This window comes from Typha angustifolia, chromosome 15 (assembly GCF_048772165.1).
Source record: "Typha angustifolia cultivar Huaian chromosome 15, ASM4877216v1, whole genome shotgun sequence".
NCBI lineage: Eukaryota > Viridiplantae > Streptophyta > Magnoliopsida > Poales > Typhaceae > Typha > Typha angustifolia.
In genome coordinates, this window is record NC_133253.1 from 9,054,810 (window position 1) to 9,126,454 (window position 71,645).

Consider the following 71,645-nt stretch of genomic DNA (forward strand, 5'->3'; position numbering starts at 1 on the left):
AGGCAACGGAGCTCAGTCTAGAGAAAGTGGAGGGTCAGGCACGAGGGACAAATAGTCACAGAAGTGTTGGTGAGCTAGTCCGGTCAGACATAGGAACAAGCCACATGGGAACCTGAGGTAACATTGATGGACCATTATCGTGGATTTGTACTTTGAGGACAAAGTGAGCGGAAGTATGGTGAAGTGATGTGATTTGGACCATATTGAGTCATCTCGTGCATGGATACGATTTATGGACTCTTTTCATAATTTGGTTTCTTAGTTTTTTAAAAAAAATAAGAATTATGGCTGCCACGTTCAAATGCACAGAGGTCACGTTTAAACATCTGCATACGCTTGCACATACAAAGAACTTAAATTGTTCGTTCAAACGTGCGAAAGCCGCATTCGAACACCTGCATATGTCCGCACATACAGAAAACACGAATTGTGTGTTTGATCGCGCATGACGAGAATGCACTATTTCTAGGTTTATCATTTATTAGTTTTGCTTATTAAGTTAGCCTCTTAATATATGGAAAGCAACCTATTGGGAATAATAAATGAATATTGTGTTTTCCTTCATTCTTCCTCTATTCTAAATCTTCTCTTTCCTCGCTCAAACCCTAGCCACGTGCCATCTCAACATCGGTTACACCTAAAAATTTACGAAGGGCATAAATATAAAAAATGTAGGTCAGGAAGATACAAAACAATTCCATCTAGTTTCATAATTTTCTGACTACGAGAGAATATTTTTTCCGACTGTGAGGACTGCTTCCCTACATCTGATCTTGATCGGGTAGCTGAGGCCCGATCCATAGTAGAGTTCCGATCCATTAGAATTTAGAAGTTGAAGAAACAAGGCAATCTTTTTATGCTCTCATCAATTCTTCTTCCATATTCATGTTTCAAGACTTTCTTAGCTTAGCTAGGTAGCAAAATGATAATAAATGAATGACCATATTCAAGTATCCAATGTAATGCAGTAGTAGAGTATATAGCAAGCATGAGAAATCAACTTTTTACAGCACTCTCTATTTGACTATTTGTCAATAGTAAATGCTACCAAACATGTAACTGAAGCATCCAGTAACATAATGCCTGCAAATATTAGTACATTTGTTGCATTTCTTTCAATTATTGGATGAGATATATCATACCAAATTATCCCCTCTCATAGCCTATTGTACCAAAAAGGGGGTCTGAGTGCAACTAGATAGGACATACCCATGGAATTTTTGGTGACATGGGAAAACCCAGCTTCAAAAATTATTTTCTTGTATTGTCTTTAATCTCTCTTGGCATAGACAAATCCTTCATGAATTGTGAAAACAATTGACTCTTCTTAGAAGCGTCAACAAAGAGAAGTATATTTACTAGCATAATCAATGAATGCATCATTAATTGTCTCTCTGGATTGATGTCCATGTGATAACATATTTTAATTTGGTATTTTTATGTAAGAATATTGAGTTTTTTTTTAAAATATAGATATAAAATTTTTTCTATCACTTTTGATAATGCTCTGACCATTTTTTGATGTTGTGTGTTAGGTAGATCCCAAATTAAGACTTCTCTACTTCTACTAACTTCTGCAATCAATCTAAGGGTGATAAGATGAATAAGAGTTAGATCAATGAATCAAGGTTCTTTTTTTATTAATTATTTATCCTAATATCTTAGATATTTACACATTGTATTCTATTGACAATTTTGTTTACTTTCACTTAAAATTGTAGAGTAAATAGTGTTGATAAATTGCATTTAAGAAAGCAGCTCAGAGTGGACTAATTTTATATCCATGTGTTATATGCATCAATTGTTTTTGGAGGAGTGGAGATGAAGTTAAAGATCATTTAATATCTTATGGATTTTTAAATGGTTACACAAGTTGAATATTTTATGAAGAAATAAATATGACATCAATATACAATGAAGTAGATGCACATTATAAATACAATGGTGTATGAAGCATTGACAAGTATTTTCTTTTCCTTTATTTTGGCTCATAGGATGAAAAGTTGTAATCTCATTACAAATCTAAAGAGGCCCAACATAGAAAAATCTATTTCCTGGATATGTCCTCTTTCATAGTTAATTCCTGTGATTATCTTTCTTAGAATTAATATTCTTCTACTTATTACATCCTTGATGTATTTTGAAGTTATTTTTGAATTTGGTGTCATCATAAGTTCATTTGTTTGATAGAGAAGATCTTTAGAATTAAATTGTAACTATATCTTTTTTTTCTCTGACATAGATTTAAAGACTAAAAGTTGGCAAGATTGGATGACTACCTAGGCTTATAATATTAATAATTATAATTACAAAGGATAGACCAAGCATGAGAGAAAATATCAAAAGCTTTTTTTTTGTCATGATTTTGTCTATCCGCAAATTATAATTATTTTTATGGAACTAACTTGGATACATGCTATATTCTCCTCCATATATGGATGATTTATGGATAACTATAACTTACATGTTACAAACTTTTATTATTAATCATGCAATTAAATTTCTATTTGTATAATTGTAGAGGTATTATTATTTGTTTGATATATGTATTGAGCTTTCTGGGTATATTTAACTATGAACAGATACATTATAAAGTTCATTACTATTTGCAAATTATTAGATTATGAAAACCATGAAATATTATAAATGAAAATGCTCATTCCTTGGCATTTATAGGTGCTAGGAAAGATTTCATAGTTGCAATATTAATATATGCCGCTAATATAATAGTTTTCAATATTTATTAATGCTATGAAAAGTATAGAAATATCATTTAGCGGTATTTATAAGTGTTAGGAAAAATTTTATAATCCCTAGCATTAATAATTGCCGTAATACCACTATTTTCAATGGTATTTCTTAATGCCACTAAAAGTTAATAACTACCAATATCATTACTAAATGTCGCTGATCTTTTTGCAACAAACACATAAGCAGCTATTCTAGCAAAATGCCAGGCAAAGTTTGGTAGCAATTAACGACCTATTTAGCGGCATTTATTAATGTCATGAATGATTTGTTTTGTTGTAGTGACTATTAGGTACGCACTTGACTTATTAGGTGTGCACCTAACTCTAAATTATATACAGACTTACATGTAAAATTTGTATCGAAATACATACCTAGCTTGTCGAAGCTGAATTTTTTATTTTGACTTGATTTTAATTCCATTCTTCAATCTTCTTTGCACAAGTATTATTTCACAAGTCATTGTACATTATATTCTAAAGTGTTTTGTATCTACAAATTGCTATTGTATAAATTTGCACTTACAATCTCATTCAAAAATTTTCAAAGACAGCCCTTCAAAGCTTTCCAAAGACTATCCTTCAATTTGCTATCCAAAGACATCATTTAGCTTTTAAAAGATGGATTCAAATCTTTACATAAACACATTAGAGTGAACAAGATGAATTTTTTAGTAATGTCCCATTTCTACAAAAGAAAAAAGATCGCCAACAATCGAAATCAACATAGAAATCAATATTACCCTACTACCTTAATTTATCATAGCACACTTCCAACTAGCAAGCATAGAGGTTATTCTGTGACACAAAGCACACTAACTAAGATTTCAAAGGTGATACAATATATTTTAAATTTTAAAACAAGAGACATCAATAAAAATTTCCAACCACCCTTCAAAGCAACACTAGAAGAGGACCAATTAGGGATAGAAAAGCTCAACTTGCCCATATTCACTCTTTGATATGTTATAAGTATGAAACACAATTCATGCCTTATAGTAGGATTTAATTCCCTTTGTTAAATCCAAAGTGTCATCACCAAATAACTTATGAGATGATAGGAAATATATTTTTTTATCGGTCATGATCTCATTCATCAATCAAGATAAAAATTTGGGAGTTAGAATAAAAAGATAGGTGATAATGGCCACCCTACTTAATCCCAGATTACTTTTAATTAATCTAGAAGTAGAACCATTAATAATAAAAGAAAAGGAAGGATTTGAAATTCTTTTTTTCTCAAAACCTCATATACAAATATTGCCATAAGAACAATTTTATTCTATTTTTTTTTTACTATTTCATAATATTATGAATCGTATGTTTATTTTAATCATTGGACAATACTTTTTTTTTTCATAAAAGTAAAAAATATATTGCACTTTGTATGATGTTGTACTACTCAATTTCACAAAACCTTATAATATTTTCAAGTTATAATTATTATTTTTTATCATGTCTAATCAAACTGGAGGTTTTAGAGGTCGAATTTAAATATTCTCATTAGAAACAAAGTTGTAGAGAGTCGAATAAGTTTTTTAACACATCTAAAATAATACTGGTCGAATTTAAATGACAGAGATAGAATAAATATATCAAATATATATAATTATATTATATTTTTACTATTTAAAATTCTATTAGTTATATTTTAGATGTGTTTAAAAACCTATTTAATTCTCTACAACTTTTTTTATAAGAATCTTTAAATTTTGACATCTAGTATTATTAAATATAATAAAAAAATAACGATTGTATGTTAGTCAATGCCACATGAATGTTATGTGCTTAAGTTAAAATATAGATAGGTTTTATGAAATTGAGGCATTGGGGGTAAAATGGGGCTAGCCCTAGCTCTCTGCTAGGATTCGGTCGTTGCCTTCTTCCTCTCGAGAGAGGGGTTTTTCAGTCGGCCTTCACTCCCCTCCCCTCCTCTAGCCGGGTGCTAGGGGAGGGGAGGGGCTTTTCTTCTTCTTTTTCTTCTTCTTCCCATAGGGTTTTCCCCTTCTCTTCTCCCCTTCCTCACTAGTCTTGAGGTTTGTCAGTCCTTGTGCAGTCGAGTGCGTGGGTTGTGGAGACAAGCCGCCTATAGGCTAAGCATCGTCACTGGTTTCTCTTTTGACTCTAACCCTCTTTCGTCTCCAGCTCTATTGGAACGTTATTTCGTCATTTCTTTGCCTCTGTCTTTATTGGCACTTTCCTCTACCTTTTCTCCACCTCCTTCGTCAAAATCCTTCTTCTTTCTCTTAGTGGCAAAGCCTCCAACTCGGCTGCCCCTCTCTAGTCATCATCTTTTGCAACAGTTGGGGCCCATGTTCACTCATTCTAGCTCTACTTCCTTCTACCTTGCTTTTTACCACTGCCTCTGACCCTAGTGCCATGGTGATCATTGGCCTCTCTGATATGTCGAAAATCTTGGCAACATCCTCCTTCCATCATTGCTATCCTCCTTAGCTGCTCGCCCACCCCTTGTTAGGTCCATAGTGTTGCAACTGTTACCTAGTAGAGAAGCAACCGTGGCTGCCTGTTGGTTGCCCCTTCGCCTAGTAGTGGTCCACCTACTGCTATAGCTAGCTGTTGTGGAGATGCTGACTTGGGGTTCTCAGTTCAATGCCCCAACATGAATTAGTGGCTTGTTTCACCGATGTCATCAAGTTGGTCGATCTCTATACGCGTTGGGTCTATTTTGGACTGGATGAGCTATAGGACGTCGACCTTTTATTGAGAAGCGCTCTAAGTCCAAACCTCTTGCAACTGTTCTTATATGTAATGCGGCATTTGATAGCCAAGAGGGAGGCTTGTTCTAGGGTCGATATCCCATTCCCTCCAAAAATTTTATTTGCATGAGTACTTGTATTGTTACAAGCTGATACTATGAGTTTTATATTGGACAGCCTATCTTTCAGCTAAGAGTGGGCTTATTTTAAGATTTTATCCTACCTTCCTTTTACATTTGTGTATCAAGCTATAACTATTACTTTGAGCTTAATGAAATATCCGTCTACATGGACTTAAAAACGTTGGGGGTAAAATGCATGCGGATCCGGGTATCGAAATCAATTGATCCGTCTTGAATCCCTAAATCCAAACGAGAGCGGCAAAACCCTGTCCTCCCTCTTTTTCCTCTCTTCTTCGATCAAGAACTAGGGAGCCATGAGCAACTCCCGCGAAGAATCTCCTGATTGGCTGCGAGCATTCGAGGTTTATTCTGGGATCTTGTTCATACTTCTAATCGTTCACATTGATTCCTTCTTCTTCGTGCTTCTGGATTTCTTTTCCCCTTTTCAAGAGTTCTGTGTTTTTGATATTTAACTAATTAGATTTACCTTTTCATTTAGAATCATGGATTTTTGTACTGGGTTTGTCACTTTACCCTGGGGTGCTCCATGTTTTGGGTCTCTGGTACTAAAAGATTTCTCTATTTGCTAACTTCGATTACTGTCATCTAAGTTTTACTGGTTATATTGTCTGTACATATTTAAAACTCTTAGAATTTCTCTGTTTCTATAGCTTCCTTCAGCTTTTGTGAGGACTGCTGAAATCCTTTCTGAACTCCTAGAAAGCATTTTGGTTGGGCCCTTCTTCTGTTTCTCTCCAATTTGGATATATTCATATGATAGTTTGGACACCACACCACGCGTTTATGGGAATCTTCTATTATTGACATTCAATTTTTTTTTTTCATATTAAGAGTTCATATCTTTCAAGGATTAAATCAACCTTTCATTTCCAGGAAGTTAATCTAATGATCTTTTGCAAAGTCTGGAATCTGACTTGGAAACCATTTAAATTTTGTGTACATGTGATTGATTTTCGTTGATCACTTGTTCCTTCTCATGCTATCGAGAAATATATTTGCTCATTCTCTGAGAGTTTCTTGGCTTATTCTCCAATTGTGAACAAAATAAGCATGCTACTGATCCATTATTCTTCTCTTTATGCTTCACAAGGTGTTGTAGTTTGCAACCAATAGCTAGAGTCCCAACGAAGTTTTATGATGGCATAATATTTAACTCTAGGAATATCGTTGAGGAACTCTAACCTCGTTCTGCTTACATCGGTCTATTCTCTTCTACAGGCTCCAAGTAGGGATGTTGTTACATTATCTTCCGGTTCTGATTCTTCCCCTGAAAATAGTCCTTCAAGGTCTGCTCTTACCCCTCAGGAAGGACTTGATAAATATCAGAAGAACAACTCCGTTCTTACAGATAGCGGAGAAGATAGTCCAACAATTAAATCTAAGAAGCCAAAGACTGCCAAAACTGAAACTTGCCAAATTGCAGAAGGTAAAGTTCATTGAATCAAAGCACCTTTCTTTATTGGAAATACAGGATTCTTTAGTTATCACAAATTTCTGTAGTTACGTCATCTCAACAATGTCCTTGAGCTGAATGCAGTATAGTTGACTGCAGCTCCTGTCTTCATCTTTGTTGTTACATGACTGTATGTCTGCTAACATTTTTTTTTTTTACATGGTCTAATGAAGATACCTTGGAAGCACAAGAGGAAGCACCTGATGAGCAAGATAGAGAAGATAAACCTGCTGGACCTTCTGTATGCTGGATATGCTATTCATTTTAAGCAAATTTCTTTATAAATTCAGAGCCTATTGACATCTGATGTTCTTTATATTTAATTATTTCGGTGTGTAGTGTGTCTCATCAGCCTGGTGGAAGATCCCACCCTTTTATCCCAAAAGGGCAAATTACTAATTTGACCCTCTCTAAAAGCCAAATTACCGATTTGTAATGTACATTTGTAATGACCGTAATATATCAGAATAAATTACTGAATTATAATGTGATTATAATATAATATATTAGAATATGTTTGTAGTGAACATGCTATGATATGGGATGTGAATTTGTGATAACTATATTATATTATTACATAAGTTATGATTAATAAAATTAAATTATTTTTTAGCTATATATTCTAAAAATAATACCCTTATCTCAAAAATCACAATCAAATACCATTTTATCTCATATTTTTATTCTACACTTATCCTATTTTTTCTAACCAAATGCCAAAAAATAAATTGGGATAAAAACTCTTTTATCAGTGGATATCTCAGAATAAGTCCTCATTTTATCTCAATCCCAAAATGTCCTTATACTGTTATCAAGTGAGCCATAACACATTGGATGATCAACAATCTGGAACAATCTCTTACTTTCTCCATCCTTTATTACAAGTTCTCATTGTTTTAGTATTTGTTTTATGTGCTACTTTTTAAAGAATTGAATCTTCTTGTATATTTCAGGTTTCTCAACGGTTGCCCTTGGTCTTTCCTGACAAAGTTCATCGTTCAAAGGTATTAGCCTCTCCTATTTATTGTTATCAGTAGTGGTGGTATCTTGTTTGGCCTACTTAGGAAGTAAAATGATAATTATCTACACTGGAGTTTTTCCTTTTAATTAGAGTATCTACAAATGAAAATGACTAACTATGTTTGCTGATTGCTAAGACTGACTTTTGATCAAAATTGAGTATGCATATTTTTGTGATATGATACTTTTCAAATTCAACTACCACTACAAGAGCTCTTTTCTTTTCTCTTTTGCATAAAGAAGTGGGATTGGGCCAATCATGTAATCTATGTCTACACTAATCCATATTAAGATTTAGTTAAATTTGTACCATATAGAATATTCTAAATTTTCTCGCTTTTTAGCTTCCGGATTGAATGTGGAAATGGGATACTCTATATCTTTTCTTGGTTGGGACTTTAGGGTTATACTAGATCTTTTCCCTTAAAAGCCTTAATGGAAGGAAAGGTGGGGGAAAGGAATTTTGGATTAAGAAGTCGATGTGCTAGTGCTTAATAACTAATCCAAATTGACACTTAGTGTTCGTGATCAAGTCCCAACACCAACACCAGCGATAGGGGTAGGCAACAATACCACCATAGCGGTTCTGGTTGCAGCACAAAATAGTGGCATAACAAACATTAGTACAAGAACATAAGTCACAAAAGTTTATTTGGCACAATAACTAGTGGCAAACATAGCATAAGCATAGGTTTTGTGGGTACTAGGCAAGAGGCAAGAGGCAAGATCTCGTAGAGCCTCATCATGCCCAGTTGGGGGAATGGAAAATAGAGACTTTGAAAGTAGCTTCTTTAGCTTCATGCACACAAACTTCATTTAGACATCACTACCAGGGCTATCAAAACAAGCGAGCAGCTCAAGCTCGGCTTGGTCTTAGGTCAGCTATGGATCAACTCGTGTATAAATGAGCTGAGCCTAAACAAAATTGTTGGATAGAAATAAATTTGAGCTGAGCCTGAGCACAAGACGGCTCGCTCAGGCTCAGCTCCAAAAGCTCAAAATTGTATATATATTATATAAATTTATATTATATAAAAATTATAGTAGTTGGATTTTAATTTAATAGCTATCATTTCAGTCAGCTTTATTTTAATACTTTGCCCTTATTTATTTCTTTTTATCCCATCTTCTTCCCTCTCATCTATCATTTTGCCAACCACTCAAATTTTGTTATGTATTGTATGTTATACTTTCTTCTTTTCCCTATGACCTATCACATCTCTCATTCCATTCATTTAATCAATTATTCTAACTCACATTTTTTTTCTTAGTTTATTTGTCCTTTTCTTTCTCCTTATGACAAACCTGTCCTATTCTCCTTCCCTATCTCATTTCTACTCTTCTTCAACCTAAATCCCAAAATACAACCCCACCATTGTAGCATCGACGCTGATCTTCTTCTCGATGTCGACGGCCATCGCAACCTTCCTCTTATCCATGTCACTATTCCCCCAACAACTCCTCTTTCTTCTCTCTCTCAGTTTCTTACCCTCTCATCTCTCCTCATTCTCCCACCTCTCTTCTCCCTCGCTCTGGAATAGGACGACACCGATGAGAGCGAATAAGCTGGCGCTAACCTCTCTCCTCTCCTTCCTCTTTCCTCTCTTCCTCCTCTTTTTTTGGTTCATTTCTAGCTCGAGCTCGGCTTGGGCTCGAGTTTATTCGGCTTGAGCTATCAAGTGAGCCAAGCCTAAACAGATGGTTTTGGCTCAAAATTAATTTCAAGCCCAGCTTGAGCAACTCCTAGCTCGCCCAAGCTCGACTAGGTTACACCCCCTAATCACTACCAAATCTATTACACACTTACATGGAAGGAATTCAATTAGGATGAATATAGTGGAGAGGGATTTCTCTATTTTTTCAGCAATGTTTTCTTTTTAACTCTGAAATCTTCCAAAAAGTAAGCATATGAACAGTGTTCCATGGCTTAAAATGTTACTCGAAAATGGAGTTCCTTGGGAACAAATTCTTGGGTTACCAACACGATTATGTATTAGAAATGAGAATGTTGAGATAAATATAATACATTTAAGAAGACCATAGGCTAGTTAAGTCTTGTTTGTAATATCACTTGAGGACAAATTCTTGGATAATAACATTGAGATAGTTTATGCATGTAAATTTCTCCCCGAAGGAGCGACTAATATATTATTTTTGTGGAAAAATTTCAAATAACACCTTGCATTTTCATCATCTTCTGATTAATATCCCATCTTTGAGGATTTTCTAACCAGATCCGTTCTTTTTTGTAATTTTCATATAACACTCTACTATTACTTTGACTAACTATCATTAATCCTAATTTATGGTTTATCTAACTCTACTGCCTAAATTATTAAAACAACCTTGAAAAATTTCTAACCTGGCCCACTTTCTTTAACCACATTTCCCTAGCCCACCTTGCCCCACTAAAATAAAAATTTCTTCCTAGATCTAATCACTCTATCATATCCCACTAAAAGGTAATTTAGGTGTTTTAGAAATTTTCTAGTATTCTAAAAAATAATCTTTGGTTGAAACCCTTCTATATGATATTTTTTAGTTCTAATTTACTTAGGGTATCATATGAAAATTATAGAAAAGAAAGGAGTCAGGTTACAAAACCTTCAAAGACGAGATGTTAAATGAAAAATGATAAAATGTATGGTGTTCTTTGAAAATATCCCTATTTACTACAAGATAATTTCAGGGCCTATTTATTTGTAAGGTTCTAATTGTAAGTTTGTTCCTTTACATTGATGTGTTAATGGAGCATGCATAAAGGTTTTAGCTTCAGATATATAGGTAGAATTCAACTTGTGCAAGAATTTTTTTTTATTATAATCCTACTTATTGAAGAAGATAATTTAATTATCAGAAGAATAATATGCAAGTGTGTTGCTTGTGTCTCCTAGAAAGCATGCACCTTTTATAAACAAGATTATGTTATAAAAGAGTGGATGTATTTTTGGTGAAATATTGAAAGTAGTTGTACAACTATTGTCCAATTGTCAATTATGCTACATGGATATATTATATTGTTAATTGTAAGTATACAACACATTAACTGGAAAGAGATTGATTTCCACAATCATTTGATGTTATTGTTGTTGTGAACAGTATATTTTTCTGTTACGATGAGATAAATCTATTGCACAAATTAGGGGTAAAATTGTGTGGTAATTTCTTTATATTTGGTTTATATCAGATTTTCTTCTTTAATATTCTATATATACTATTGGTCATGCTGTGTAAGTAATCATGAAATTTCACTCTTCCAAGAATTGCTTTACATTTAGGCACTTGTTGAATGTGATGGGGACTCTATAGACTTGAGTGGAGACATGGGTGCTGTTGGGAGAATCATTATTTCAAATGGTCATGCAGGGAATAATGAATTGCTATTAGACTTAAAAGGTACTTGTTATTTTGTTATATCTACAGTACTTAATTTTTCCAAATTTATTGAAATATATGATGCAGCCGTAAATTTTAGCATGTGGAGTTGTGTTACACTTGTCAACTTATTTGTTAATCTCCTCTCTTAAGTTGGCGTTTAAATGATTACTGTTTTTCTCTGTGTGGACTTTGGGGAGATTCTGACTACTATCTTTCAGACTAGCATGAAGACAAGATCTTTTCATTTAAGACCGACAATCAAATCTTTAGTGGTGTCATAGTTATGGAAATTCAAACTATTTGGGGTTTCTTACATGAAGTTGTTTCTTCTATTTAGCTCATTTGGCCCATGTATTTGATTAGGCTGACAGACTTTGTCCAGCTTCTGTCAAAGTCCTTGTTTTCTTTTACTGTTAGCTTGAATTGATTTACTCCTCATGCACTATGCCAAAGTTGAGGATTTTCTTTTCAGTCCTGGGGGAATGAATAATTTTGGAGGGAATATTGTTATGTATTTTGATGTATATTGTTAACAATGGATGTGTTTATATTTCAAAGGCCATGTTGGAGGTTTGGTATAATGTTTACTGCAATTTCCTCACAGTACTCGATGAGTGGCAGAGAAGTGGGCTAGTTTCCTGATTTAACTAGATCAAATCAGATGTCCTATTGTTTGACCTATTTGACCGCATAAGGTAAGTGCTTCATTTGGTTCATATGATTATTCTGATTGGCAATGAGAATCTGGTAGATCCCATGGTTCCTTATTTTGGAAACAAAAGCTCATACATGATTTTTCTGCCAGTTCAACAGAAGTTTACTGGCAATGTATGGAATTATCTACTTCTCACAATCATGTTAACTATGCAAATTGCTACATATTAAGCTAATTTTAAGTTGGCCTTTGGACCATACTTTATATCTATAATTATTACGAGCAAGGTTCCCAGTTTTGGCCAATCTCGATCCTACCTTATTGACTGGTTTCCATAGCATATTGGCAGGATTGGGGGATACTTGATCTGGACCAGGCTATTTCAGCTAAAATGAACCAAAACCGGGAGAGAGAAAATGAGAAAGAGAGAGAGAATGATAGTGGGAAAGAAAGGAATTTTTTATGTGTGAGAGGGGGGAGAGAGTGATTGGGAGATTGAGAAAAAGAGATAAGAGATTGAGAAAATAGCTAGTTTTAATCTTTATATGTAAGTAATTCATATTTTATATCTTTTTTAATTTTTTTTAAGATTTTTATGTATTTTAAATTAGTTTTTGAAATATAGGCCAATCTGGTCAATAATGTATCATTTTTTCATGCAGCTGATTCTGATCCTAATTTTGATACTGAGAGAACCTTTATTAAGGCGCTATTTGGTTACACTGTTACTAAAACAGCCAAACAAGTTTTCTCAGAAGCTGCAGCGAAATGATGTACACATATTTTCTAGATTGGGTAACAATAACAAATCATGTGTCAGCAATCTATTCCTATCATAAAATCAAAATGAGTGTTTTTGGATTAAAAAAACAATACATACGATTTAGGAAGGCATGACTAAATTAATCAGAATCAGAAAATTGATTATACTAATTGTGTTTTACAACTCTCCCTTAAAAGTTAAAAGTACTTTATGAACAAAGTGCTAAAACTTTGTTCAAACATGCCCCAACTACTCAACCTGACATCAATTCTGCTAACCCACCAGCCCTAGCAAGTTCCTTTATTGTCTTTTTGTTTGCTCAGAACTTGACACCATTGTCTAGAGGGCTCAATGCCAGGTTGAAACTGGTCATGGAAAATTGTCAATTCTTTTGGATCTTTCTCATATTAAGGTCTTGTTTTATCCAAGGATTTGAGTTTCGGCCGATCCCGATCCAGGCCGAAACCACTCGGTTTCGGCTTGGCCTGCTGCAGGTAGCTGTCTGCTGAGTGCTGACAGCTGCTGCTGACAACTGCTGCTGTCAGCAGCAGTAGAGAGAGAGGGAGAGAGAGAGTGAGGGAGAGAGAGGAAGGGAGAGAAAAGGAGAGAGAGAGGGAAAGAGTAAGAGAGAGAGTGAGAGAGAGTGAGAGAGAGAGAGGAAAGATTAAAAAAAATGGGGAATGAGAGAGAGAAAATGGAAGAGAGAGTGTGAGAGAGGGAAAGATTAAAAAAAAAAGGTGAGAAAGAAAGAGAGAAAAAGATAAAAAAAAGAATGTGGGAGAGAATGAATAGAAAAGAAGAGAAGGAGAAAAAGATATTTTTACTTTTTAGGCTTTATATGTGAATAATTATTATTTCTTATTTTCTTATAATTTTTTCTAAATTTTTAGAAATTTCTCTAACATTTTTAATAATATTTAGAATTTTATTTAATTAAAATAATCCGATCCGATACAGGCAGCCGATACGGCCGATACAGCCGATACGTATCGTTTTTTCGGACGGCCGATCCCGATCCCGATACCGATTTTTGGAACCTTGGTTTTATCTGATCCTATTTTGTTGGAAGTAGGCTTGGATGACGATTACACACTATTGATTCTAATACCCATAGTTTTTTTTTTCTTCTTTTCGTACTCTTCTTAGTAGTTCATAAATATACTGTCGGATTATCCAAAATCACCACAAAGTTGTTCTTTATGTGTGCCTTTCATTTCCTTTCATCTTAGCAATTACCAAATATTTTTTATTTTTTTAGATTTTCTCATTTCTTTTGCTGGTCTCATTGATGCTTTTGTTAATATTTCATGTTCTTTTGTGCTTGTTGTTACAGGAACTGTATATAAAACAACAATAGTTCCTTCAAGGACATTTTGCATTGTATGATACACATCCAATCTCAAGATTACATGCGTGTTGTCGCTTATTTCTTTACTTGATTCGTTGATCTTAAGCTGTCTGATCATTGCCCTTCTATTGTTCAGGTTAATGTTGGACAATCAGAAGCAAAGGTATGTCAGTTCTGCCTTACACTAAAGCATTTTAGTTTTCTGTATGTGTTTAGAATAAGAAGTAAAAGATGCTCTCTTAACAATTAGTCTAAATACAAATTAACGAGATACAATGTATTGTTATATATCAACATCTTTTCTTCTGTTTAATCTTAAATTCTTAATATGATCATTTAGCTATATCTTCACTGTTCCCATGTTTTTGCATCTTCTTTTGCCTGCTGATTTTTTAATCTGGTTGTTTCTCTCGACAATGTCATCAAAGTGAGTTATCTCATATCTATACCTTTTTTAAAGATGTTGGGAGAAGCTGACACAATATGCATGGGTCATCACTTGGTGCTCATGGTTGTGATTTTCTTCACAATAGGAGTTTACATTCCGCTATTGGTGCATAGAGTTTTAAGCAGCAAATTATGTCTTAAGACTAGGTCCAGTTATTTAATGTTGTTCCTACTTCATTGGATCTTTTACAGCTGAAAACTACAAAGGTGATTCTTTTAGAGCTAAAGACAGCGCAATTTAAAATTTTTGTTTTTCATGTAAGGAAGCATATCTTTAATTAAAACATGATGAATTAAAGAAACTCTGAACTTTTCTTTTAACTTCTAATAAATTAGGTCTTCATTTTTAATAATGCAGGGTGCTCTATACTGCATTCCAGTTAGTATCATTAGGCAACAAAAAAAGGGAAAAGTTGTATAAGAACTATTACTCTGTTGTGAGATTGTTAAATGACATGTACTTCTAGTTGGAACTTTCTATAGTTGAAAACTTATTCCTTTAAGTTGAAGAGAATTTTATTGGCAACATGGTTACATTTTGAATGTCATGCAGCTAGGTAACAGTGTCTAGAAAATGATTACAGCTGAGATGAAGAGTGCAAGAGATTGAGAATGGCAAAATGGACAGTGCATGGAGAGGTGAAGTTTCAACAAGATTTTATACAGAAGTAATTATCAAAGAGATGCAGATTGAACAAAGACGTGATCTTATAGAGAGCTTTTAGTGCAGTGGATTATGAATTGGACTTGATCTTAGATAAAGATAAAATCGTTGGCAGGGAAGATATGTTGAATCCAGTTTGAAACATTTGAAGTCTTTATGTTCATGAATTCTCCTGTTGTTTTGAAGATATAGCCCAGTATCCTCTAGTTAGCAGTTTACTAGTTTACCAGTTTACCATAAGATATGAATCTTATTTGGGTCTTAGTTACTTATTCCATTTTTGTTCAACAATTTGCAGTTATATATGCTCTATCTACATATATTCATATGGTTTTACACGATCCATTGTAGATATTAATTTGGAATTGTAACTACACAGATCGAGGCTATTATGAATGACTTTGTACAATTGGAGCCTCAGTCTAATGTATTTGAAGCTGAGACAATGATTGAAGGTGTGCTTTTTACTCCTTTACTTTCTTCTATCATGAACAATTTGGCGGCTGAATATTCTATGATGGAATAAATTTTCTTCCTTTTAAGAATTTATTGGTCTATGAATAGGTTTAGGAGAGAATTATATTGTTAGGTACTTACATTTTTACCGTTTACTAATTCCAAAGTCCTGTATGCATCTTTGTTTGCATAGATTATGAGTTTTGCCATTGTTCAAATAATTTTAAAGATGAGTTTTGCCATTGTTCAAATCAATTACTAAGAAGGAAGGCACTTAACCCCCACTTTGTTTCTCCTTCTCTCTCCGTGTGTGTGTGTATAGTTAGACTAGAAAATCAATGCTAGAGATTTATAGTTCTAATAATGTTTTAACACCTTTTTGGCAAGTGAATGCACCTCAAGATTCACATGATTTTATCCCAAGGTGAAATAAAGTGAGAATTCTTTTCTTTCTCTCCACCTTGGGATTAACTTTCACAATCCCAAGGTGCAATCAGTAGCTAATGCAATTTAACATAAAATTTTATGTCTGACTCATATTTGTTTTTAAACATTTTTGTTTATCCATGAATTCTGGAAATATTATGAGACGTGTCGAACTCGAAAGGTTTTACGTAATTGAAAAAGGAAGATCACTGGAAGTTAGTATTGAGTCCTGTTTTCTTTAATATTATGATATATTATCTTTTATTGATACTTGAATTTTGGAATAACTTATAAGGTGGGTTCACTTAAAACTGGTTCTATATTTTCCTTTCCATTCTCATAACAGGCAACTACTTTGATAAAAATAACCAACCTCATGAGAAATGTAGATAAGGAACCAAATATTTCGGCTGAAGAATCAGGGGCAGTAGCATGCAAGAGCTGCCAAAATATAAGTATATGAAAGTATTTTCGAGACTGGAAATTTTTCGTACTTTATATCATATCATTCTTTAATTAATGCAACTGCAGGAAGCTTGGAATGATTATTGATATCTTAATTATGTTAGCTACAGCTCATCTCTTACTCTTCATTTCTATCATAACAAGATGGACTTCTCCTAGGATTAGAATGGACCAATCAGTAAATCTTCATCCATTGAACGCAACCCCAATTTTCAAGTTTTTTTTTTTGTACTTTTAGGGGTGAAATTATTGAAGGGGTTAAAGAAGGGAGAAATAGGGGGAACTGTTGAAAGAAATGGAAAGTACAACATTTGCCACTTGAAAGTACACAAGACATGATTGAAGCTCCTAAAGGTTGAAATGAGTAGCTTTGGAATTTGAATGTTTTTAGACCCAAAAGCGGACAGATTCTATATTCAGATTAAGGAAATGCCCCTTATCTGCTTCATTATCGTCCTACTGTGTGCACATCATTATAGTTTCACTTTTAAAACTAATTTTATTTTCCATGAAATTATCTGCTAACTAACTTTGATATATCTGAATATTTTGATAATTTTGTTTCTTAGGGGTTTGATTGGTTTGAGGCTAAGTCCCGAACTTGATTAGTTAATTTTATTTTTTAGTCTTGATTTTTTAGAGAGCAAATTCCTTTGGTTAATTTTGGACCTTTCCACTTGAAACATGATAAAAGAACTGATGAACTCTAAATGTGCAGGCAAAACTGAAATTTGAAACTACACTTGGAACCTTGATTTCAGCCCTGTATTTGGCCCATCATTTTGTTCTTGTACAAATAACGAATAGCATACATTCTGGAACTTGAGAAATAATGCCTGTAATTACCCAAGTCCTGAGAATTAGTCTCCTTCATATGTATACCTTTCTCTATGGATGTTTGTAGGTTCTCTCATAGTGCTGTATATCTTCTGATCTTCTCTAGAGCTAAATGGAGAATCTATCACTGTCCAGTGCTAGACTTGGCTGTAGGTGAGTTGAGAGGTATGTGTTGGAATCTCATATATTTGTGCTAGAAGTAAATAAAGTATCAAAAATTAAAATTCTACATTAATATGCATTTGTTTCAACTTTCAAGTACTATTTGGCGGTCATGAGCTCCATAATCAAAATTCATTCCTGGTTGACTTGTGGTACCTATTTGGGTCATAACATTCTACCCTTTAAACATTTGCATTAGAAGGTTTCTTCAAGCTTAATGTTTATGTTTCAGTGGAAAGTAGGAAGATTCATAGCTAAACCTGAGGCCAAATCTTGCTCATTTGAAACAGGAGACTGTCGTTTCTATAGTTGGTTGAACTATAGAAGTAGTTTGAAGTATTTGCATATGCTTGAGTTGTAGAAGAATGTCCTGAAATACTTATGCTTGGAGATGGTCAATTTGTCAAGTGAAAAATTAAGACCAATTGACTAGTCTATATTTCATTTTCTTTCTTCATTTTTCTGATGCAGCTTACATACTCATTATAAGTCTTGATTAAATTTCTATCTGGAAAAACAACTATTTCATGTTAATCTGTTATTAAGATGTTAATAACACCTATTGTTATCATTGTTTGCCTAACTTCTGTAGCTGCAATTCAATAGGTACACTCAATGGATTTTCATTTGATTCAGAAGAGGAAGCAGATAAAGTGCCCAAGCCATCCTCTGTGAGTGACCAGAAGGATGAAAATGTGGATCAGGCAAATAAGAAAGGCAGTGGAAAAGTTAAAAAATTGCCGGTATGCTCTGAAGTGAAATGCCAAAGTGTATTAAATGGCTACAGAAGTGTTAAAACCTTTTTCAAAATTTCAGATCTAGCCCAAATATTAATACTCAGGTAGGTAACAAGGAATGCCATTTTGTATGCAGGGTGCAGTACATAAGAAGGCGAAAACTGCCGAAAGGCAGCCTAAAAAAGCGGTACGAAAACATCCAGTTTTAAAGAGGACGAAAAAGTCAAAGAAGTGACATAATTCCATGCTCCATTCATATCCTCCATCATCAAATTGTTTTACCTCTGAAGAGTAATAGGAAAGAATGCATCCAATATCAGCTGTAACTTTTATCCTGTGTAAGTTACACGGAGAGATTGGTATGTTTAATCAGAATCATTCTCTTTATGAATTTGAATTCTGGCTACATTTTGGTGTGAGATAAAAGGTAGAACAGTCACTCCCCAGCATAACCCATTCTCCATAGTCTACATCTTATAACCCATTTTGGTTTTCTTCCTTTGGCTATACATTGCCATCAGACAACCATTTCTAATCTTTGATAGTCTGTATCAGACCGTTAACAACTGGAAAATATCTATCCTACATAGTCTGATATATTCCAAGCTACACTTTTCTTGTATGTCAGATAACCACTGTTATGTAAGGTTATCAAAGAATTACACTAGACATTCGTACATTACAATAGGCACCACAAATTCCTGCGCTTGAATGTGTTGTTATCTGTTCTGCAAGCATAGGCTAGTGAGCCTTCCGATGATCTGGTTACACCTAGAATTTGCTATTTAGTATTATACGGCATTGTTTGTTCTTAAATTCTTCTGCATATGAGCTTGTATTTCTCTGGTCCATCAATCTCCTTTTGCCTTGCCCTCTAGTCTGGGTCACCTCTGGTAAGGCAATTACGTCCTAACCTTAGAAGAAGATGATGAACAGGAGAAGGAACCACGAGTGAAAGGCCCGGCCGCTAGCCGTCGAGGTCATCTTGCCTGGTTCGCCGCTGTTGCTATGCCCGTTGATTGGTTGGACAACTGAAGTACCATCTGATCTCTTCATCCTGTTGAGATAGGGCAAGAAACATACGAGTATGGTCGAGATCTCTCTCTACTTATTTTGTTTGAAAGAAGAATAAGAAGAAGAAGAAGAAGAAGAGAGGGATATTACCAGTTGGTGGTTGGGCAGAAGACAATGTTGTAGTCATTAGCCTTGCAGGTGAAGGTGCTTGTAGCATCATCAAATGCAAAGCTGTAGGCTCTTGGACAGGCGCTCTTGAAGATGGAAGAGTACAAGGATGGTTTGCATGTGTTGGGGTTTGCAAACTCCCCACTGCAGCAGTACTGGTCGAGCCCAAACACCTCGCATGCGCTCTTGCATGCGATCACTCCGTCGCCGCAGTCAACCTGGAGCTCTTTCGGGCAACCTGAGAGGAACAGTTCATAAACACAAACACAAACACACTGACGATAAGGATGTCAAGTAATTTCTCTCCCTACGAAACTTCTTTTGTTTGATTCTATTATATTAGCTCCTGATGTTAGTTACCGCGGTTCAGATCGGCCATGCACCCGGTAGCATTGCACTCTCCGTTTTGCAACCCTGGAATGGCGACAAGTGGCAGGTTGTACCCGTCGACGAGGCTCACGTCATAGAAGTCCTGGTCGGTGCCCTTACCGAGGGTGATCTCAAACAGGGTGGCCGGCGGGAGGGCACCGACGCCGTGGCATTCCATTCGTCCGCCGCAGTCCCCGGTTTGGCACATGCCTGCCTCATCGCCGTCGAATTCACACCCAGTGCGGGCCCAGATCCGGCCCGACCACCCGGGTGGGGCTGGAATCCGAACCGTCTGACCTGAGTCTAGCCTGAACCCAGTGGTTGGCAATTGAGGAGTCCCAGCTCCAGCCAAAGTTCCAGGCCATATTGTGTGAGGGCAGTTGTTGGATATGGTAAAGGTGCAGCAAATTGAAAGCTTGAACATATGAACAAACACTGAGACAAATAACAAGAGTTTACATGTAGTTTGTGCATCCATTGATGGATTTGAGATGGTGGTGGTGGTGGTGGTGGGACGAGAAGGAAAGGGGAAGGCATTGGGAGGAGTTAGAGGAAGTTTTAAAACGTTGGGGGGAGTAGAGAGGGTTAAGGAGAAGTGCTTGAAAGCTTTTCTCCTGAGGTTGCTTTGCGAAGCCCTTTGGCACATGGTGAGGGCTGTGGGTTTAGTATTTTGCATGCATTGGGTGGCCTCATTAGGAAGCAATACCTTTTGCAGTATTGGAAGGAATAAAAGGTAAAAAAATAAGATACAATTGTGTAATACCACCATCTCTTTATATCCTTGGTAAATCTATATGAATTCTACCTACCTATGATTTGTTACATCAGGAAAAAAAAAAACTAATGACAATGTACTTATATCTATTAAAATCTGATGTAACACCAGAGTTTGAGTTGGATCCATGAAAGATAGATTTGTTTAGAACTGCCCCCCTGAAAAGCTTCAAGCTTTTCTGTATAGCAACTGATGTGGTTCAGGCTTTAGAAAAGGTTTCAAGGAGGGGGGGTGGCAAGCTCAACTTTGATCAGTGAGGTTTAGAGGGAAAGCATCACATTCTTACCAAACAAATGTATGGTTAGACTGTTCCTTTTAGTGAGATTGTGATCATAAAAGGGATCGGAAAGTTGTCAATCAAATCGTGCAAGTTGTTGCAAGTTGTAACACTCCAATCTAATCAAATAAAGCAAAGCCTGTCACTCGAGAACAAGAAAAGTGAGGTACACATTATGCATAGCTTGGAAAGAAAATGATAACTTACTGTAATCTTACAGCATCATACTGCCCAAGAGGGAAAGTCCACTATTGCTTGGATAGTTAGGAAGAAAGGAATAATACTCAATTTGATGCATATGTCAGTTACAAGCTCCAAGCTGAGGAAATACCAAATGACAGTCCTTCAGAAAGATAAAAAACTTACCCTTCAAACTTTAAGCTTCATGCCCCATGAATTCTGTTCCTGATTTAGAGGTCAACATGCACATCTAATGAGCAACTAGCAAATTCAATCACAGAGGAACTAAGGCTTTAGGTAGATATCCTTTCTGGATTATCCTTTTATCCTATAACACAGGAACATGTATAATCCTTAAGGCACAGTCGCTGATTTGTCACCGAAGAAGGAAAAAAAAATGGATTTGTTTGTGCCCCCTTCATTGATCATGCTTGTCACTAGGCTGTTTCGCTGTCTTCTTCACCATCTATGGGTTCATCAGCAGCTTCAGGGCTTTTGGGAGTTAGGTAGCGGCCAGTCATTGGATGAACAGGACGGGTGTCACGAGGTCCACCTTTGTGGGTCATTGCAAGCATAGGTGGAGGTGGTAAAAGTCCAGCCCGGAAAAGAACACGTTGGACAGGATCTGATGGCTGCGCACCAACTGATAACCAATACCTGCACCAATAGCAGAATGAGTAACAGCAATAGAGTAAATAGCATTTTAGCACAAAATAACCACATTTATCCTACAGGAACTTGCAGTTCTAATAGGCATATGTTGTAAAACAAACAAAATCCAGAAAGGCTGGACGTATTGCGTGTTGCATAATAGCGAAAAATCATAATAGTTTTTCCTCAATAACATATTCACAAGCCTGCCTAGTTTTCCGATAGATGGGATTCTTCAATCACATTTCTTTCTAACCGCAACCTAAATCTTCTTCACTGCCTCTTAATCTAATCCTTAAATCTTATGTTTGAGATCCTTCATTTTCAGAACACTGAACCCATGATACACTATAGAAACAGCTTATATCTTATTTATACATATCTTTTCTATTTTGACCACTGGTCTAAACTCCGTCCGCACTACAAAATTATAGGCTTATGATGCACATTGCAAACAAACCTTCCAAAGTGCACAGTTATTAAAACAGCCCTTCTTTAAAAGATAGCAATCGGTATGAACAGAAAGTAACAAAGAATCCTAAAAGGAAAAAGGAGGAAATAAATAAAGTACCAGGTAGATTGATTGCTTATCATTTAAGCTTGATATCTTTGTAACATAGTATAATCTTGCAGGTAATTGCAGTACTTTTAACTAATCAAAAGAACACTCTGGGCCGTCTAAATGTTCAAACAGTTGAGTCCTATGTTGAGAAGTAAATAACAAATTTTCTTTGGAATGGTTGCACAGGATTCCTTGTGTAAAATTAACATAACCAGCCATGAGTCGCATGCATTACGACAATAACAAATTAACCAACTGACATTCATAAGAACAAAATTTATTTTTGATATGTATGCTCCTAATAACTTGTGACCTTCAGATGAGAATATAGATTCTGTATGATGCTGTAAAAACAGAGAAAGGTATAGATCCTAAGGAAATCTGATTCTATAGCATTTTTCACATGTCAAAGACACAATGAAAGCAACTGCAAAACTTCCTCAGAGCAGCAGCAGATCTGTTGGAGGAATCTGAAAGGAGAAATAGCACCCTCGGTTGAAAGGTGAAACATAAAAACTTTGGCAGGAAGATATGATGCAATTTGCCATGATTCTTAGATAAGCAATACCAGCATAAAAGCTAAAACAAAGGAAGAAGAGCATGCCATCATACTTAACAGAATGATAAATGAATGCACCTCCTTGTGCTTAGCTCATATTTGCAACTGGGAGAGCTCATCCGATCAGCGTTACAAAAATTTGTCATGGAAGCCCCCAGCAAATTTGACCTCCCACTGCCACGCTTTTACAGTAGCAGTATGGCAGGCTAAGACACGCCATACTCCCACTGTATGGCATGTCTTACTCCATAATGATAAATGAATGATAAATCCGACTCGGTGTGGCAAGTTAAAGGAAAGATTTATCTCCAAGTATCTATTGTTATCAACATTTTCCCTCTCCAAACATTTTGAAGTTTACACAGTACAATTTCAGGCTCCAAATAATCATTCCATCATCTGCAGCTACAATGGCAACCGCTCTCAGTCCTCGTCTGCCCCCTCATCTGCCCTGAAATGAATGCACCTCCTTAGGTTTAGCTCATATTTGGCACAAGCAAAGCTCATCAAGTAGCTAGATGACTAGCTTGTCTTCATATCAATGTAGTCCAACAAATTGAGTACATTGATTGTATACGGTAGTAATGCACATAGTACTTTATATGGCATCTAATCATTTCCAAGTATCTACTGTTTGAGACCCCTCTCTCTCTAGAACCAAGCTAAAGCAATAACACAATCTCAAGCTCAAAATAGTCATTCCACAACCAGCTAAGATGGGCATCAGCCTTTAATCCTTTTGTTTCCATCATCTGCCCGTAAGCCCATCTACAATTAGCATACTCTATATCCGATCTCATATTCAAATTGAGGCTTTGATTATGCCACCGGAATAATAGTCAAAGATCCAAGAATCCAATTATTGAAACAGTTTCTCAAATATTAATTGATGGTGACAGTGACATCAGTTTCCTTTTTAAGAGAATCATCATAGTAAAGCATAGCATTGTCTCTCTTCCTATTCTGGAGCCAACAAAATCATACAAGAGATATCTTGGTACGGGTACCCAATCCACCTGCCCTTAAGTAGTGCTTTTAAAGCTTCGTTGAATTCTCAACTGCAAGCAAGCTAACCCAGCTTATTATACTCAACTAGTTAAATGTTGAGTGATGACATACGATTTGCTGTTGAAAAATTCCTTCATCTTGCCTTTCTCAAATGCTAACCCGTATAAGTGTATGAAATTCGTTTGTAGTAGTTCAACATCCTAATATATGTTACTTGAGGAGAACATATATAATGGAATATAAGTTGTCCACTATCCAATCTCTATTTTGGGTCATGATAGTGCCATTTGCCCATTTCTTGAGAAGAACTACAAAGTTGTTTTGCTTAATTTTGCCATGATAATACAAACAACTTAACTCTACAATAAGCTTCTCATTCTATATCCAAGATGTTTTGCTGCACATACGCATTATCCTTCATCTTACATGTTTCATGTATGTGATCAGATATCCGAAGATTTTACATCACAATTTCTCTCATTAGTATGTCATCTTAAGTAGCTTGAGATTAAGGCAAAATTACCTTGCCACATTCTTGAGATTAAATTCTTCCATGTCAAACATCATATCCATGCCAAATGAATCAGTCTCCTGATCCAACAACCAAAATGATCTCCAAACAGACTTGCTCCTCTCCAAAATCATCACATGCAACAACCTTCATAGACACTCTCAAGAGGAAGCAGCTTTTAGTTGAGAAATAGCGCCTTTGTAATCCTTGGGAGACATGAATCAAGAACACCTTGACAAAGAGAACCATCAGCAATGGGTGCTGTGGTTGAACGAAGAAGAATGTCTTTAAACAAGAAGTGGATGCTTCTAAAGATTGCCATAAGGGTAACTAAAAGTGTTCTATATTCAGATGATCTAGATACCATATATGAGAGTGAAGAAAAATGATATGAAAAAGGCAGATGTCCAGCTAAGATTAACGTATTTGGAATATAGAATATGTCAGATACATGTACATGTTTGTGACAGATTAATTTTCAACCAGATAAATATTCTGATCCTAGTCATTATCTGGTTAACATACCTGACATAGACACAGACTCATAACAGATTGGCTAGCCTCGAGTCTTGCTTATAAATCACTCTAAAGATAGAAACTAAAATCTCCATTTTTCGAAGTGGTCAACTAAAATATAACAGAAATTTTGCATGTTCAACTATAATCAGTACTTACAAGCCTTTCTCTAAGAATATGATGCAAGTTAGGTAAGTGAAATCATTACCACTATCAGAACTGAGAATGCCATTCTTGCATAATTTTAACTTTGATATGTTCTGTTACTGCAAAAGATGCCCCTAACAAAGTATTCCAATCTGAATTTCTTTTCTAATGTATCCAACATGTTAAATCAATTTTCCAAATTTTGACACTTTCATCTTAGGATATCTTCCGTGAACATACAAAATTCTATTACAGTCACATTATGTAGAAAATGGACACTAGGTGTTCCAATCTACATGGTCATAGACTTCGTGATATTTATTTCACTGCCGGAGTTCCATCAGATAATCAGAAGCACTGTTTTCAGGATAAAGCAAACCTCACATTCTGTGTTTCATTTAGTTATGTCACCAGTAAGGAGGCATCTTCAAGTAAAGAGATCATTGCAAGAACCTTTATATTAGCTAACTTATGTAGGCAACCTTCTTTTTTAGGATTGCATATGCAAATTACAATAATTTGAGAAGATCTTGAGGATTGCTTGATCTTGGGAATATTTCCTGCTAAGCAGTGTGTCATGACCTAGGGCCAACCTCAAGGATATGTTTAAGATTATAGTTAGTGAACATCTTCAGCCACTTATTACCAGCAGTAACACTGAATTCCTCCCTGATAATGGGCACATAATTGATATGGAACCAAAAGGTAAATGTTCGGGTTCCAACTTCCAATGAACCTTAATGATTCACAAACTTTCTCGACCTCAATTATTAAGCTCATGGCATGTTGAAGATGAAGTTCAAAATGCAATTAGGAGTCCCACAAAAAGGTAATAAAAGAGCTGCACCAATTTTCTAAAGCAACCTACTTTAAACTCTTCTTAGTTCTCCAAATCATTACATCATTTGATTAGACTACATAATTAAGAAGAGAAAACTAGCTCACCTACCACCACAGTTGGCAAAAATCATTTTTTCTATTAACTTCTAAGAGCGATGAAACCTCACATATCTTCATGAGGAGGTAGCCCATATTTCACGTTAAATTTTTCTATTCACAATCAAGCGCCTATCAGCTGCAAAACAACTTGAAAAATGTTTATTCTAAACATTGTCATAATCAAAAGTTTAACAAACAGTGAGGAATAAATCTTGATATAAAATCTTTTTGTTCGACTTAAAAAGCATATGAACTAGACTATCAATTTCAGATAAACAACAACAAAACATCCCCCAAAACTTAAAGCTGTTCATTGCTTTACTTACTTGACTCGATCGAAATTTAGCCCCATTCTCTTACCACCATCTTTCCCTGTGAATTCAAAACAAAAAGGAAGAGTCACTAAGATTGTTAAACAGATAACCCAATCCAAAATAGCTATATACAATGCGAAAAGAGGAGATCGGCAATGTCCAAAATTGGATTCTTTTTTTTCTAATATATATATATATATAGAAAGACAGAGAGAGATAGAGAGAGACAGAGAGATCGCAGTACCAGGCAAGGGATTGTAGTAACCCAATACTTCGAGGTGCTTCCCGTCTCTCGGAGATCTGCTGTCGGCGGCTATTACTCGATAGAACGGCCGGTTCCGGCAGCCAAATCGGGATAAGCGAATCCTCACCGCCATCTCTCTCTCTCTCTCTATCGGTAACACCCGGTCAGGGACTCAGGGTTTAGAGAGGGTGAAGCGTCGGGTAGAGATCTATTCGGAGTTTTTATAAGCATCCGACCCTGGCCAGCCCGATATATTTCGGATTCGGGTGTGCATAAACGCTTATCCAGAAGCCCGAACAGTGTATGGATGGGCCTGACCCGACCTGGCCCATTTCATATCTTTGGATGGAGAGAGGAAAAAAAAGAGAACGAGGGAAAGGTAGACAAGTATCTAAAAATAATAAATAATAATAAGAGAAAAAGGGGTCTTTCTCATTTCTATCTCTGTCTCTCTCTCTTCCTCCTTTGTTATTTGATTTATTGATACAAACCACGTCTAAATTTAGCTTAAGTCCCTAGATTACAAAAAGTTACGGTTTATATAGTTCGAAGAGGATAAATATAAAATATTTTTATAACATCTTAAAAATATAAAACCATATGGATTAGATTGTTGATGTCACGATATATGTTTTTGGCATTTTGGACTTTTTATAAATTGTAATTCTACCTAAGGAAAAATCGTAATTAAATCCGAGAGAGACAAAAGCTGAATGAATATGATTAATTTTAAATTTAATTTACTTACCTTGTGCTCTTACTTTATTTCTCTAGAAATATAGCTTTATAGCTTAAATTATAGGTATGCATAAAATATGAATTGAGTTAGATTAATCCTCTCCCTATCTCTATTGTCAGTCTCTCTCAACCCTAGTCATTTTATATGGCTTTTTCTTTTCTTTTCCTAATCAATCAACCTATCATAGCGGCTGGTCATCTATCAACAAGACTAACCTCTCGTGCAACGCCACCATCTAATTGAGAGCCCTGCCACCATCGACTCTCTTTCCTTCCTTCCCTTGCTGGCTATCTATTTTACTCTCGCTAAGTTCCATAGTCAGTGTTATTTATATTTAGATGGAGAGTATTAAAGAGAAAAGAAGAGAATAAATAAGGAAACTAGAAAAAAAAAAGGAAAAAAAAAATTGTTATAGTATTTTTTTTTTCTCCTTGTCTTATCTTATTCTCTTATTTTTAAAGTTTTAAAGGATAATTCTATTTAGATACCTGAATTATCACCTATTTTTATGTACATCTTGAACTTTTTTATACACAAAGACCTCTAAATTATTAAAAATGTCTAACTTCCCTTACGTTGTTAATAAATTAATCAAATATATTTTCTGCCTCCAAACCCCTCAATATTTCTCCTTTATATCCCTTATCTTTTTTTATCTTTTTTCATAGAAAATTAATAATCAAGTGAGTTTATATACGTTCTCTTACTTCAGCATGTTTTTTCATCTCTTCATTTTCAGACTCCTACTTAATCATCATTGTCGACATTGACCTTAACAATACTAACCTTACTAAGGTATCTATCTTATTAGAGAGTGAAGATAAATCAGAGAAAAATAAACGAAGCATTTAAAAGCATCATTAAATCCACAATGGATCCGGTTAGTGTTTTCTTTGTATAATTTAATTTTGAAGGAGTTTTTAGAGCATAAAAACATTCAAAAAAAATTTAAGAGAGCTTTGTAGAGAAGATAAGATAGAGGAAGAACGAAAAGTTCTTAATTTTGGATTGAGAAGATTTCTTCTTTGTAATCTTTTTTTTTCTAATATAGTAACATTAGTGGGATCTTCATGAATATAACCCTAGTTGGGTAAACCACATAAAATTTGTGTCTCCTTGCTTACTTTATTTATTTTCTTTTTACATTTTATATTTTGTTCCTAACAACTAATATTAGAGCTTAGGTTGTGGTTGAAATGGAAGCAATAGCAGAAGAAGAAATTTTCGGATTGAGAAGTTCAATGGAAGCAATTTTGCTCTATGGAAGATGTAAATAGAAAATTATTTCTATCAAAAAAATCTTTATTTGTCTTTAGGCAGAAGTGATAATAAATCTAAAAATATAGATGATGCAAAGTAGAATATATTCGATCACAAACGATGATTCAACTTACTCTTGTAACACTAGTAGCCTTTAATATTTACAAAAAGAAGATGACTATATATGTTATGGTTGCTTTGACAAGGATGTATAAAAAAATTTCAGCTTCAAATAAAATTTTCTTAATGAAAAAACTATTAAACATGAAAATGTCTGAAAGCGATACCATGGCAAAATATTTGGATAAATTTAACACTATTACTAATCAATTAGAATCGATTGGTATCAAGTTTAGTGGTGAAGTTATGGCCATTATCTGGTCTATTGAATAGTTGGGGCGATCTAGTTAATGAAAGCATCTCATCAACGGAAAAGCATCTCGTTAGTAAAAGCATCAGGAAATGCTTTGAGCATGAAGGAAGAGTAATATCCATAAAGAAAAATGATAATAGCATAAGATAATCAAAATCAAGAAAGAATAATTTTAGACATCTACAAGGGTGCTAGAATTGTGGTAAGAAATAGCATATAAAGTATGATTATAGAACATCTAAGAAATTAGTGCACAACAATAGTTAGGGCAATGGTTCAATAAATCTTTCTAATGAATCCGATTTAGAAAATGGCATTCGTATTCTTTCTTATGACAATCAAAATAAATTTTGGATTTTAAATTTATGCACATTCTTCCATGCTGCGTTGAACGTAGTTTTACTTTCTAACTTTGTATAGAAAAAGTTTTAAAAGGTATATATCGGTGATGATCAACCATATGATATCACTAGAAAAAGAGATGTGAAAGTTAAGACTACTAATAGATAAATCTAAACTCGAAAGATATGAGATATGTGCATAAACTGACTAGAAATTTGATTTCAGCCAATTGTCAAACCTAGGACATAATACAATATTTATTAATATAACTCACTAAAGATCAATAAAGGATCTATGATAATAGCCCGAGACAAGCGTGAAGGGATCCTGTATACAGCATATAATAGTAATGTAATTATAATTATGTTGTCTTACATTAACACAATTATTTTGCATAGGAGGCTTGGGAACATACATGAAAAAGATATAAAAAAATGATAATTTTGAAAAAAAAAAAAAGATCTAAGATCTAAGTTCAGTGGATATGAATTTTTGTGAATATTGTACCTTTGAATAAAAATATTAGCTTTATAAAGGTTGGAAGGATACTAAAGGCTAAAAAACTAAAATTTATTCATACTAATGTTTAGGGATTAGCTTATGTATCTTCTATTAATGGCTCTTTATTATATTATTTTTATAAATGATTCAACTAGAAAGTTTTGTGTTTACTTCTTAAAATATAAGTCTGATGTGTTTAAAGTGTTTAGGAAGTGAAAGCTTTAATTGAAAATGAGATAGAGTTAAAACTGAGACATCTAATATTAGACAATAGAGGTGAATATTGCAAAAAATAATTTAAGGAGTTTTGCATGAATAATAGAATAAGGAGGGAGAAAACTATTCTAGGAACATCACAGTAGAATGGTGTTGTAAACCACATGAACAGAATAAAAATTAATACTAGATTATTAAAGCAGTTTTAGGCAAATGTAGTAATAAGCACAGCCACCTACCTTGTCTATAGAGGATCATTAGTTGCATTGAAATGTAGACTACCGGTTAAAGTTTGGATGAGAAAGGAGGTCAATTTTTCACACTTATGAAATTTTTATTGTATTTTCTATATTCATATTGATGTTGAAAATATATCTAAACTTGATGCTAAGTTAAAATTATACTTTCATTATATATAATGCTAAAGATTTTAGATGTCATCTTTGAGCTTACTATGAATAAAGAGAACCTCCTTGAAAACAAATCAAATATGAGATTTAGTTCAAGCTAAAAAAAAACCCTCCAAAATAAATGGGTATATAGACTAAAAGAGGAACCTGGTAGCAGAAAAAAAGTCAGATTGGTGATAAAAAGTTTTAACAAAAGACAAGTATTGATTTTATAATAAAAATTCTCATATATTGTAAAATTGTCTATTAACTATGCTCAGGATTTTGAATAAAATAGATTTACATTTACAGCAGTTAAATGTAAAAACAATTTTTTTGCATAGAGATTTGGAGGAAGATATCCATATGAAGTAGCTAGAAGAATGTGTGAAAGTAGGATTTGAGTGGCTTGTATGCAAACTCAAGAAGAGTTTATATGGACTAAAATAAACTCTAAGATAATGATACAATAAGTTTGACAACTTCATAGTACAACATAAGTATAATTATTACAATTCAGATCATTGCCACTATTTTAAAAAGTTTGAAAATTTATATATTATTTTACTCTTATATGTGGATGGCATATTAATTGTAGGTTCTAATATGAATAAGATTAGGAACCTCAAGGATCAATTGTCTTATGTTTTCTCTATAAAGGATTGGTTTAGTTAAGTAAATTTTGAAAATGCAAATTGAAAAAAATAGAAAGACACTTTTCGAGGTTATTCTAAAAAGAGTATATTGAAAAAATATTGAAGATGTTTAACATGAAAATTACTAAACCTAATTAGCATATCTCTTACAGGTCATTTCAAACTCTCAAGTTAGTAATCTGCAAAAACATAAGAAAAAAAGACAAAGATGGCATAAGTTTTATATGTATCAACAGTTGGGAGTTTGATATATACTATAGATATACATGACTAAATATTACAAATACAATGGGAGTTATGTATATAAGAAATCTGGGTAAAGAGCATTGAAAAGATATAAACTTGGTAATTAAGTATCTACATGACACAAAAGATGTATCTTTATACTATGGAGACTCTAAATTAAGTTAGAAGGTTTTATTGATCAGACTTAATAGGAGATCATGGCAAAAGAAAGAGTATTAGTGGGTTCTTGAGTTTTATGGTTAAAGAAAATAGTTGTTTTATCAATGATAAAAGTAATATGTTGTAGCTTCAAAAGCCAATAAAGAGATGATGTGATAAAAAAACTAATTGAAGGAGTTGGGAATAAAGCAAAAAGATTACAATTTGTATAATGATAGTCAAAATGCTATACATTTGGCAAAGAATTCAACATTTCATTTAAGGATAAAGCACATTGATATTAAATATTATTTCATACAATAATATTTGGACAAAAAGATCTTGAAGTTAGTGATGGTTCATACAAATCATAATTGTGCGGACATATTAACAATGGTTGTCACCATAGAGAAGCTAAAAATGAATTCAACTTCTTTTGGTCTTCTAGATTAAAGACGTTATTGAGATCTTGTCATTGGTTAAGCCTAAGTAAATATTGATAATTCAAATTTTATAAATCATTTGAGGATCAAATTAGTCTCTAAGTGGGAGATTGTTCGGAATTAAGACATATTAGAGAAAAAAGAACAAAGTGTTTGAATGTCTCGGCAAATTCGTGACGGGCCTAATTAGATTCTGTTGTAAACTTATAAATATAATTTGTTCCTAAAAAAGTTTTAAGGGCATGATAATTAAAAAAAAAACTACGGAGCTTTTAAAGAAGAAAAATGAGAGAAAGAACAATAAGTTTTTAATTTTGAGTTGAGAGGAATTTATCATTGTAATCTTTTTTATTTTACATAATAAAATCTTCGTAAAAATACCTCTATTTGGGTGAACCATATAAAATATGTGTCTCGTTAATTGCTTTATTTTCTTTTCTTCTTCTTGTATTATGTATTTTGTTCCCAATATCCCCTCCTATATTTTAACTTTAATAGTTTTTGTAGTACCACACTTTCCGTTATGCTTTTCTTTCCTATGCTTCAGATAGTCATATGGGTAGTAACCTCCATCCCACAATAAGTAATCAAAGAACCTAACCAAACTCTTATCCTTTACTCTATCTCCAAATCCAAGAGATCTTTTAGTTTCTAATAGTTGGAAGTAGAAAATGGTAGCCATGGCTACCACTATCACAAACATTGTAGATTTGGTCCTTCTCTCCATTTCACATAATTCTTTAAAGCTATTTTTGACCTCTGGTGTTTTTATACAATAAAAAATTATTCATAAGTTTTTAGTTTTGTTTAAATTCGTTATCAATTTCATAGGAACCCAAATGGTCATAGAAAGTCCATTTAGCAAGAAACTGATTTTAGATGATCTACTTGGTAAGTTATATGAACATTAATTCTACTTATTTGGATATGTATGCGAAACTAAGATATGTATATTGACTTCTTTTTTTGTAATATTTGAAGGAGTTTTGAAAGAATTTGGCTTTGAACTAACTTTAATATGACTGGATTTATGCTATCGAGAATTTTAGCGATCAACAATATCTTGATTAGACTCTTTTTTCAAAGAATTGGAGTAGAGCTAACACACCAGCCAACTGGCAGAACTCTCTTTTCTCAATTCTAATCTATATTAATAATAGCTTTACATTATAATCTTTTGAATAGCTTAGGATTATTAGACCGTAAAGGTTTTGTTTCATGTTTTAGACAAAGAATCTAACTAAGCTCTTCTTCTTGACTTGTCAAAGAAAAAAATGGTATCAAGCTCCTCTACAAACTTGACCTCAATAACAATTGCTTTGTCAATGTCTTACCTTGTATTGCCCTCCCCTATCCTCCCTTCGCTACCTCGACTTCTGCTTAAACGACTTCAAAGGCTCATTCATTCGGGCCTCTTCGATTAACCATGCGATATTATCTTTCTGAACTCCAACCACATTTGCCATCCTATCCTCTCCAGCTTCAGAAACCTTTTAGCTTCTATCATTGTTCTCGTTAACAACTAGTTAAGTGGATGCATCATCTTCCAACAATAGCATGATGAACACTCTTTACATGTAAAGAACATAAATATTGGTAAATTGATATTTCTATTTTTTTTACTACTATAAATAAGGGTATAATGTCACAAACTTGCTCACGTGTGATCACATGATAATATATAAATGAGAAATATAACAATAAACCAACTGAAAAAAAATTTCTGAGATTTTTAATAGTTTAGGAGATCTATATATGCGAAAAAAGGTTCGATGGGTCATGTAGAAATAAACAATAGTTTGATAGTTGGTCTATGTGAAATTATTCTAAGTTTTGTTCTAAATAAGAGTTTTATCCAAATTGTGTGAATATTATTATATATATATATAATTTGAAGTGTGCTCATTAAATGTATGCCAAAAATTCAAGGCTTAAGCTTGTTTGATATCATGTTATATATCTAAAGATGCTAAAACTATAACTATCACTCCTAGAGATGCTCATTGAACCAAATTCAGGAAAGTCCTGGTCAAATAATATAATTCACCAACTCCAACTCTTTAGTGTTAGAAGCACACTTTTTTATATTTGTTATTTACTCTTGTAGTTTTACCTTGTCTTACTTTATAATGGCAGAGTAAGAAACTTTAGAGGGGCAAAATTATCAAAATTAATACTTTATACTTTAAGTATTAAATAATAACATATGCTTAAAATTTCACTTAAAAATTAAAGGTTTTTCGATACATTCTAATTTTTAGTCTAGAATCAATAAATTTAGTTTTATTGTAACCAATTTCTATATGGCCCATAATTTAATAACTAAAAGAAAACTCTTACAATAATAGAAGTAAGAGATCAGAAATAGTATTTATCATATTTATCTCAACTCAAACATATGATGAGCATAGATTAGTAAATGCAAGATTAAATCAGAAGAAACAGTATTAGAAGAAAGAAATTATAGTGGATACACAAACAATATTTTTAAGGGAAGAATTCTAATAGACGAAAAAAATAAAAGATAGGATGCAAAAATTTAAAAGGAAATGAAATAAATTTTTTTTTTAAATTTTATTAATTACTTCTCGTCAGTCCTATATTTCACTATTTTAGGAAAGCGAACTAATTTGCGAATCTAACTTAGGTCTTGATACAATTATCTTTTCTGTATGGGTTGATAATATGTTGTATATAGATATACGATGTATGCTTTTTAAAAAAAAATATTATAATTAGAAAAAACTATTTATAGAAACAAATGAAATAATGATCTTCATCTAGAGATACATGCATGCATGATGTAACAAAAAGTGAGCTATGATTTACTTAATCTCAGTTAGGACATACAAATATATATTATTTTATACTTACTACATGTGTTAGCTTCATCTACAACATTGGAGAAAAATCACATTGTATTAATTCTCATAAACTTGTACTTAAAATATACTTAAATGATGCCGGTAATAATTTATCTCCTGGGTGGTTTGTTTTTATAGATCATGGATCACAACACACAGTGGTGAGCATTAATTATTCATTGCATTTGGTTTGTTTGAAATGGAACATCCAAAAGAACAAGAATTGAGAAATAATAAATACAACAACAAAGAGTAGTAGTTGGAAGGGTTGGCACAAAATGTTAGGAAGTGAATGAATGATGAGCATCTCCACCCACCGTCCATGAAAGGAGCAATTGAAAGATTTATTAATTTATACTCCATCCTCATTTTAATTACTAAGAGTAGATGGATAGCAAAATTAGTTACTATATTTATTTAATATATAAACTAATTTGATATATGGATACATAGGTTAAAATGAAAATTTGCATATAACATCCTATCTTTTATGAAATTTTGATTTATATCCTATATATATACTATTTATAAATCGAGCCTTATAATTTAATTAATATGTCCAGAAAACACCCTACTGTTATTAAATTCATTGGTTAAACTTAATCAAACCTTTCTGGGTTAGATCGTATCGAAAAAATTATAAAAATACTCTCAACCAAATCATACTAAAAAATCATTTCAGCCATTTTAGAAATAGCATATCTCTATTTAACAGAATATTCTCACGGTATTAGTCCAGATCTAACCCAAGGTATTTTTTACACATATTCGTTAAGTTATAGAGCTCGATTTATAAATAATAAAAAGATAAGATATAAACCGCAATTCTTTTAAAAAAATATAAAAATTTCCGTATTTAAAAAGATCAAAATAACCCTTTTAATTTTGTTAAAATCCTTAAACATTCTACATATTTTAAATGGAGAGAAAACAATATATATATATATATATATAAGGAATATAAGAGGATTAAGTGAAATAAACGAAGGGTGACGAAGATATTTTAAATTATATCCTAACCATAATATATTCTAAATTTTCAACCTTTTTATGGGAACAAAAACGTTAACATCATGGGAATTTTCCAAGAGCCTTCCATACTCTTATCTAAACACATTTGCTTATTTATTTCCGTAAGTCACGAAACCGTCGAATAAGGAGTGTATTTAATTAATGCATAATTATTAATTATTAGCACGTTATCGAATAACTTTCTAAGCTTTTGGATAACTACAAATTTATTTAACCCTTGTATTACGCTGAGACTAAATAATTATGTAGATAAACATACATTTGATATGGGAATCCAAAGTTTGGTCATGAGTTTTCTTTTTAGTTTTGGAGAAATTCTTTAACATGTCTAATTCAACTTAAAATTTAGGAAACTTTGGACTTATTTTTTTAATAAAATTACGGTTTACACTCTGTCTAGATAATCTAGTGAATATGTAGAAAATACTTTTGACTAATAACCCAACTAAATCTAATTAATACTAAGGATATTTTAGCCGATTAGAAATAAATATTCCTACTTAACAGAATATTTTCAGTTTAAATCTAACTCCAAATATTTTTTATATATATTTCTTAAATTAGGGTTCGGTTTGTAAATAATGTAATTGTAAGGTGTAAATTATAATTTTATTAAAATACAGTATGTTATATGTAAATTTCTCTAAAATTAAAATATAAAATTAGATTAATTTTATTACGTCAGCAAGATCGCTGAATCATTCCAACAACTTAATATAAAACAAATTCTCCTAATAATACGTAGAATGTACGCAAAGACGTTCAATTTTCCACATAAACTATTGCTATTTAGTTCAACTATTTTGCTGACGTGGCTTTTATTATAGATAGCAAGAGATTTGGGATCTATAGTTTGGTCAAAAAAGGGAACTCCATAATAAATGCATGGGGTTGTCGTACGCTACACTAAAATAAATTCCTCGGGCAGCCTGAGTGGGGTCACTGCTCCGTCATCAGCGTTATCGTGCCTCGTCCTATTACCACGTCGTCAGATTCTCTGCCACGCATTCTATTTGCTGACTTGCCCGCCGTACCACCTCTACCTCTACCTCCACATCCACATCCACATCCACATCCACAAGTCTTTTGGCCCGCCACGTAAGATTTAAACAAAAAATATATATATATACGTGGGAGAAAAGTTTCGGGCCTTCTCTGGTAGGCTGCATGAAAGAACACACCGTGCAGCTTCCCTAACCAATGGTCTTCTGCCACGTCGTTTATAACCTATAAGGAAATTCCCTGAAGTAAGATTATCTTTCAAACTTAAAATTTGAGTACAAAGTGACCGTATGATGTGTTTCTAAGTGGCTACTAAGGCTGCCCAAGTGTATTGAATTCAAATTCAAAATTTATGAGCAGCAAAATACCACCTAATTTTCCAACCAAACAAGGAAAACATATCTAAAGTTTGTCTAACTAACTTTTAGTGCTAATTAGTGCGATTAATAAAATTTATTAAAATAAAAAATCCTATATTAAATAAAATAATAATATAAATTTAGGAGGGTCGTGGCTCCTGTCCATGATCTCAATCATTGTCCGCGATGGCATCTCTGCTCTCTGTCGGTCTCAACTTTTGTCACTTCTGGGGTAGATTTGTTGGGAGAGCGGATCATCTGCATCCTAAGATGCAGGAAATCTTGTTTAGCTGCCAATACCTAATAAATTATTAGCAGAACAATAAAGATGCTTTATCTAGGAGGAGAAGATAGAGAAATATGTAAGGTAGCATTGTGCCACAATGCCATCATATACATGGTAGGTACTACTAATTAGAAAGACAAAATTTAAGGGAAATTTTCAAGTAACACCCTGGATGGTTAATATAATTTTAAGTAAAATCTTAAACTGGTAAACATTTTACTTGGTAAAAAGTAAAATGCTAATCATATTAATATTTTTAAATAAAATGCTAATATAATTAGCATTTTTATTAAAGAAAAAATGTTGAATAATTAGCTTTATTAGAAGAAAAGAATATATATAAAACGTTAAAGAGTTTAAAGATATATATAAAAATATAAAGAAAATTTTATAACGTCGTAACTTTGTGCTCGATTATCTATTTTAGTCATAAAATATATCATTACGAAGATATAAGAAACTTTTATAAGTTGGAATAATGTAGTCATTCCTCGTAGTCAACACTTAGAATTGCAAAAAAAGGATTATAACTCCTCCAAAATTTATTTTTATTATTTTCTAATAAAATACTTAACTCTTCAACATTTTTTAATATAAAATATTGATATGATCAGGAGTAAAATGCTGCATTTATTAGCGTTTTATATAAAGCTATATAGTCACGGACCTATTTTGATATTAAGTATATAATATGATCTATTTGGAGAAATAAGTTTTAAAAGAGGGCTAGTTTGGTTAAAAGATCTTCGTTCGATGATTTTATAACTAACAATTGTTAACTCAGACAGACATATAGTTTATACTGGTTAAATTATTAAAATACTATGATAAATTTTAGAAATTACCTTTGTATGTCTAATAGAATAATCCTTGATTGATACTATTTTAAATTAGAAAAATTTGCATGTAATACCCTATCTTTTAATGAAATTATAATTTATACTTTACATTTTACTATTTACAGACCGAGCTATATGATTCAGCGAATATGTAAAAAAAATAATATACTATTAGATCAGTTAGTCAAACTTAACCAAATATTTTAGTTAAGCTAACTAAACTAAGAAATGATGAAAATACCCTCAATCAAGTCATACTAAGGGTATTTTAGTCATTTTAAAAATAAAATATTTTTACTTAATAGAATGTTTCGACGGTATTAATTCGAATCTAACACAGGGTATTTTCTAGACATATGCACTAAATCAAAAGGCTTGATTTGTAAATAGTAAAAATATAGGGTGTAAATCACAGTTACGTTATAAAGCAAGGTGATATATACATTAAAAAAATATAGATATAGGACATTGTTTGAAAATTCCCAAAAATTAAAGATAGTTTTATAATTTTATTTACTTGATGCACTCTCCAATGTATGTATGTGTAGTTTTTGGGAAGAAATAAATAATATTATAATATAATTTTCCAAAATCATTTGTAGCCAATCCTTAAAAAGTAGATTACTTTACTCCTCCACTTTCCATCTCTCCCTTTATTAGACAACACTAACAAACAAAATATAATAACAAAGAGAAACAAGGAAAGCCTCTCAAAAGCCAAATTTCCAATCCTTCTTTCCCCTAACTCCACCATCTTCTTCCCCTCTCCACCAAATTATAACAAAAGAACCCAAACTCTCCACCTTCTCCTCCTCCTCCTCCTCCTCCTCCATATACACACAGCCTCTCTCCATTGCCAAAGGTCTCACCTTTCCTCCTCCATAACCTCAGAGAGTTCCGCACCTTCTCCTAAGAATCGGGAATCCAGCATCTGGGTCTTGTCGGGGAACCGAGGAGCGGTCATGGCTGAAGCTCCTATCGAGCCGCCTTTGTCGCCTCGGAAGAGATTCTCGGCTCTGAGAGGCGTCCGGTGGCGGATTGATCTTGGGATTCTGCCGTCGACTCCGTCGGCTTCGGTCGACGATCTCCGGCGGGCTGCTGCGGATTGCCGGAGGAGGTGAGGTTTTGGGTTCTTTCTCTTCTGTACATTTTTCCCGACATTTAGGTAGCTAAATCCCTTCTTCCCATGGTTTGTTTGTGCCGAAGTTCCTTTCTTTCTCCCGTCAAACTTGAGATTATTATGGTACTTGCGATTCAAAGTAGATCATTTTCTCATTGTATCAAGGATTATGCAATCACAGATATGCGCGTCTACGGCGACATCTTCTAGTAGATCCTCATCTTTCCAAGGATGAGGATAGATCCTCTGACCTTGTCATGGACAACCCTCTCTCACAAAGTCCAGGTGCTTATCTACTTGACTTCTAAATATCTTCTATGGATCAGGGCATAGTGTCTCGTTCTTTGGTTGTGCAAAGTTCCCTCCATTGGATGGAGACTTTCTGGAGTTCTGTATATTATATTTTTCTTTCTGAGGACATAATTTGACTGTTATTCTGTTGGTGGATATCTCAAGTCTGTTTTTATAGACATTAATCCTAATTTCTTCTGCTAATTTCAATGTTTGAAGGTCTTATGTATCGTTAGATTTGGGCTGAGAAGTTCTGAATAACTACATCAGTTAAATTTTCATTACTTTGAAACTTGAAAGCTAATTGCACCAGATTCTATCCAGAATGGCTGAATTGTTTCTTAAAAGATTTACTCTATTTTGGTTTAAGTGCTCAATTTTCCTGCACAGTTTGCTATTGACATCATCAGAAACCTTTTTTTTTAAAATAATAAATAAATGTGATTATGCACGTAATATGAAAGATAAAAGCAGATTATCTCTTCTAAGGATAGCTATGCAGTTGATTGACCTTACTCCCTCTATGAATTATCAATATGGTGGGCATCATCTAATTTAGGACTAAACATATGGAGAGCGAGAACATTCATTTGTTCACTTTTTTATTTGTTATTTTTACATAATTGTCACTAAAAACTTTCAAAATATCAGAAGTGCCATAATATTTTTTAAAATATCATAATTGCCACCGAAATCCTTGTGCTCTTTTAAAAATGTCATTCCGTTAGTTAAATCTAACTAATCATGATTAAAACACAACTTAGATCTAGAAAAGACTATTTTGCCTTTGTATAAATTATTAAAAATAATTTAAATACTATCCAATATTATACTCATACTATAGTATGATAAAATATATCTTATTTTATGTAAGACAAAAATTGTTGATAAATATTTTACACTAAAAAGGAGGATATTTTAGTCATTTATGTGTGTTTATTAATTTAAATAATAATATGTTAGGAATATTATGTTAAAAATAATTATAATGGCAATTTTGAAAGAGAAGATTTAAGTGACAATTCTAATATTTTTAAGAAAATAGTTGCAATTAGGTAAAATCCTTTTTTTCCTTCTAATCCAGTTAAATCTCTTTATTGCTTACTAATGTAGCTCTACTCTTTTGATCAAGTTTGTTGATCGCTTTTATATACACTGTTACAGACAGCACTTGGGGCCGCTTCTTCAGGAATGCTGAGTTGGAAAAAATGGTTGACCAAGATTTATCTCGACTATATCCAGAAGATGGTAGCTACTTCCAGACACCCGCCTGCCAGGCCATCTTGAGGAGAATATTATTGTTGTGGTGTCTTCGGCACCCTGAATACGGATACCGACAAGGCAAGTTATCTTAATATGTCTAACGTCTGTAAGCTCAAATAATTCCTTGTTGAAGATTTGGTTGAATTCTTTTTGTTGTTGCTCATTGCACTTAGTTGTAAACATTTCAAACATATTTTCACTTGAAGATATGTTAAAGGCACTGGCTGACTTTCTTCGTTATTCCTTGTGATTTTCTTCTGTCAAAATAAAGTACGTGTTCATATCCAAACCTTCTGCATCTTGCAGGGTACTCATGCAAACTTCCTATTGAGTGTATTCATCTGCTTTAGTTTTTAAAAAATTGCAATCTTCTTTTGTAATGGTATAATCATCAATAACCTTCACATGTAATTAAAATTTCTTTCTAAAAGTCATAGATATACATTTATACTAACAAAGGATCGTACTATTTTTTTACAGGAATGCATGAATTGTTGGCTCCTTTGATATATGTTCTTCATGTCGATTTGGATCATCTATCCCAAGTGCGAAAACTCCATGAGGACTGTTTTATTGATAAATTTGATCGAGCATCTTTAGCAGAAAATGATATGGTTTCCAATTATCGATTTAGAAAGGACAGGAAATGCAACTTGGTAACTTTCAAAACAAATAGTTCTCAGGAGACCACACCTAAAGTTAGCAACCTGGATGAGTTTGATCCTGACATAAAGGACATATTTTTGTTATGTGATTCTTATGGAGCAGAAGGTGAGTTAGGTATTATATTATCTGAGAGATTTCTGGAACATGATGCCTATTGCATGTTTGATGGTTTAATGAATGGAGTTCACGGTATTGTTGCGATGGCGGATTTTTTCTCTTCCTCGCCCAGCACAGGATCAAGCATCAGTTTACCTCCCATTATTGAAGCCTCATCTGCACTATATCATTTGCTTTCTATTGTGGATTCTTCTCTTCACTGTCATCTTGTGGAGCTAGGTATTGAGCCTCAGTATTTTTCCCTTCGATGGTTGCGAGTTCTGTTTGGACGAGAATTTTCCCTTGATGATCTCTTAATATTGTGGGATGAACTATTTGCTTCTTCCAACAGCATGTACATAAGTGACAATACAGAGTATAGATTTTGGCTCTTATGCTCAGCTCGGGGGGCATTAATTGCAGCAATGGCAGTCTCTATGCTTATTCACCTGAGGTCGTCACTGTTAGCCACTGAAAATGCAACATCCTGTCTACAGAGGTTGCTGAATTTTCCTAAGAATATTGACATGGAGAAGTTGATTGAAAAGGCCAAATCACTGGAGGTTATTACTCTCGAGGCAAACATCTCCACGTCTTCCTATAGGATAAGTTCTAGCAGTAATAAATCAGCGGTTACCAGAGTTTATAGTCTTCAATCTGGTTCAGCATCTCCTAGAACTCTTCTCCATCCAATACCAGATAGCTACTGGGAGGAGAAATGGAGAGTTCTAAATAGGTCTGAAACGATTTCCAAGGAAACAGAGAATAACTCTTATTCTACTGGAACAACAAAAAAATCTCTGGATGAGAGATCTGGTTTATCCAGGATGGAATCAGATCCTTCTCCAATGAAGAATCGGAGAGGAAAGAATGCTTGGTCTTCAGTTAGGCGTAAGCTTTTTGACAGTTTGTCTTCCGATATAGAAAAATCGGAGGCAGATGATGTTAAGTCGCTAAGAGATAAAATTCCTGTTGTTTCAGGAAATGAATCTCTCTCCTTTCAAGTGAATGTAGAGGAGCATCCTTCCAAGGAGCCAGATGTCCAGAATACAATGCAAAGGACTTCAGATTTCACTGCTGAGGAAGCGAATTTGAGTGGAGAGTACTCTTCGGTGCTGTCCACGGCTTCCAGTCCTAGTATCATGGGTAATGATCATGACAATGACTCTGATAAAAGTAGTGTTACTTCAAATTCATCTGTTGGTCACAATGATGAGGAAACAACTCACATGGAGGAGCCTTGTGGTCAAGATTATCATAGTCAGGAAGTTCGAGACTTGGGAACCAATTCTACTGTAAAGCCTAGACTGGATGGATCCTTGGAAAAGGCAGAAGTTTCAAAGCCATTATCTTCTAAGTTCCAATGGTTTTGGAAGCTTGGTAGGGCCTCTGATGAAGGGAACATGGCGAACAGCAGAAGTGAGGAGTCACAAAGGCCATCCAGTGGAAATATCAGTAAGGATCGTTTACAAACTTCAGATACTGATGGGTCTTGCAACTCCTGTGGAGTTTCCAGAAGAACAGATGTTGGTGATAAAAAAGTCGTTGGCACTTTAAAGAATCTTGGGCAATCCATTCTCGAGAACATCCAGGTAAGACATTATTCTGTTATCAAGTGGTCTTTCTACTGTGCTTCTATTCCAATATGTGGTGTTTGTAGACAATCTCTTATATAATGACGAGTGCCTGAAGAAAAAGGGGACCACTGCACAAAGTTCTCGTCAGTGCACAGCCTAGGAAGGGGAAAAATGTACGATGCCTTACCACAATTTCTGCAAAGGCTATTTCCCTGGCTTGTGTCTACGAGCACTTTGATGTAAGGTGGCAAGCCTTTTATAGAGACATTGAATAACATCCTTTGCCTACAGTTGCCTCCAACTTTTGTTTCTCATGTATATTCTTCTAGGCTTTTTCGGTTTAGTTAGAGAAATGGTAGTATCATGTCCTTTTTTCTTGCAAGGTGATAGTATCATATCCTTTTTTCTTGCAAGGTGATAGTATCATGTCCTTTTTTCTTGCAAGGTGATAGTATCATGTCCTTTTTCTTGCAAGGTGATGAAAAAGATTAATGGCTTTATGGCATGGCTGCTTTTGTGATACATCTGATATAATGCTACTTGTAGTGAGTTTCATATACTGTTAGAATGTCGATTACTCTTACTACTAGTCATAAAGAACAACTGCTGTTAACTGATTAAAGATTATTACATGCTTGAGTGCAATGGTGGAGAAATGACTCCTTTTAATTTGTTTAGGTTATCGAGTCAGCCTTTCAGCAAGATAGCAGTCAGCTCAGCTCTCTGGAGACCTTGTCAAACAACATTCTTGGAGGTAAAGGGCAAGTTACAGCAGTGGCAGCTCTCAAGGAGCTTCGGAAGATTAGCAACTTATTATGTGAGATGTGAGTTTACTATAAAATGTGTATAGCTTCACATGTAAGTATCATTCTTCCATGGCCTAGTAATAAAAATTGAAGTGTCTAGGCCTTTCTCAATAAAGATTTTGTACCTCCATTGTAAGATATGTACATCTCTTCTGTCAATAAACCTACAAGTATCAGGGAGCAGCTCATTGGCTTTAGTATATTTCTTATTAATTTGTTTAAATCCACAGTCATCTCATTGGTAAATTGGTATAAATGAGCCTTCACAGCTATAATTCCTTTGAGTTGGTTTAAATTGTTAATGTGGCCTTTATTCTTCTTGGCTTGTTTTGGAGTATAGGATTTCTTTTCATATATCTCGACATGAGATAGAGTATCTTGTTCTAACTATCCTACACAGGCATGTCTCAATTTCAACTGTGATCCTAGAACATCAGATGGTGACTTATCTTAATTATGGTATCAAACATTATATTTACTTGATTCAATGTTCTCCAAGTGATGCGATTCTTAGATAACTCTCCTTTTTAATGCTAATAGCATTATTCTCTCGTGGTTAAAAGGATTTAATATTCGAATTTTAGCCTGGTGGTAACTGGTTACACTATTAAATTTTCACTTCTCTATCGGTATTTATAAATATTTATCCAGCACTTATTATTACATTATTTTCCCTGAATATATGCAGCAAATTACTCGCCAATATATCGCTTTCTCTACCATGTCGCATGGGGACCAAGATGGGGACATTAACATCTCAACCAAATTCTTAGTACGTTGTGTCGTTGTCTTTTAGAGCTGGCCTAACCTGGACAAGAAGACGACCTCTGAACTCATAAATAATGAATGAAGAGACGACGAAAAACTAAGCTTATAGACGAATTATTCAATCTTAGGTAGTGTATGATCTTGCCGGGAATCACGTTTAGTTTTATTGCGGTATATTATATTAGCTATCCTGGAAGAAGATAAGAGGGTACGGTATGAAAATAATTCTTTTTTTTTAGAGAAATAAAAATTTAATTGTATCTCAATTAAATCGATATTGCTGAACTTAATAATATCTCAATTAAATATTTTTAATTTATTATTATTTTAATAAAAACATTATTTTAATATCAAGTACGAGCTATTTATAGTTTTAGATTTCTCTCTCCATAGGAGAGAGAGAGTTGCCTAGCTAAATTGCCAACCGTGAGATATTGCAAGATTCAATTTTTTTATAATCGTCAACATTCACTACTCAGCAAGGTATAGTTAGGTGCTAGAAGTGCTGAAAATGTTTAAATTTTCAGCGCCTTTGTAGCTTACAAAATTACCAAAATTAGAGGAGCTGTCTTAAATCTGAGTTGGTTGCGGAGTCCTTATTTTGCTTTAGTTTTTGACAGTTTGTAATGCCCTATTGAAATTTTGGTTGAAATCAAAGTGCTATGGCAGTCTAAAGGCTTAAGCAATGCAATAGCAAAGCCTGATTCAAAGACACTGTGATAATTTGGCAAAACTTGAGTTTATGCACTGGTGATTGGTCAGGATAACCTCTCTCGGCCTCATCCTTAGCCTTCTAAATATTTAAGAAATATATTTAAAAAATTTGTAGATAAGATATTTAGAAAAGATATTTAGAAAACTTAGTTGCTAAGTTTTTCTTTAACTATATAAAGTTATGAACACTTTACTTGTAAATGATATAAAGTTTCTGTAAACGAAAAAAAGTGAAACTTTATCAAGAAAGCTCGTCTTCTCTAAGTGTTGTTTCTTAATACAAATATGCATTATAAAAATCCCTCTCTCTACCTCATCTCTTACCTCCTATTTCTATCTTTGTCTTTCTTTTATCATTTTAGAATAGTGATAGATTATAGTAGATTATGGTTACATAAATAGAGTAGGTTATGCTTGTAGTACTATAGAAACTTTCAGCGTTTCTGCCATCTGATCACCAACGCCCCTAGCTTGCTAATTAGTGAAAGTTGATGGCTATAAAATATTGAATCTTTCATTATTTTTTAGCAATCCAACTAGGCACTATTTCTCCTATGTAAAGAGAGAAACCTAAAGTTGTAAATTATTTAAACCCAGTATTAAAATAAAAAGTCTTCAATTACACCATAATTAGTTTTTTTCCCTCACAAAGGGTACTAATTGTTTTCTAAAGAAGGTTTAAATATAGCTTAGATTTTGACAAGACGAAGTATATATACTCTTGCATTGAGATGTTATTGCACTATGATGATGGAACTAACTTCCTCTCAATATTTAATCATTGAAGAAAGTTTTTGACCAACATATATTTATCAAACTACAATAGTGTTCAAAGTATTTCTTAAAGTAGTACAATAGGATAATTGCTTTTTCGGACAACGACTATCATTCGAGTAATCATCTAACTCCCATTGATTGTTGATGAAAGTGTGGAATGTAATATTTGATTTGCCTAATTAAAGTGAAGGTTTGGTGAAATTATTCGTAGAGTCTACGTTAAATGATAGAAAATATGATGGTCTGATAGAATTCATTACTTTGTTTACACAACCTAATGAACAAATGATATCTCAATCGCTAGTAAACTTGAATTTTCATGAACAATATTATACAGACCTAAGTCGAAATTATTTTGTGTCACCTTTAGTTGAATCTCCACCAGAGTAGCATAACGCAAATTGAGCATCTTGTAAAGTTGTTATTAATGAAATACAAGATATATCAATTGCTTCACAAAATATTAGTAGTGAGCCACGCGTTGGTCTATTGTTTAAAAGTAAAGATGAGTTGTAGATGTATTTAAAAAAGCATGCAATTGCCTTATACCACCCATACAAGGTTAAATATTCAAGTTCTATCATTTTATATGTGAAGTGTCAATAAAAAAAATATTTGTCAATGGAGAGTACAAACATATATTTGAAATAATCATGAGATGTGAGAAATAACAAAATATATTAGTCATCATACTTATCTCAACCCTTCACTAAATGAAGACTACTAATTAGATATCAAATTTGTAGTTCATAGACTCATAGATTCTGTGAGAAAGAATATAAATAAAAAAAATAGTTAGCCTCCGACAAGAGATTATCCATATTTATTATTATTAGATTTCATTTTGAAAGGTGTAGAGAGCAAAACAAAAGTTTATGGCAAATTATTTGGTGGTTGGTAGAATCATGTAATAGCCTTCATATATGAGGAAAGTAAATATAAAAATTCTAATAGAGTAGCTCAGTAGGATAAAGTCAAATTGAATGACAAATACAAAGATATTTATTTTTATCGCTTGAAGCTTTAATTCATGGATTCAGACATTGAAGGTTTGTAATAAGTATTGATAGCACACATATAAATATATATGGTAAGTATAAAGATATCTAATTATTACTCCAAACACTGATGAGAATGATTAAATATTTCCTCTTGTATTTGCTATTGTAGAGAGTGAGGATGCATCAAGTTAGGGTTGATTTCTTGCATGTTTGCGTCATCTTATTTTGCATTAAAGATAATAAATTTGTTTGATTTCAAATAGGCATACTGAAAAATTAGTAGCAACGGATGACTCCAGCAATATTTAGAAGGAGCCAATGCTTTGGCACCGTATTTGTTTACGTGATATAGTTAACAATTTTAATAGACATTTCTACAATACTATTGCAAAATTTTGTTTATCAAACTATAGAAAATCATGTTTGAAAGTTTAACTTTTGGATGTCACAAATTTAACGGTTACACCTAGATGCAAAGAAATGGCTTGATAAGATTCCAATTGGAAACTCAAGATGAGGGACATTTTTATAGACCTATGACTACTAATTATCCGAAGTGGTTAATAATGTATTGTTTAATATTTGATTCTTTCCGATAACAGCTTTAGTGCAATTAATGTTTTATCGCTCAATCTACTACTTTTATAAGAAACGCAAACAAAGAGATAATAATTTAAGAACCAACTAATGGATCACACCTAACATTACTGATATTATAAATGCGAATATTTAGATAACAAACTTATGCACCATGCGTGGGTTTCATCACCGTCGAGATATTTTCGGTGTTACCACTGCACGTTCTTTACAAAGTACTAAAATGTAAATATGACCAAATCATTGATATGTGTAATAAGACTTGCACTTAAAAAATGACAACAATATCTATATCCTTGCTCTTATATACGGCGTTTATAAATCTATTCAGCTTGACTAAATATAGTTTATTGATAAGATATATAACAATTGAAACATATATGCACATATGGAGACTTAATCTTACACCACTTAGTGATCAAGGTTATTGATAGTCCAACCTTATTATTTAATCCACTAATGAAATAGATTAGTAAATGCAGCCAAAATTCATAATAAGATGGACGAAAAGGAAGGGCGTCCAAAAATTATATGTGGCCGTTGTAAACAACAATGATATAATCGACAAATTTGTCATATTACAATGAAGAGTTAAACATAAATATTATTTTAAACATAATAGTTATACTTTCTTAAATATTTAGTATGTCTATTATGTCATGTTAGTTTTTTATGTTATAATCTTTAGTATACTTATAAATATAATTTCGTACAGTTGTGAGTACATAGTTGCACATGATAATTCAGGCTATATAAATGAACCTATTTTAAGGTTATAGAAATAATATAAATCTGAGGCTATTTGGAGAGGCAAAATAAGAGTTATCTTTATTACAAATAAAGAGTTAAACATAAACACTATTTTAAATATAATAGTTATACTTTCTTAAATATTTAGCATGTTTATTGTGCCATGTTACTTTTTTTATGTTATGATCTTTAGTATATTTATAAATATAATTTCATGTAGTTGTGAGCACATGGCTGCACGTGATGATTTATGCTCTATAGATGGATCTATTTTAAGGTTATTAACATAAATCTAAGATTATTTAGAGAGGCGGGATAAGAGTTATCTTTATTATATAATTAAATTTGCTATAACATTTGGTTCATATTACTTATTTTCTATTTTGCAAATTGCAGGATCTAGGTAGCCTCACTTGTTGACATTGAGGTTTTGCAAATTGTAGGATCAGAGTAGCCTCACTTGTCGACACTTAGTACTAACTTGATAGAGCGATATAATAATAAGTTAGAGTTAGTTATTCATGGAAATGATTCAATTGCTTTCTCATAGAGCAATTCCTAAACTAGTTTCTTATAAAACAATTTATTAATCACTTTCATCAATTACTTAAAGATGGGACTTAGATAATGACCCGAATGATAGTCATTGTCTAAAAAAATGATTTCCCTATTATAATTCTTTGGGAAATACTTTGAACAATGTTATAGTTTTAAAAATATATTTTACTGTAGAAGTAAACTTGAGTTTTTAATCAAACTAGCTCTATTATAATTCTTTTTATCAAAATAGACTACTCCTTAAACTTATTACCAAATGGGTCTAATTTATTGTAGCCTAATAAAAACGCTGAACTACTCAACGTTTTATCCCTAAGCAAAGACGATGATCAGTTTAGCGTTTTTGTCTGGTCCTAAAACGCTGAACTGATTAGTGTTTTATGTATATAAATTATTGTAACTTAATCTTTCAGCAGTTAAAGAAAAAAATTGTCTAGAGATAAAAATGCTAGACTGATTAGCATTTTTAAAAATGCTGATTACTTTAGCCTTTTTGTTACGGTTACAATGAATTAGACCTCATTTAGTAATAAGTTTGAAGAACAGTCTATTTTCATTAAAAAAACTAAAAAATATGTCTAGTTTGGTCAAAAAACCAGTAAACTCTACTAAAGAACATGGTGTTTGTACTTTGTAATACTAAACAATGAGCTTCTTGAGAATAAACTTGCTGAGCAAAGAGGCTTGAGTAGGGGTGAAAACGGGTCGGATTAACTCCGACCCGACCCGCTATCCGACCCGACTCGGTTCGGATTTGGATAAAAAATTTCTATCCGACTCGGATTCGGATACGGATAGAATTTTAAAAAAAAAATCAGATACGGATTCGGATACGGGTCGGATAAATTTTTCGGATTCGGATACGGATATCGGATATCCGTTTACCCGCATATTTTTTTAAATGATTTACAGTTTTTAGTTTGCTTATTTAGATAGTAAGTATTAATATTATTACTAATAATACATTATATATTATTTATAGAGATTAATTTCTCTAATTTTATATATTTGACATACAAAAAATTATTTGTTGTAAAACTCTTAATAATTTTGTGTTAATTATATTTAAAGAAAATATTATAATTATTTTAAATTTAATCAATATCCGTTTAAGATCTGATCTTTTATCCGAAAATTATCCGTATCCGTTTAGTTAGGATATGGTTTTAAATTTTGCTATCCGTCCAATATCCGTATCCGAATCCGTATCCGAACTAAAAATACGGATCCGGATATAGATTGAACACTATCCGATCCGTATCCGATCCGTTTTCACCCCTAGGCTTGAGTGGATTGATTGAGCTAGCCCTAGTTTTCTTTTTTTTGGTTATCAAATTTGATTGTCCTCCAAACTTATTATAAAACAAAAGCCTATTTTACTGTAGTCCTAACTAAAACACTAAACTTATAAGTGTTTTACATTTTTACACAACTGCTTATCAATTTGCTAAACATTTCAGCATTTTATTTGTAGGATTCAATTTAAGTAGCTTAAATTAAAATTTTACTTTTGTATAAAAATGCTTATCCAATGTAAGCTAATATTTAATCAGCTTAAGTTAAAATTTTACTTTTATATAAAAAGGCTTATCTTGATACAATTTTTACCTTAGAGGTAAAATGAGTTCAGCATTTTATTATCCAGCTATAGTAAATTAAATTCCTTTTAATAGAAAATTTGAGGGGCTGTCTATATTGATAAACATGGCTAGTTTGGCAAAAAAACTCAAGAGCTCCCTAGTAGTATAATCTTATTGCTCGTTTAGTTCACTTGTAAAATAAGGCTAATTTTAGTACAAGATATTTCTATTATTTAATTAAAAAGTAATAATAAAATATAATGTGATATAAAGTTAATATTAAAGTAACAATGAATTTAAATTTGTACTGAGAAATAATAATATTTTAGAGATTTTTATAAATCACACCCTACATTTTATCTATTTTATAATTCACACTTCATATTTGAGGATTTTATAATCTAACCCTTTCTTTTCCCCTATTATTTTTATTTAAGCTAGAAGTAAAATAGTTATTTTTAAGTATATTATTAAATTAATTTTTAAAAGTTGTATAAAATAAGAAAGAAAAAAATGATGAATTAATATAGCAAAAAAAGTTTTGTTTAGTTACTATACCATAATATAATAAGAGGACCGAACAATGAGGGCCAAGCCCCGAAGATTAAAACAAATGAACAATTTGCTAAGACATATGAGTGGCATGTCTGCAATCAGTATTAAACTGGAGCACCTAAAAGTGGATGCCAATATAGCTATTCAGTTTGATTCAATAGCTTGAAGCTTTGTGGCTTTAATGCTATCAATCCTCTAGGTTATAGAACTTGACAATCGTAAATATATATATAGGGAGTGCCCCGAGGCTGATAGATCATTAAGATTCATATTTCCTGTAGGTACCAAAATATGAACTAGAAAAGTAGCTCAACAGTCAAGATGTACCTTTTAGGGGAAAAAAAAAATACTTCAAGATTATATACATATCCCAATTGTCATGATACTCCTATTTCTTCTTCACTGCTGCATACGATCTACAACATGATTCAGCGATCTACAACATGACTCAGATGACACTAAATAGCAGATTAGATAAAACAAAATCTACAAGAACTTGTGACACTACTCATTGTTGGAATTGCAGGAATGATCTTTTTAACCATAATACTGAAGCTGACAGTTTCATGCAATCAGTTCCACGTTTCTATGTACATCCTCACAGGTGGTGGGAGACATTATTATCTCTACTACGCATTCGTCCTGTGTATGAAAATTAAATGATTAGTGATAGCAACATTTAATCTATTGGCTATACTAAATTATCTCTAACTCACATCTAATGCAATTAGCTTTAGCAGTTGCAGCATAAGCTTACCCTGGTGCATCATTTTTACATACAGACATCATTCTTCATCATCCGATTGTACAGCAGCCTTCTTGGGGATCTTCTTTGCTAATTGAGGGGAAGCACATGCTGTCAGTGAATCAGAATTTATGGTACTGAATAAAAGAACTACTCATGATACTGGAGTCATGCAGTCTAGCCAAGATTGACAAACATTTACTCTCCCAAATGTCTATCGACTTGTCACAAAAGCACTGAAGACAACAATGTAAAATACAAATGAAAATGTCAAAAAGGAGGCAGAAATTTTTAGTGGATAATCAGCATAAGACATCTTGCAACCAATGACTAAGGATCTTTTTCCCTGCCTGTCCTTCAATAAGTCCTATGATAAGTAAGGATTTTTTTTCCCTGCCTGTCTTCAATAAATCCTATGATGGATATGATATTGCAGGAACTTAAAGTGAGCCAATCTTTGCTTCCACTGTACACAAGCCCCTTTCCCAATACGAAATATGCCAAGAGAACGATATATCATGTACAAGTAATTTCAAGTCTACATTTGTTATGGTTCAACTATTGCATTAACTATCAACTATCTCTTCCACTTCCCAGTTCTAATATGCTTCAACAGTTTTAGTCTGTGCGTACCACGTAATATTAGTGAATAGACAGCCCACCGTCCAAGAACTATCAGAAATATCATATGCTCTAAAAATATGATGCAGTAGCTTAGTGCCAATCCACATTAATCAGTATAACATATATCAGTTCTTGTCAATCTGGATCACCAGCTTGTGAACTACTCAAGCTTGGCCTGTTTTGAGCTATTTTCCTGGCTTGAAAAATAAACAAGCCAAGATCCAGCTGATCCCAGCTCACTTGAGCTTGAATAATTGTTTATATATATGTATATTACACTACTGAACTATTAGACCATCAGAATCAGAGTTCAATGGCTTCTAAGATAACTATATATACGTGTCAAAATAACTATACATGCTGTGAAACTATTAGAGCTGCTAGATTTAGAATTTAATGGCTTCTAGATATATTTTAAGCTAGTCTATTGGAGAGATCATTTTTTGAGTCTAACCAACCCGAGTTTGAGATGGCTTGACATTAATTCAAGCTAAGCTTGAGCTGGCAGTGTTGCAGCTCAAATCAAGTTAGGTTTCTATAAATTTCAAGCCAAGCCAAGCTGAGCTCAACTTACTACACCTGTAGTTGCAAACAAGGATTGCTGTCCCACTGAGTCGGAAAGTGCTTAGTTAGCCATTAAGAATTTGACAGGTATATGCCGATTAAAAAAAGATAAGAACAAGAACTCACACCAGTGCACTTATTTGTGGCCCTTTTTGTGTGGTTTCAGACGTGTTTGCTGCCCCCACATAGCACGTGAGCACAGTCATAGGTATTGATATGGGGTGGAGTAGAGAAATGGAAATTTAATGAAAATCAGGGATTGCTGTTGCATAAGCTCATTGAAAGCATACTTATAGTTGGGTACAAACTACAAAGATGCTAACTAGCTGAAGTGGCATGGAAGCTAGTCCATAACTAACTTGTAAATTGTCAAAAACACATCCTTGCCAATGAGGCCTCTTTTCTTTTAGCTGGGTCATCTGACATCAGCCAACAAAATTAGTACTTTCATAATCAGAAATTTACATGGATTTAAAGCTTTACTCACTTGTGCTCACAACTACCATATACTTATTGTCTTGTTAGGCACTACTTTTAATTTTGGCTTGATGTGGTAAATTTTGACTATACAGTAAACATTACTTTCACACCCTTCTCTAGTTACTTCCTTACCCACTAGAAGGTTCAACCCAAAACGTTAAGTGACAGTCAGCGAGGGCCCCTCACCTACGAACCAACTCTTAGCCTTCAAAACTTATTATCTTCATGATTGACACTTTTAAGCTTTCCATAAGTTGATAATACAATAAAATTCATGGATTCTTAATGCAAATCATGAATCCAAGAAGTAATCATGTAATGTTCATTATTAGACCGCATTCCCCCATCTTAAAATGGACTATGCTGTTATTCCCAAAAACTTACTATAATGTTATTGTTATTCTTGTCATGGTAGATCAGTGACCATGGATGAAGAGGCTGATATTTAATTTTCTGTAATGCTGATAAAACCAAAATTTTCCTGAATGTATGTGTTCTGTAAATTTCCACATAAGTTAAATTATAATTTTAATGACTTGTTTCAGGAAACAACATGCACTCTAACCAGATGATAAGCAACTGAAACTTTATATATGTAAAGATATAAACATGAAGAGAATTGAGTTTGCAATATCACTAGCATCTTTATCTGAATTATCATAAACCTAATTTGATGATAGCAAAATATCCATGCATAGGTTTCATGCTTTAGTCAACAGAGATGGAGAAAACACAACTGGATGAAATTGGAATATAGTAAATTCTTGTTTCAATGGTTTTTTTCTCCTATCTTCTTGTCTCCATATATTTAGTTATCACTTTAACTATGGGGACAGAGGTGCTACATATATTAGTACGAAGATATTAAGCCTAGAGATGCAGTTAAATACTTTCGCTTAGCAAAATTATTCATTTAAACGGACCTAGAGGCATCAATTGTGTTCCAATAACAAAAAGCGATCAAATAGTAGTACCTTTTACCAAATCTAGCCTTGGTCATTAAGATTCATCATTTAATACACCAAAACAAACTTCAGCCACAGACAGACTCTTCAGTTTGCCAAGCATGCTACCTTGTTATGATTCACAACCTGCCTAATAGATTGATTCCTTGAACACATAATAATGAAGACTCTCATATAGGTCAAGAGACGTATATAAGTGTTCAAAGAAATCTGGAAATTCAGCTCAAGTTGTGCAATCAACTAGTTCAGATATCTCAGAATTTAGCCTAGAAGAATGACCCAATATTTTCTGAAAATTATCCCTAATTCCTATAAAGAGTTGAAAGTAGAAGAAAAAAGAATGTAAATATGCCATATGTAACAACAAATTGCATAAGTCCCCGTTTAGTTCCAGATTATTGTTTTCCCTACTCTCGATTAAGGAACACTACTCTAGATTTATAACCAAATATCAAACTACTCTAATTCATTCCTGGACACCAAGCGGGGCCTAATGATCATCTATATGCCCCAAGTTTACACGGTAAACACTAAACAGCATACCATTTCTCCCCAAGGCAACCATCTTGCACAGAAACTAATGTAAAGGAATTTTGTTTCTGCACCACCATGCAAGAGAGTAAATAAGGCTAGTCAATCTACATAAATAATTGAAAAAAAAATCCGAACTATTTCCTCCTTTTCTTCTTTTCAATTGAATGAGGGGAGAAAAAAAAAAGTCAAACATTCCAGAAGAGAAAGAGCAGGGAAAAATTCAAAGATATAGGTAGATCAAATGACAAACCAAGCAAAGCCCTTACCTTCCACGAAGTAGCCCGAGGAGGGCCACCCCCTAGCTGAGGTCAGCGATAGCATCTCCTCCTCACTCATCGGATTCGCGAATCTTCCGACAAGCTCAACCATTCCAGCTGCCGCCGCCCGCCGCCGCGGGGGGACCCAATAAGAGGATCCCGGAAGGAAGGGGAGCCAATCCGGAGCAGATCGGCGAACGATGATGCCGTGGATGGCGTCCTCGAGCCGCCGGACCCCGACGACCTCTACGTCACCGGAGCTATCGGACGAGGAGGAGGAGGAGTCACCGGCGCCGAGGTCGATCTCGATGAGGTGGCCCCTATCAGCGCGGTGTGAGCGGAGGCGGAGGGCAAGGAAGCGAGCGGAGGACGGGAGGAAAGGGAGGCGGAGGGCGCCGGAGAGGTGGAAGGAGGAGGATGGATTGAGGATTAGGGTTTGCGAGGTGCTGATTAGGGATTGGTAGAAGACGCGAGCCATCGGTAGCTTACACCCTGTTCGGAATCCTCGTGAAGATTTGAATTCTATTTGAAATTCTATTGATTTTGAGATGATTTCGATGTGAAATATATATAACGGATCACACTACTTGATATGCGACTGCGTGTGAATTCATTTCTATCTTAATTCAAGGGTCTATGTGGGTAAAGAATTTCTTAATTCAGGGTCTATGTGAGTAAATAATTTCTTAATTCAGGGGTGTATATAGAAAACAATTATAATTTGGGAGGATAAATTTAATTAATGATATTTTATAATTAATAAAACATGTCCATGGAACGAAGAGATGCATCTCGAGAGCATGAAACCCAAGCCCACAAAAAAGCCCACCATGCAGCCCAAAGCGAAACCCTAGCCCAAACTCTTTTGGGAGATGGGATTCAAACTAGATCCGAAGGGTTTGGGCATAGAGGCATCTCAGGAGAGGTGCTGATTACTCTCATGTTGGGCGGAGAAATCAAAGGGCTGGGCTCTCAGAGTGCATCGCATCACGCGGAGGAGAGTGGTTTTAGGAAATGGAGGATGATGAGTAACAAACATTTATACAAGGATGTTTTTCTTGGAAATTTAGAAGAGCCAAAATCTAGGAGTTTCTTCTAGAAAGTTTGGTGAGGTGAGGAAGAGATCAAAAACTGGGTGCTTTTGCCACGGTGGACACAGCCATTGGGCGATATTGTGTCGAAACAGTGTTCTCTATTACAAGTGTAAGAAGTTTGGACTTGGGTGGGTCGTGCAATTTTGGAAAGATGGAGGAAAGAAATGCTACCTTGGCTATATCATCTTAGGTTTTCCTTCGAGCTTATGAGAAAATGAGGCAGAACGAATTCAAGCTAAAGAAATGTATGGTGGTGACTATTAGAAGAGGCAAAATCTTTGAGTATTATCTTGAATTAGTCATGAGTACCATGTGGGCATAGGAGCATTCATGGAAGGCAAGAGCAGTCTCTGAGCATAAATTTTTGATAGATTTTCCCTTTTTACAAAGCATGGAGGAGGTGATGTGGGAAGGAGAAATTGATTTAGAGGTTGTAGTGGTTGTGTTCAAATCTTGGAGGAAGGATTGGAAAGTGGTCTGTCGAAAGAAACTGGTATGGCTTCGACTATCAGATATTCATTTCCATTGTTAGAATTATATTCATTTTATGAAAATTATTGAATCATTTGGTACTCTAATAATAGTGGATGATCGTACAATGGAAAAAGAAAATTTAAAATGGGCAAGGTTGAGAGTAATGATCAAGGACATAGTGGATATTCCTGTCAAGATAGCTGTTATTATTGATAGTGGATATTCCTATCAAGATAGTTGTCATGATTGAGAGTTTGATATTTGAGGTAAACTATGAAATCGAAGGTATAGACCAAAGATTGCATAACTCAAAAGCTTATGCTTGGGTTTGCAAAGGATCAGGAGTGAGATATGACCAAAGCACTAATCAGGGATGGGGTAGTTGGGATAGAGTTTATTCTAAGATGGCTCCAAACAAATGTACTGAAAAGATGGCTATGCATGCTAAATCTAAGAAGGCTGAATGGGGAAAAGCCTTTATGAAAGAAACTGCATCTCTAGTTGTTGAATCAGAGAGAAGAAAAAAAAATTCAGAAAGATGACAATATGAATGACTCAAGGAAATGACAAGATGGAAAAGGATATATCTGTGAATTCTCTAGAACCTAAACATTCATCTGAATATAAGGGAATGGAGAAATAGGAGCTTCTTGAGAACATTTGGATGGGGAAAAAGATTTTGATAGAAAAAAGAACCTGGGCAAAAAATGCTGAAACATGGAAAAGCTATGAAAAGATAAAAGAAAGAAATAGAGATTCAATAGAAAGATAGTGATGAAGACAAAATAAATGACTACAAATGACTATGCATTCTGATGGAAGATATTGGATGTAGAACCAATACAATCAATAGGGTCACCAATAAAGAAATATGAGAGAAAACAATCTAGCAGGTCATCGCAATTGTCAACAAGAAGAAGTATTAGAAATATAATAAAGCAACGTGGAGAGGAAAGCTCACTGTAGCAATAATTGGAGGAAGTGGGTAGGACTAGAGATTGGAGCAAGGAGGGAAAAAGAAAATGCAAGAAGGTAATCATTTCCTATAATGTCTTTGTTTTTCTAGATTTTCTGATTATAAACTGTTATCCATTGCACGTACTTGTAGAATTAACTTAAAATGTTGAAGGCACTTGAGAGGGAGAAAGCTGAGAAATATGTAAACTCCTTGAGAAGAGACAAGGAAGGAGGTCGATCGAGTGAAATATAAAAGGTCTTTTTTAGAATATTAGAGGTATAAAAATACTCGAAAAAAAACGTCAAAGAGATTATTTTGCAAGAATAATTAGATTTTGTTTATATCCAAGAGAACAAGCATGAGGTAATGAAAGATAGAATGCTATTAGCCATGGGGGAAGGTAGGATCAATTGGTGATCTTACTTCCTTCAATGGGGGCTTTTGGTGGAATTGGTATTAATAAGGATAAGCTGAAAATAATAGATTAGGAAAAATGTACTCATTCTATGTATGTTTGTGTCCAAAGTAGAGGCAATTCAAGTTGGTGCCAACAAATGTCTATAGTCTTAGGAGTGAGCTGACAAAAAATTCTACGGGATGAACTGAAAGAAATTAAAAGTTGGAATGATAGATATTGGCTCCTTGGTGGAGACTTAAATGCTACCAAGTTTGTGAGTGACAAAAAAGGCACATAGTCCTGTAATAAGGAAAGAAAGACCTTTAACAAAGTTATAAATGAACTGGAGATCTTAGAGTTGTAGCTTTCTGGCAGAAAATTCTTTTGGTCTAATATGAGAGATTAACCTGTTTTTGCTTTACTAGATAGAGTTTTTGCTACTACTGATTGAGAAGACATCTATCATTTAACTGTAGTTAAAGTCTTACCAAAAATTTATTCTTATTATGTCCTTTGCAAGTGGATACTAGTAATGTTGAGTCTAAAAGTCATATCTTCATATTAGAAAATTACTAGTTTTGCAAACCAAATTTTGATGCTTTAATTACCAAATGGTGGTCTCGAGAGACCTTGAGGAATTTCTCTGTTGGCATTTAGATTGAGAAAGTAAAAAAGATGAGACAGTCTGAAAGGGTGTAGTAGAAACCTGAGAATGAGTGATCAAGTTCTTAAAACTAGTTGATCCAAATTGTTAACTAGTTGGATGTTACGGAGGAGAGAAATCTTAACTCTAAGGAGGTACATAGAAGGGAGGTGATTGTGATTCAACTGCAGCAATTATATGAGTAGGAAATGAAATGGCAACAAAGATTTATACAGCTGCAACTGTCTAAAGGTGATCTAAATATAGCTTATTTCTATAAGATGTCTAATGGTAGAAAAAAAAGTAATAATATTTTTTTACTTCAGATTATTGGGGAACAGTCAAATGATCTGAGAAAACTCAGTGAACATATTACAAATTACTACAAACAGTTGCTTGGGAATGTGAGTAATTGAAGACTGACAATGACCTATGAAATATGGGTTGATAGGAATCTGAGAAGTGATAAAGCTAAGGCTTTAGTAATTCCATTTTGTAAAGATGAAATTTAAAAAACAGTCTTTGAAATGGTAGAGTATAATGCATCTGGTCCAGATATTTTAGGCATGAAGTTTTATCATCATTTTTGAGATTTAGTAAAAGATGATATTTTGGCAGTGTTCCAAGATTTTATAATGGTACTTGTAACTTGCAGAGATTGAACTATGCTATGATTTGTCTAATCCCCGAGAAGCATGGGGCTGATAGAGTAGAAGATTTTCGACCTATTAGCTTATTAATTTGTAGTTATAAAATGATCGCTAAAACTTTGACTAATAGATTATATCACATAATTTATGAGTTGATTCCTAACTACAAAGTGTTTTTATTAAATATAGATACATTATGGACAGTATGATAAGTGCTCATGAAATTATTTTTGGGTAAAAAAATAGAAAGTATTATGCTAAAGCTAGACTTCGAAAAATCTTATGATAAGGTCAGATAGGATTTTCTAGCGAATATTCTCAGATGGAGAGGATTTCCTAATAAATAGATTGACTAGATAATGCAATCGATATTTACTGGGTTTTCAGCTATAACCCTAAATAGTGTTTTGGGGAAATATTTTAAATGTAAAAAAGGTCTGAGATAAGGGAATCCATTGTTGTCTTATCTTTTATCTTGATAGTGGATGAATTAAATAAAATGCTCAATAAAGTTAAACATGAGGGATTGATCACTAGTTTGGGATAAGATGTGAGTGAGAATGGGTTCATCAATCTTCAGTATGCTAATGATACTTTATTATTCTTGAGGGCTAATAGGAGAGAGATAAGGGTATTGAAGTTCTTATTACATGGTTTTGAGACAGGCCTGAAAATTAATTTTGAAAAAAGTTCCTTAGTATATTTAGGAACTAATAAAAAAAGGGGGATGAGTTAGTTGTTATGCTAAATTACAAAACTGAAGTTTTGCCTATTAAATATTTGGGGCTATCATTGCATCATAGTTAGCTGAGGAAAAATGATTGGATGATATTCATTGATAAGATGGAAAAAGGCTTGTGCGATGAAAATGAAAGCTTTTATCTTTGGGTGGTCGTATAACTCTTATTAACTCTGCTTTAAGTGTAGTTCCTCTATACTTCTTGTCTTTCTTTTTTATACCTGCCTAGGTTTGTAAAAGAATTGATAAGTTGAAGAGAAAGTTTTTTTTTTTGGCATGAGATAGTGGGTAATAAGAAAGATTATGCTTTAGCAAATTGGAATAAGGTTTGCAGAAAAAAAGAATTTGAAGGAATGAGAATTGTAAACTTACAAGAGCTGAAGATGTCCTTATTGGCTAAATGGTGATGGAGATTATTAAACTCAGAGAATCAAATATGGGCTTCGATTGTTATAATATAAGAAGGTGTAGTCTTTAAAGTGAGAAAGAATTGGAAGGCTCACAATGATAAACTGACAAAATTCTGGAAGGATAGGGGAATGTTCCTTGGCAATCAAATTTTCGTATCTTTTTTAGATTGTGTGGGATGAAGAGATCTCTATTAGTGATTTTTAGCCTGAAAGGTGGAATTGGGATCTTAAATACTGAAGAATACTCTCTGTAAATCTGTTTCTAGAGGAGCAATAGTTGATTAATTTTGTGGAAGAAAAATTGTAATAAGGAAGATAACGGAAATGATAAGATCAAGTGGCGATTCGAGAACAATGGAATTTTTACAATGAAATCATTATACTGTTTCCTTAATAATGGAGGCGTGATTTCGTGAAATCTGCCTAAGATTTGGAAATTGAAAATTTCTTGAAAAGTTTGAGCTTTCCTTTGGTTGGTTTGTAACAATAGAGTGTTAACCTGTGTGTTCTGTTCGAGGGATGAGATAATGGATCATTTATTCTTGAGATGCAAATATGGCAATGTTGTGCCGCGACAAATGAAGAGGGCCATAGGGATTAACAGTCATATAAAACATGTAAATGACTGGTTTCGGACTGATAAGTTGAAGTTGAGCAAAGATAAGAAGAAATGGTGGTATATATGGCTAAGTGCATTAATGTGGAGTATCTAGCAAGAACGAAATAATCAAAATTTTCAAAATTGTGCTAAGTTAGTTGATGCATTTGAACATAAGGTGACATCCTTCTTCCTATATTGGGCAAAGACTTAGGGAGGAGATGCAATGAAGCAAGTTCGCAAGCTGACGTAAACTTGTCAAAAGAGGAGTTGGTGAATATAGAAGATTAATGCTGCTGGCTTTGTGCCTCCTCTATTCTTAGTCTAGAAAACCTTATGGAGTGTTTGGACTTGTGCTCCATTGTTAGTAATTGGGATTATGTTAATTTATGGTAGACCTTTTGATTTATCTTATTTTGTTAGTAGTTGAAATTATATTCTGTTGGTGAACTGATGTTGGTCATTAGGTGGTTGTTTTGTTAGAAGTTGTTAGCAGGACTGGTTGATAGTCCATTTGCTGTAATAGGTCTTCTTGTTTCTGATTTTGTGGTGTATCTTGGTAGAAGATCATATCTAATTAAGTTTCAATGAAACATGTGTTGTAGCCTGATTTGTCAAAAAAAAAAAAAAGTCTATAACTTTTCTCTTGCCATTTAATTTTATACTACTACTTTTTTCCGTTATATGGATGTACTTTCACTGTTCTTTGAGTTTTTGACAATTTTAAGTATGTCCCTAATTTTTTTATGCATCTAAATTATATCAAAACTTAAATATGAGATAATATTTGTTTAAAAATTGCTGACCTATGTAACAACTTCTAAGTATAAGTTGCTCACTTAATTTATATGAAATTTGAAATCCTCTAAAATCTATCCATCACCAACGACCCATTGCTTATCTATTACAAGTACACTTGTACTACCGTTGATGGATAGATTTACTCATTCAATGAAACAGAAGTATAGTCATAGTTATTAGAATCAGATAAGACATTGACCTGGTTAAGAGTCGGGGCACTGGGTGACTGGGTAATTGGTTCAACCGAGGTTGAATTGCTAGTTTTTTAAAAATATTTAAATAATATATAAATAGATCTAAATAATTCTAAAAATAAATAAATATCTTATAAAGTAGTATAAGTGTATGTGTATCCATCAAAACAAATATTATATATATAAATATTCTCATAGTTATTTTCAAGTTAAGTTATTTAATATAAAAAGATAAAAATACTATTGACCAAGAGAAATACTTAAAAACAAGAATAAATATTTTTTTTCTCTTTTATATTTAAATTGTTTAAATTTTAATAGTAGTTTATTCTAAGTAGTATTCATGCAAAAAAAATAAGGATTTTAAAAGTTATACGTGTAAGAAATTTATATACATGTATACATGTAAATATGAACTTTAAATAGACATATAAGCAGATAAAGGATTTTTCAAAGCCTTATGGGCAAAAAAAAAAACTAATTTAAAAACAATATATATGTTATAAACTAAATATTTTTAAAATTTTAGGACTAAAATACCATTAAGATATAGAATAAAATAATTAAATATTAGAGAAAATTTTGTAATTTTGTAAAAGAAAAATAGACCCAACTAGATGGCCAAAAACTAGTCAGGTTGCACGGTTCACTAGGTCAATAAGTTTTTATTGGGTTGATTGTTTATCCAGTCTAAAAATAAAACCAAACCGGTTTGATGGTCGGTTCACTTGTCTGGACCAATTTAGATAACTATGAGTATAGTCCAATAGAGAAACTGATACACATGAATTATGATAAATAATTTAGGGCTCTATGTGGTCTAGATTGATAGGTGTTATAACCAATGAGTTTGTATAATAATTTGAGCTTTATAACAAAATGACGCTACTATTATTAGTCTTTTTAGAGAGAAGTGAGAACATAATAGCGCCTTATTAGATACCAATGTTATTAGAATTCAAATTCGAGTACTTTCATACAACATGAGCATATGAGCCCCTTTAACCAAGCTTTATTCCATTGGCAATGGTTATCATTGGGTTTTAAAAGCTTATTCGCAAATTTTGGTTCCGTTTTGTTAATAGCTAGGAATTCGATTCATAGATTATTCCACGATTGATCTCATTTGAGCATAGTAGTTGAATTGACTATTTTCTTGCAAGCTACTGGAGACTAAGTTGATGCAATAAAATTTTTGAAAGCATGCATCTAGGTTATTCATGTTAGGGACCGCAATTAGGGTTTATTATCTAGAACCTGGATATGATGCTATAATTATCATCTTAGCTGCCAATTTGTTATCAGCCGCCAGTTTTCACTATTGGTAATTTGTGCAATGTTATACTATTCTTTTATATGATGTGTCTAATGAATTTTACTTTAGTTATCAAGCCCTTTTCAAGTTTTGAAAAATAAGCTAGTTGATAATAAAACACAATTTTGTGTGCCTTGCCTTCTCTTAATATAAACAATACAAAAGCTTTTGGATAGCTTATTTCCAATATAGATCATGAAATTTTATAATATAGAAGAAATCTGATTGATACCTTGTTGGTAGAGGAGCAACAGATGATCAATATGGTGCAGAATAGTGAGATTGTTCTGGATAGGAGGCCTGATATGGCTAGTTGGAGGTTTAATACCAATATGATTTGTATTGTTAAATCCTTGTATAACCTACTAAAAATGGGGGAGAAACTGCCAGAAGTGTATCTAGCATATGAAAATTGAGAATTCTTCAAAGCTTATTTGTGGCTGGTGTGTAATAATAGAATCCTCACTAGAGATAATTTGCTTAGAAAAGGCTCGATGGGATGTTCGAAGTGTGTTTTGTATGGGAAGGAAGAGTCAGTTGCATATCTATTCATCAGATGTCCAAAAGATTTTATGTCAGCTTGCACAACTCTTTGGGTTTAAAATGAAACCAAAACTGGTGAGAGATCTATTTTTTTTATATAATATTTGAAGCATACAGACAAAGAAAATAAAAAGTGGTGGCAAATCCTAATGTCTGCTATGATATGGAGTAATTGGTTGGAAAAAAATAAGAGAATTTTCCAAAGCAAGAGTAAAAGATTGGAAAGTAGTGATTTGTGGTGTTAAAGATTTACTTCTTTGCTGGTGAATAATCCAAGGAGAGAGCAAGAGATCCAAACTTTGTATTTGTTTGTAGTCTTTATGTGGGATTGTATGCTCTAGATTGTGGTGATATGTGTTGTTGTTTTGTTTTGTTGTTGGCATTATTGCTTTAATAGCGGTTGGTTGTGATGTGTTGTTTTAGTTGTTAGTTTGGTTAGCTTTCATATCGGCTTTGCAGTTTGGTGGTTAATTAAATTTCTAAATGAAACAGAGCAAATGCCTGTTCTTTTTTTAAGACCTCGAGATTTAGCACCATAGTGCTGCTTGCTGGGCTTAGTAACACTAGAGAAATTATTCAGTTCTATAGCGGTGGAAATCTATTTAATTGAAATGGGTTCTTAAAAATTTATCGTTAAGCATGCTATAACTTTTCTGTCGTACTATCCTCCTATTTTATTAAACAGTAAATCTATGCAATCAACGATGGCACAAATGCTATAACTTCTCTTAGAAATTTATCGATCAGCGACGGCTCATTGCTCGTCCGTTACAATGTTAGATTTACTAATTCAACTGATGCACAAGAACTATGTATGTGTGCTGGAGTTTTGCTGTTGGCCAATGGTTAGGCTAGCAAAGATCTGCAGCAAGAAAGTTAAAGGTCATAGCCATGCGAGTGTTTGCTTTGAACTACTGATGAAGGTGGGTTATATTGTCAATTAGCACTACCGGGCACTGCACTTCAAAGTTCATACTATTTGGCCCAACTTATCTTTCTTCTACAAGCATTATTCCTGTACCCAAGCAGATAAAAACAAGCAGCTCTAAATCCTCCTAAAATGCACGCAGTACGATTTATTTTTTCTGAGTAGTAAATCAGTTTGCAGTCTGCTCAGCTTATATAAGCTGTTGCCAATAAGGTGACACATCTGAAGAGTGATCATCCCTCTAAGCCCAAAAGAGAGTTTTTAGGCTCCCCCTCTTTGCGCTTGAACAAGGCCAACAAACAGTAATGATGCAAAATAGAGTTTATGTTAACCTTCTTTCACAACTGAGACCATAAGTAGAACTTGTATGATCAATATATATCTCAGGGATGTAAACCAAAGCAAATATATTGAGAAAAAAAAAATCTATAAGAATGATCTAGGGTGGAGCAGTTACACCATGAAAATTAATCCGTTTCTTCACAAACAAAAGGCAGTGGAAGGCACAAAGCAATCACAAATAGGTGTCCAAGGTCAGTCAAGATGATTACGGCTGGAGGCCATATGCTTTCTATAAGCACTGAATGCAGTTTCATTTTCTTGAGAAAAGGCTCAAATCTCATGGCTTGACATGCTCCCTAATAAACTGCTCTACTTGCGACACCTCACCGGTCAAACCAGATGACTCTGCCACAGCGACCTTGTTCCTGCACTGAGCAAAAGTGAACGGCTCACCAGGAACTCCGAGCATGAATTCATTGGTGATATCAGCAGTAGAAATTGCATTCCTTGATGTTCGAAGCTTGTCACTGCAAAAAGTTATAGCAATGTTGAAGATGGTAATAACAAGATGACAATGATAATGGTCATAGTAGAAAAAATCAACCATGTCATTCCTTACATACAGTGACAATGTGTATCATTTACCACAAACTTATCCTTCATTTCTTTTTTCTCACATTTTTGCTAACCAGATGGTCTCTTATCATAAGCAAAAGCGAGAGAATTCTAGGTCTTACATCTCTTTCTCCAACTGTTTCCTGATGAATTCCTTTGAGTGTGCTGTCACTTTATCTGTCTTGTTACACACTATGAGGATAGGGATTCTCCTCTTCACTACGCTCGACTTTGTCAGAATATCATATAAGTACCTTTCACACAGGAAAGAACACTAAAATAAAAAACTGGCATATACTTGCAATAATCTTCTCTAAGAACAGCAATAACAATTTTTCAAGCAAAAAATGCAGGCAAAAAATTACTCTGCAGCAGGCCGACAGTTTGGTAAGAAATCCAGAGCGTCCACAACAAAAATGAGACCAGCTGCTTGAGGTAAGAACTCATCAAGCTTGGGTTTGAGCCTTGAATGACCAGGAACATCAACCAAATGTACAGGTTTTATTTTCCCCTTCTGCAGATAGGAAGAACAGCACAATGAATGTACACTGACCAGTTACTATGGAGTTCCTCCATAATCTTTCTGAAAGAAACGAGGCAGCAATATGTATAGTATGATTTGCTTCTTGTGATGTGGAACATAAGGAATCAGCTAATATTACCTTTTCAAGTTCAGAATGCATCACAAAGCTACCATCATTTGGTTCCATTGAAGTTACAGTACCTTGATGTGGAGAGCCATCTCGAAGCTAGCAGACAAACAAAAGTATATAAATTAGTGCACATACTGATTAACAAATCAAACTATAATGCACCTATGTTTTGCTAAAAAAATTGCTGGCACCTCTAATAAACTAAAAGCACTTCAAAATAGATCGTTCAGAAGTTTGTTGCTGATCAAGTTCAAATTTTACAAGTGCTAATACAGAAAGCATCTTAAAATTGAATGCTTATGTAAAATAATGCTGCATTACATGTGCACATGCAAGGAATTTTGGCAACAAGGAGATAATCATAAAAATCTGTCAACTCTTAATATTAATCTTATTCCTTGTTACTAGCTTTAAAGACAAGACATTGACTCTTTCCTATATCGTTCTTGTTTGATATTTGGCATTGTCTTTGACAGAACTTCACTTGTAGACTTGCAGCAGTCAATATATCAAGCATGGATATGGTCAGATCTCATATGCTTATCTTTCTTCAAGCTGTCAATTATTAAAACAAGGAGGATAGTCCAAAGAAAAGTTATAGCATTCAACAACAAATTTTTACAAACTCATGAAATGAAATAGATTTCTACCTGGTAGAAGAGAACAGTTTTTCCACTGCCACTTAGCCCAGCAAGCACTATGGTGTTAGATTTGGAGGTCTTCAGAAAGGAGACTGAGATAAAATAAAAGTAACACAACATCACTATGATTCATTAGATTTGTTATGTTCAAATGGGAGCAGAATAAGTTCCACAAACTTTTAACTTTATATCAAGATTCTTTGATACTTTACACCCGATTACAAAATTAAGGTCTCTCAGTTTTGTAAAACCAATTCTAGCACAGTTGCACTTCATTAATCAGTGTTTTAATGGATGTTTTTTTTATCTACATCCAGTTCTACTGGTCTTTCTTATAAATGGTCAGAAGATAGAAACTTGAAAAGTTGATATGACATATCTATATAAAACAAAAATGTAGAATTGTTGGTGCAGTCAACTTACAAAAAATAAAGAAGACAAATGGTAGGATCAAAATAGCAAGAGCAACATAGATTTGCTGAACTGGCTGTTGGCGAAACCATTGTTCAAGTTGATAAACCGACTGCTCCATATCTGCAGGACAGCAAGTGAATTTTTTTATTACAATGAAAACGTTAAATGAGTGAACAAAATAAATAGGAAACAAAAAATACAAGAATAAGATTACTTACATTGTAAGCTGTCCAAAAACTTCATAATATTTTAGAAACTAGAGCAATGTACTAGGGATGGATCAAAAGCAAGTAAAGCACGCAAAATCGTGTGTTTCGTCAACTAGCTTATTTTATTGAACTTGGAAAGGGCTTAATAGCTAAAATTAAATTAATGAGACCCATCATGAAAGGCATAGTACGATATAGCACAAACTATCAGCAATAGAAACTGGCCACTCCATGGTGGTAAATATATCACTACAAATCTATATCAAGGCTCTAGATAGCAAACCCTTGTTACGGTTTCCTACATGAAGTAGCTAGATGTACGCTTCCAGAAATTTGTTACATCACCAAAGTAGCAGATAGCTTGCAAGAATATATTCAATTCAAGAACTGTGCTGAAATGAGATCAATTTTACAATAATCTATGAATCGAATTCCCCGAAGTTAATCAAAAGTGCGAGAGTGAGAGTGAGAGTGAGAGTGAGAGTGAGAGAGTACGTGTTGTGCGTCGCTCGCCACCACTGCCGTGCACTGCTCGCTAACCGCCGTCGTGCGCCGTGGACAGTCGGAGGAGGAGAGGGCTTGAGAGAGGAGAGGAGGGCTCCGACTAGGGCTGGATGAAGTTTCTTATTTTTTCAACTAGGCCTGGCCAACCCGCTAAGCCCACCCGACCCGCTAGGCCCTCCGGACCCGCTAGGCCGCCCCCACCAAATCGGCCGCATGAAGCCAAGAAGGGTGAAAATTGATCCCGGAATGTTCAACCCCGTCTAGATTCATATTTGTTATTCAAATGTATATTCGGATACAGATATTAGACGGATAGTAAAATTTAGAATCATATAATATAGATTAACTAATTTTAGATGTCGGATCGGATTTTAAACAGATGCGATTCAAATTTGAAATAAATTATAATATTTCTTTTAGAGACAATTAACACAAAATATTAAGAGTTCTAAAAAAATTTCTTGCATATCAAATATATATAAATCATTTTTTTACAGAACTAATGCACATCCTTTCTGATTCTCACTTTTTCCAAAATATCTTATCATCAATGTCTAAACTAAAAATAATATAGTTCAAGTTTCCCTAGAGAAGATCCTCTAATTCTGTTTTTTTTTTCAAAGGAGTAATGGAAGAGCCCCCCAATATCAAGTCAAATGACCTTTTGGGGATCCGAGAGGAGCGCCACTCCAACCAGTAGGTTGTGAGAGAGGGAGGAGGTTTTGGTAAATTGTATGGCTGGCTAGGTGAAGGAATCCTACAGTGAACATAAGAAAGGGCACTCAACAAGAGGTGGCTTCCTAATTTTGAAGTATCATCATCACACATAGGGCAAACTATAAGTCTTTGATGGCCTTTTCAAGTTATGATGCCTACAATGTGGATTTTGTTGAGAGTAACTAGTTATAAGAAAGTTTTGAGTATCACCTATGAGGAGAAAATCAATCATAAATTTAGAGGAATAGTTATCGATTGAGGCTATCATAGTGAACATTTAAAGTAGGCTTAAAATCTCGTTCATCTCCATGGAGAGTTGGTTGGCTAAGACATTTGTCCACCTCAATCTGCTTACCAAAAAAAAGTGTTAAATTATTCTGAGTAGAAGTCCTATAGGTGAGATGGATACGAGTGATGAGAGACAAGTTTCTAAATGATGGATTCTCTCATAATCTCACTCAATTGCCTCTTTCAATCGAGTGAAAGGAGCATACTCTAGAAGACTATCTGTGAGGATGCCCCACTGGATGGAAGAGCATCTCCAACGGGCATCAATACGAGGGATGCATTGTCTAAAGTGGAGGAATTTTAAAAAGTCTGTACTGAAAAGCCTCAATAAAAGGACCTCAAACTAGGGGTGCAAACAGATCGAATATAAACTAGATAGTGCTTAACCCACATTCCGATTCATATTTTTAGTTCGGATTGTATTCGAATATAGATATTAGACAGATAGCAAAATTTAAAACCATATCTTAACTAAAAGAATACGAATAATTTTTGGATAAAGAATTGGATTTTAATCGGATGTTGATCAAATTTTAAATAAATTATGATATTTTTGTTACGAACTAGCCTAATCCGATCTGCAACGATTCTGAACTCAATGAAGCACGTAACTTCCAAGGAAATTTGTGAACAATCTAACCAATGGATCCTCCTGAATTTTGGATATATTTTTCCTTTGGAGAGAGCTTTCCAACGAATCCAAAATTATAGAATTCGGACAGTTAGATCTCAAGATATCAACCAAAGAGCGACCGAAGGTTAATTAGATCCTAGCATAATAACCCTCCAATGGTTAAATGAATGCTAGGTTTAGTTCTTGGTATGAAGAGGAAGAAGTTATTGTAGAAGAAGGAGGTTAGAAGCTGAAAGAGACCAACCAAATACTTGAGCGGTGGAAGAAGGAAGGTGGGAAAGGGAGAAAAAGCCAAAGCCAATTCCAAAATCATCATCATCATGCTCCAATTAGAGTTTCTTCCACATATATATAGAGGCTCACCCTAGGGACTTATCAACTAAATTAAATAACTCTAACAAATCAACAACTAAGTTAAAACCCTTCATTACTTCTCGGATTAAGCTTTCATTTTTTCATATTGTAGATCAGGAGGTTGGCGACCTTATCTAACTGGTTTGATATTATTTGGATATGTGTAAAGTATTCTGTGAATATCTTTTCAAAATTGTGCAGAGCTAGATTTAACTAATTAAATAAAATCCTAACCTACTAAGACTCTAACTAAACCAAATAACCAAATAAGATAATTAGACTTAATCCATTGAGCCTAATCTCTCTTTAATGTGATTCAATCTGACCCAGTTCGCATCACTTTTATTTAGACATAATTAATACAAAAATATTGAGTTTCACAAAAAATAAATTTTTTGTATGTCATATACATATAAAATTAGAAAAAATAATCTCTGCAAATAAGATATAACACATCATTAGTAACAATATCAATATTCACTATTTAAATAAGTAAATTAAAAATTGAGATGAGCCCAAAACACTAGGAAATAAAAAGATATGGAAGAAATGACCATTTTGACCAAGATCAGTCTTCCACCAATTGAGAGTGTTACACCCTGTCCAGCCTACCACACACTACTCATGTGCCACACACTATTCCTAATCTTTGCATATGATATCAATATCGCATATAGCATTAAACATCTCATAGCAACTAAAGATAATAGAAATTGTGAATTATATCTAACAAAGACCATAACCCTCGACAAACTATTAGGATAAATACAACTTGAACACTCATGTCGTAACACTTAGTAAAAAAAAATATATAGAAATAGAGTCACATGCAAAGCGGGTGACCATTTCCTTCCCTCTCGAAAAATACAACCATGATAGCTGGAGATAAAGATTGACAAATAATTCGCGTAACATGTCTGACAAAATAGCATATGGCTGAATGTTTATAGGTTCTAGACCTTGGA

General features: G+C 33.7%; 6 protein-coding genes across 7 annotated transcripts; 2 read left to right on the plus strand and 4 right to left on the minus strand.

The window, feature by feature from the left end:
- The first annotated feature begins 5,805 nt into the window (after positions 1 to 5,805).
- LOC140777571 (uncharacterized) lies at positions 5,806 to 19,087 on the plus strand. Its single transcript, XM_073121776.1, has 10 exons — positions 5,806 to 5,948; positions 6,826 to 7,033; positions 7,234 to 7,301; positions 8,014 to 8,064; positions 11,359 to 11,476; positions 14,210 to 14,256; positions 14,361 to 14,387; positions 15,715 to 15,790; positions 18,288 to 18,424; positions 18,555 to 19,087. Exons 1-10 carry the CDS (start codon positions 5,901 to 5,903, stop codon positions 18,651 to 18,653), a joined length of 879 nt encoding a protein of 292 aa, XP_072977877.1. The 5' UTR covers positions 5,806 to 5,900; the 3' UTR covers positions 18,654 to 19,087.
- A 146-nt stretch (positions 19,088 to 19,233) lies between these two features.
- Positions 19,234 to 21,055, minus strand: LOC140777570 (pathogenesis-related thaumatin-like protein 3.5). Its single transcript, XM_073121775.1, has 3 exons — positions 19,961 to 21,055; positions 19,583 to 19,838; positions 19,234 to 19,475 (listed from the first exon to the last, which is right to left on the minus strand). Exons 1-3 carry the CDS (start codon positions 20,736 to 20,738, stop codon positions 19,334 to 19,336), a joined length of 1,176 nt encoding a protein of 391 aa, XP_072977876.1. The 5' UTR covers positions 20,739 to 21,055; the 3' UTR covers positions 19,234 to 19,333.
- Positions 21,056 to 21,201: 146 nt separating this feature from the next.
- On the minus strand, positions 21,202 to 26,845 carry LOC140777572 (small ribosomal subunit protein bS16m/bS16c). The gene is made up of 3 exons (XM_073121777.1): positions 26,653 to 26,845; positions 26,421 to 26,466; positions 21,202 to 21,858 (listed from the first exon to the last, which is right to left on the minus strand). Exons 1-3 carry the CDS (start codon positions 26,783 to 26,785, stop codon positions 21,639 to 21,641), a joined length of 399 nt encoding a protein of 132 aa, XP_072977878.1. The 5' UTR covers positions 26,786 to 26,845; the 3' UTR covers positions 21,202 to 21,638.
- A 12,185-nt stretch (positions 26,846 to 39,030) lies between these two features.
- On the plus strand, positions 39,031 to 44,339 carry LOC140778813 (uncharacterized). Its single transcript, XM_073123683.1, has 5 exons — positions 39,031 to 39,454; positions 39,639 to 39,742; positions 40,913 to 41,089; positions 41,492 to 43,365; positions 44,029 to 44,339. Exons 1-5 carry the CDS (start codon positions 39,300 to 39,302, stop codon positions 44,176 to 44,178), a joined length of 2,460 nt encoding a protein of 819 aa, XP_072979784.1. The 5' UTR covers positions 39,031 to 39,299; the 3' UTR covers positions 44,179 to 44,339.
- Positions 44,340 to 51,708: 7,369 nt separating this feature from the next.
- On the minus strand, positions 51,709 to 56,225 carry LOC140779670 (uncharacterized). Of its 2 annotated transcripts, none has more exons than XM_073124868.1 (3): positions 55,635 to 56,225; positions 52,214 to 52,312; positions 51,709 to 52,098 (listed from the first exon to the last, which is right to left on the minus strand). In XM_073124868.1, exons 1-2 carry the CDS (start codon positions 56,101 to 56,103, stop codon positions 52,242 to 52,244), a joined length of 540 nt encoding a protein of 179 aa, XP_072980969.1. In that variant the 5' UTR covers positions 56,104 to 56,225; the 3' UTR covers positions 51,709 to 52,098; positions 52,214 to 52,241. The 2 variants fall into 2 exon arrangements, with proteins under 2 accessions (XP_072980969.1, XP_072980970.1); XM_073124869.1 differs by having other exon boundaries at positions 52,214 to 52,291; positions 55,635 to 56,216.
- A 9,497-nt stretch (positions 56,226 to 65,722) lies between these two features.
- On the minus strand, positions 65,723 to 68,798 carry LOC140778400 (uncharacterized). The gene is made up of 7 exons (XM_073123089.1): positions 68,679 to 68,798; positions 67,984 to 68,094; positions 67,570 to 67,652; positions 66,929 to 67,015; positions 66,632 to 66,780; positions 66,389 to 66,520; positions 65,723 to 66,178 (listed from the first exon to the last, which is right to left on the minus strand). The coding sequence occupies exons 2-7, from the start codon at positions 68,090 to 68,092 to the stop codon at positions 65,989 to 65,991; spliced, it is 750 nt and encodes a 249-aa protein (XP_072979190.1). The 5' UTR covers positions 68,093 to 68,094; positions 68,679 to 68,798; the 3' UTR covers positions 65,723 to 65,988.
- Positions 68,799 to 71,645: the final 2,847 nt, after the last annotated feature.

Bases quoted from the DNA above. Each gene is read 5' to 3' on its own strand.
- LOC140777572 (XM_073121777.1), bottom strand. From the start codon at position 26,785: ATGGCGGTGAGGATTCGCTTATCCCGATTTGGCTGCCGGAACCGGCCG. The intron at 26,467-26,652 runs GTACTGCGATCT...TTGAATTCACAG, and splicing joins TTACTACAATCCCTTGCCTG to GGAAAGATGGTGGTAAGAGA. The intron at 21,859-26,420 runs GTAAGTAAAGCA...CTATTGGTGCAG, and splicing joins CTAAATTTCGATCGAGTCAA to GTATTGGTTATCAGTTGGTG.
- LOC140778400 (XM_073123089.1), bottom strand. From the start codon at position 68,092: ATGGAGCAGTCGGTTTATCAACTTGAACAATGGTTTCGCCAACAGCCA. The intron at 67,016-67,569 runs GTAGAAATCTAT...TTTGTCTGCTAG, and splicing joins AAACTGTTCTCTTCTACCAG to CTTCGAGATGGCTCTCCACA. The intron at 66,179-66,388 runs GTAAGACCTAGA...AACTTTTTGCAG, and splicing joins AAACAGTTGGAGAAAGAGAT to TGACAAGCTTCGAACATCAA.
- LOC140779670 (XM_073124868.1), bottom strand. From the start codon at position 56,103: ATGGCTCGCGTCTTCTACCAATCCCTAATCAGCACCTCGCAAACCCTA. The intron at 52,313-55,634 runs GTAAGGGCTTTG...ATTCACTGACAG, and splicing joins CTCGGGCTACTTCGTGGAAG to CATGTGCTTCCCCTCAATTA.
- LOC140777570 (XM_073121775.1), bottom strand. From the start codon at position 20,738: ATGGTGGTATTACACAATTGTATCTTATTTTTTTACCTTTTATTCCTT. The intron at 19,839-19,960 runs GTAACTAACATC...TGTTCCTCTCAG, and splicing joins CATGGCCGATCTGAACCGCG to GTTGCCCGAAAGAGCTCCAG. The intron at 19,476-19,582 runs GTAATATCCCTC...CTATCTCAACAG, and splicing joins TTCTGCCCAACCACCAACTG to GATGAAGAGATCAGATGGTA.
- LOC140778813 (XM_073123683.1), top strand. From the start codon at position 39,300: ATGGCTGAAGCTCCTATCGAGCCGCCTTTGTCGCCTCGGAAGAGATTC. The intron at 41,090-41,491 runs GCAAGTTATCTT...ATTTTTTTACAG, and splicing joins TGAATACGGATACCGACAAG to GAATGCATGAATTGTTGGCT. The intron at 43,366-44,028 runs GTAAGACATTAT...TAATTTGTTTAG, and splicing joins CCATTCTCGAGAACATCCAG to GTTATCGAGTCAGCCTTTCA.
- LOC140777571 (XM_073121776.1), top strand. From the start codon at position 5,901: ATGAGCAACTCCCGCGAAGAATCTCCTGATTGGCTGCGAGCATTCGAG. The intron at 8,065-11,358 runs GTATTAGCCTCT...CTTTACATTTAG, and splicing joins ACAAAGTTCATCGTTCAAAG to GCACTTGTTGAATGTGATGG. The intron at 14,388-15,714 runs GTATGTCAGTTC...GTAACTACACAG, and splicing joins TTGGACAATCAGAAGCAAAG to ATCGAGGCTATTATGAATGA.